General features: G+C 38.8%; 1 protein-coding gene across 1 annotated transcript; it reads right to left on the bottom strand.

Moving 5' to 3' along the window:
- Positions 1–22,017: 22,017 nt before the first annotated feature.
- On the bottom strand, positions 22,018–39,006 carry LOC149792423 (uncharacterized). Its single transcript, XM_089970995.1, has 4 exons — positions 38,856–39,006; positions 33,974–34,109; positions 26,732–26,813; positions 22,018–22,207 (listed from the first exon to the last, which is right to left on the bottom strand). The coding sequence occupies exons 1-4, from the start codon at positions 38,947–38,949 to the stop codon at positions 22,037–22,039; spliced, it is 483 nt and encodes a 160-aa protein (XP_089827121.1). The 5' UTR covers positions 38,950–39,006; the 3' UTR covers positions 22,018–22,036.
- Between the last annotated feature and the right edge of the window lie 33,083 nt (positions 39,007–72,089).

Genomic DNA, 72,089 nt, shown 5'->3' with positions numbered 1-72,089 from the left:
CCTTAACTGAATCATCCCACGAGTTTATTTTTTCACGTCTTAAATCAGTTAATCCATTTCCACGCATCGCGTTTGTAAGGTGTTCTATTACTCGTTCGGCTACACAATTTAACCTTGAAAATTTCATGGGTGTCAGTTTATCAACGTTGGGTTTTTTATTTATCTCATAGATTCCATAAATAACCGCTGTTACAGGATACGCTCGCTCATAATACGGTTTGTCAATACCCGTCAACAGATCCGGTCTGGAATTTTTACTTAATATGGCAATTTTATTATTACCAAGGACAGGATCATATTTATCACGGATAATCCAACTACCTGTTTCTGTTAGTACAATAAATTTTACTCTGAAGAAATATTTTTGATTGCCCTCGTATTCAGCGATGTAGATAATGATAGTTGCCTCTCGCTTGTCATTCATTGTAGCGTCCTTGACAGTATTGCGTATAATCTTGAACGTTGACCATGTATGAGATGCACCATCTGTATAAAATTCTTTCTTATCGTCATGAATTTTATTGATCAAACTTTTTTTTTTCGGATCAACCAAATCTTGTACTGGTAAGTCTGGAGATAATCTGTCGAGGTTGAATTTATATTTAGAAGGCCTAGTTTGGGATAATCTCTCAAACTCATTCATATAATTAAAACAAATTTTTAAATAAAGAATATTATATATACGATGTCTCAATGCAGATGGCTCATGATCGGTTCAGTAAATCGATGCAGTAAATCCTGTAGAGGTGAACTTTGCTGGATGCACTTTCAAAGTATACGACGAGGAAGTCTAGGACCAATACCATGTCTGCGATGTGGTATTGGAGTGCGAGGAAAAACAGAATTATGTGGAAAGTGCGGTGGAAAACGGTTCAGAGAACTTAAAAGATATTATGACAAAAAAAATAATAACGGTGAAAACGCTATAAAATCCGTGGAGGATTATATATCAACATTTCAGACAAACAATGATTTAAACAAATAATATTATTGCATATATGGAGCAAAATAAATTTGTCCCACATCCTGTTATAACAAACTGTGAATCGGATCGTAATGGCATGATTAGAAATTGTAGTTTGAAAAAACCAGTTGGTTATATTAATAATTTTGGTTATCTCATATTTACTGTTGGGAAGAAACATTATCGCTGTCATAGATTTACGTACGAGTGTTTCAACGGATTGATCAAAGAGGGTCTTGTGGTCGATCATATTGACGGGGATCCTCAAAATAATAGTTTATCCAACCTTCGAGTTGTCACACAGAGCGTGAACTCTGCATGTGGTAATACTGGAAGATGTAAAACAATTGTAAGAAGGGCAGTAAAGTCTACAAACATAGAAACCGGTGAAGAAATTACATTTCAGTCAATGTACTCAGCTGCGAAATACTTTGATATTAATTCGCCTTCAGTACAATTTGTCGCGGAAAATATATATAAAACCGCTTTCTCAAAAAAATATAAACAGAGAATAACCTTCCGATATCAATAATTATCATCACCACCTAGAATTAATTTTTTAAATTTATGTCACAGTTTTTCCTCCATACATTACTTGTTTTTGACTCACAAAAGGGAGATTACTTCTGTATTCGTAGATTTCTGATTTTTTATGGTCGTAATTAGTCAGTTAACCATTTACGTCATATGTCAGCTCTGTATATAAACTACTCATAGAAGTATATTTATGGTTTTTAAATATTCCCATCACACAACATAGCGGATCTGTTACGAGAAATCAGGGCAACTTACAATCTGCTTGGAACCGTTGTTATTGATCCGCAAGGTAGTTATACACAGGCAAAACACGCTACATTTACAATCAGCTTAGAAACTGTTGTTATGGTACAAAATCGATATGCAGGTGGAACACGCTGTATTCATAACGCTTAGAGGACCTGTTATTGATTTCGCAGGTTTGTACTTGCAGTCTGTTTAGGAATTGTTTCTGAACACAGATATATTCAGAAACCGTTATTTTAATACAGAAATTGTTATTTAAATGTAGAAACTATTATTATTCAGAAACCGTTGTTTTAGTGTAAATATATGTACCGTAACTATATATTAACTTCCGAAGCATATGTTTGTAACAAGATTCGATACCTCAATCGGTATCGTATTGGACTGTGACGCTCGCGGTCCAGGATTGAATCCCCATGACTGACAACTGGTCGGTGGTTAACGCATAATTGCGATTTTTATAATAGTTGGGGGCACCGTAAACCCCCCCCCTCCCCCGCTCAGCAAAACTAAACCACATATCAACCGGTGGTTGATACATATTTTCGTATCAACCACGGGCTTGATTATTGTGGGTGGGTTTTTCTGAGCGTATATGTTTGTGCCGTCCTTCATTCATTCATTTCATTCATTCAGTTATTTCATCTCATTCATTCATTGTATGTATTTCATTTCATACTTAATGAACTTGCTAAAAACTCGAATAGAAGTTCATTTCAAAATATATGTTTGTGCCGTCCTTCATTCATTACGTATGATCTGAGCTCGCTAATACACTCGATAGGGGCTCGTCATCCATAATCTGAGCTCGCTAAGACACTCGAATAGGTGCTCTTCATTCATTGTATATGTTGTGCCGTCCTTGAAACATCCCGACGAACTCGCTAACCATTCGATAGGGGTTCTATAGGGATAATTTTTTTTTTATTTTAAAGATTTATATATTATATAATGAACCATGAAAATATCAAAGACATTATTTCTGCTATTAAAAAACTAGAAGAAAACGGAATTAATATATCTGATGAACTAAATCCTGAAAAAATAATATCTGATTTTGAAACGTTAGAAGAAATTAAAAATGAAAATAAGTATGTTCTATCATCTCAATATAAGTTCATAAAGCGGATTCAGGCAGCTATGTTTCAGTCACTGGCTATGGTGAACGATGATCAAGTAAATGAATTTATTCCTCTTTCTGTCGCAGTAGAAAAGATCAGATCGGGATTATCCAACGAGTACGAAACGAAAAAAAAACAATTAGTACCCGCATAAGATACTTAAGAAAAATTATGTCAGCGGGTAACGACCAAAACAACCCTGTCTGAAATATTTTATTTTATCAGAAATATTATGTATTTATTCTGAAATATTTTATTTTATCAGAAATATATATTTATTCTGAAATATTTTATTATATATTTCTGATAAAATAAAATATTTCTGATAAAATAAAATAAACATTTACTGATAAGATAAAATAAAATAAAAGATCTAATCATTCCATCAGAATTACAAAACTGATTAATTTACACGAATTTGAGTACCAACCACCCCATCTGATTGATTTGTATAATTTTAAGTACCCCCCCCCCCATCAGATTGATTCATTTCAGAATAATAATAAATTGTTTCAGATTATACAAAACTGATTGACTTGTGTAATTTATCCCATCAGTGATTAATTATTATTTTTTTAAGTTGATCGACTTTAATACAGGAGTGTGCATAATTTAGAATCTGATCTCTGCTACAAATGATCTCAATAATATGTTTTTGACGGAGTTCATCTAACTGTTCTTGTGTTAATAAGAAATCCTGGCTTCCGTATTCATCAATAACTAAATTAACGTTAAATTGCTCTGTGTTTTGTGAAAACACTGTTCTGATGGTGTTTGCAAGTACTTCTTTGTCATGTATAAAAACCATCACGTGCTGGTATATTATATAATATTTACCTGATTAATTAAGATTTCACATACAGATTTATCACAAGCTCTTCTCCACGCATGTCAGTTAAGCGATTAAGGTGGTCTGTGAGCTTAAAATTCATTCGTGTTAACATATTATTGTGACATCGCAGATACACAGGATTAGTTGGTTCTTGCACGATTAAACTTCCAGGGGGAACTTGTGGTGTAAATGTATATAAAATATATCCTTGTTAAGCCTGATTTGATTTTCCGAGATCTATTTGATAGCTGCCATCGACTACGTCACAAACCAGATTGACCACGATCGTGCTGGTTATATTAACGATTCCCGGAGATACGTGTCTGCCGCCGCCGTTTGGATCATTATTATGTCTGAGAACAGTTGGTGGTGGTGCTAGTTTTTCCACGCATCGAGTATTTTAGGAAAGTTTTCGTTGATAAGATCATTGACAGATTTTTTTTAACTCAGCTGCACTATACCCGGGAAATTTAAAATTTGGCACATCGGCTTCTGTTAATTTATATTTATCTAACCATTCTTTTACGTGAGTTCTTTCAGAAAATTTTAAATTAACCATCGCTTGAACTATTCGGTTGTTAAAATATTCCATATCTGATACAAGCTGATTTAATATTTCCACACGTGTGATGATTTTTTCACGTGATGATGCTGATATATAAAAAATATGTTCGTTAAAATATTGATTCAGTTGATTTAGTTGTTTTTTACATTCTTGATTGATTTCCTGAAAATATTTAATAATATCACTTTTATAAATAGCTAAAGTAATCGTTTCCCCCGGATTTTTAAAAGTCCATACCTCATCATCATCATAGGGTATGATAATAAATATACCAAGCAGTGATTTACTTTTTAAATTACGTAGTCGTTCCCGGTATGATGGATTAATTTCATGATATGATTGCCTATCCGTGACATAATCAGACCTTTTCGGTTCTGGTGGTATCGGTGTTATCGGTGGTGATATTTCTGGCCAACCTAGTACGGATCTTATCGTGGATTGATAAATATCAACGGCATAATCTGGAGAATGTATTTCAACCGTCGAGGATAGCGTCGGCTCATGAACGTTAATCGATATTTTTGCTTCTTTTCCGGTTATTGATTTTATTCTACGTTGAAATTCCTCATTGATTTGTTCGATCTCATAACTACCAGTGGGTATTCCAACATTTATCCAGTCAGTAGTACCATCTGGTTTGTTCTTGTTAGCAAATACAAGCGAATTATTTGCTGGTGTACCATTAAATGATTTTGATCTGATATTTGGCCAGCTGTAATATATTCGTAATTGCGCTAGTGCAATTTCCTTCACTGGAATTGCAGTAGGAAAGTTAATACTAAATTCAGGATTAGATGAACTTACCGAGATCATCGTTATCTTTGATGGAGTTGTATTAGTCACGATCTGCTGGAGTAATTCTCTCATTATTAATACTTGTATCTTTAATACCGACACCTTCGTCATATATTTTAGTCATCATTGAAACTCGAAATCAGATATAATTCCATCACTGAGACTCGCTGATAACAACGAGGATAACTTCGAGTATGCGACCGTCGCTGTATGTAATCTTATCATGTAATCGGGTAATTTTTCATTCATGCAAGTACATATTTTTTTTTGTGATGATATTGAGCACAACTGCAATCGTTGTTGCTGCTGAAATACAAATAGCTACGGCTACTGGTGCCATCATTGTCACCGCTGATAATATAACACCTGCTCCAGCAACAACAGCGGATACTGAATAAACAATCACATCAACGATAACTAATCGTTGTCGATATTTTTTTTTTACTTTTACTGTATATTGTTCGACTTGATCTTTTAGCGCCGCCTGCCATTCACGCGCTTGATTGTATCTGTATTGTGCACCGTCCATATATTTTTATGCAGTAACCAATTGAGGTGTTTCAGTTACAAATTCCAAACACCACCAGTAAGATGTTGCGGTTAATTTCTTATCATCTGCTTCCAGAATAAATATTTTTTCGGTTCCCTATTTAATATAACAGATACAACCCCGGAAAACCTATCAGTTGAATGACGCCATGGAAACGTTGTAAATATTTCAAATTTTGCAGCACTGAACAGAGACAGCCTGTACACGCCAGTGACTGTTGCAGTATATTTGATAGTTTTATTTTTCTGCGACCATGTTGCAAATCCCGATGATACTGTGTATACGATGTTTGTGATATGCCCAGGAGTTATTCCGGCTGGAATTTTAATCAAATTGGTTTTATTAACGATCTCAGGAATCCCCGCTACGATGTCTTGCTGTGTTCGTTTGATCGTGTCTAGGTTAGTTTTGATATCAGAAAGTTTTATGTCAACGGAGTGCGGAGTGCCGAAGAATTTATCCATAGATTGATCGGTTTTTTGATGATTTCTTCGAAATCTTGTAAACGCGCCTACGTGAACATCATACTCAGCCCGCAACGTGGATAGTTTACCATCTACGGTGTCGACGTATAGTTTGTTTGCGACGTCGTGTCAGATTTTGGAGTTGTTACAGCTACTATTTTGTTCCCGTTCATGCTAAGTTCACCTGTCATTGTGTCACCGGTATTTTTCACGCGATTAGCAACGCTTCTTGCAATTTCATCTCTGATGGTTGTAAACGTTATACTTGAATCTTTGATTCTACCACCGTCAGTAAACACAGGAATATTATCTGTAACTGCACCGAGTACTCGTAGAACTATATCATTCCATCTGATATTGCTCGTTTTTAGTTTACCATATCGATCTTGAAAAATAACAACCTCATCTGGATCAACTCCAGCCAGGTTCATAATATCAGCAAGTTCATCTTTAGTCGCATACTTCGACAGATCAACGTCGGATTTTATTTTCTTACTGGTAGAAGATCTTCTTCCGTAAATATCAACCATTATAATCTAAAGATCTGTTTAAAACGCTTTACGCGCAACGAATCGGTTGCTTGTATAATCATGCACAACTTTATGTGGCGGTTTGGATGATTTTGATATAGCGTTAAGTACATTAATTACCTCACGGCTACATATTGGCGGATCTGTCATTGTTTGTGTGGGTAGCGTTGAATACCAAACTTTACAACCAGAGGTTCTTGCGTGAAGTGATGCGACTTACTTGATAAATTCAACGGGTGGAGCTAACCCGTACAAATCAAAATAAACGATTCCACGTGGATCAACCGCGTATGATACCCAATGAGTACCGGGTCCTGAATTCGAGTCGAGATTAATAATATCTGTTTCGAGTTTGTTTGGTTGTTTTTACAATTGATCTCGCATAAAAACACCTCTAAAGGCTTTTATTTTTAATTTTTTAGCAACATCAAGTAAATCAAAATTTGATGCTGGAACATCTAACGTGGAAGCCTCAGGCCTCTTCCCCAGCGAGATCCCGGTAATCTTAGACCACGTCCCTTTTTTTTGTATCCATTTCCTGTTGCTTTCTTTAGAGCCATTCCAGCAGCTTTTCCATCAGCACCTAACGCGGCTGCTTTTGCTACGGCTGGAGCGGCAGCAGCTATTAACGCTGAAATATCCGCAAGAAGTGGAAATATACCACCTGTTTTTACCATGTCCTTGATGGCACTCGGAGAAAGATGGAACTGAACTCCAGTTTTTGATTCTAGGGCTTTATTGAAATGTTTAATCTGATTATTTGTCAACGATAATTTGTTTGGACCACCACCCATCTGATCTCGTTTTAGTGATATTTTAGTTCCGCATTTGCTGGTGGTTTTTGATTGAAGTTTTTTGACCTGACCAGGAGTCAGAGTAACATTAACATGACCATACGACATTTTTATATAAATAATATTTTTCTGAATAATTAGAGATTTTCCACTGGTGCATCAACGACTCTCATTCAACCACTACCACCTTCACGTAACATGGCTTTATCGCTGAGTATAACCGCGATTGCTCTATAATTAACACCACATGTATTTAATTTTGCTTTAAGATGTATATCAACGACAGATTGCTTGGATAAATCAAGATGTTCCAATGAAAAATAATAAATGGGATACAGTTTGTAAAAATCATATTGTGATATCTGCAACCCAGTATCAACATTTTGATCACGTCCCATAAATGACATTAAACCATGATATACACGCGATAAGTGATTTTGTTCACAATCTAGTTGTATATTCTCTGTTGGTTCTTGTTGTCCGTTTATTCGTAAAGAAATATCTGTGATACCTAGTTTGTCAAATATCATATGAGTACGTTCTTGATTACCTAATCGATTGATGGCCTGAAACGCAATAAAAATATGTCGCGGTGCAGAAACACCCTGTTGTAATGCTATATGCCATATAAACTGACCGTTAACGTTAGTTTGCATAATATCTGTGTTTATTGTTAACCATGACAATAAGGATTTACCGCCAGTGTCCATAAGAGAAATTAATTTCTGTTCTTCTGCGATCGTTGGAGTCATTACCAGCATCCACAGTGAAAGTTTCGATAATATTACTTTACCAGCATCACCAGCAGGTCTCCACAGAGCATCGTTATCATCACCTTTTCGCACAAGAACAACCGTGTGTCTGGCTCCAAAAATGACATTTCTAACATTTCTACAAAATCCAAAAATATGCGATAGTGGAATTGCACATGAGAATTTTCTATTGTCAGGATACAACATATTTTTGCGTACTGTAAATCCTAAGTTGAAATTTTCAGTAGTATTCATTATCACCGGATCCATATCAGCATCTTGAGCAGCATTACTAGTTTTCTTTGGTGTTCCTACTACATATTGATCGCTTTCTGGGGTATTAGAATTATCTTTCACAAACATCATTGTAGGACCTGCTGATCTTGTATAATCATCAGAATATCTTGCTAATCCTATTATTGTTGTAGCAACGTCGACATCTTTCTGAATTGATTCAATATTTTTTCCATCGATCATATAAGTGGCGCTATCAAACAGTGCCATGATCCCGTTGTTGACAAAACCAACTTTTACTGCATTTCCGTAATTAGTGTTATCCATTTTTACAATTGTACCTTCTACCTCAATAAACGCCTCAGCGGGTAAAAAGTATCTACTTGTGTCATGAACTTGTAGTTCAATTCTTCCACGTTGATCTGGTATTTGTGCTTCATAAGAGTAAAACTGATAATCATGTACCGATTCATCTTTAAAGACAAGTGCCTCCATATCAAATGCTTCATCGGATATGCGTTTGAACATTTTATTATAATTATTTTCATTTAACATGTTGATTATCGCGTTCGGGAAGTTCCACTTCCTGATATCAAACTTGAAATATTATTCCTTGGTTCACCAAGTCCTTGATCTGCTATCAAATTTGATGTTAAATTTCTTTCTGCCTCTTCAGATAATTCCGCTAGTTTTTGATTTGCAGCCTGATTTATTATTTTACTTACGTCTGTGGGCATAATTTCAGTACTTGGTAATTTTACCGGTTGTTGTTTTCGTTGCAATAATCGTGCTAGTCTTTCTTTGATTGCCTTAAACGCCTTACCAGCAACATTGACAATTGCTCCAGGGGCTTTATCACGAACAATATCAATAGCTTCATCGATAATTGTTTTGCAACAGGTGCTACTTTTGGAGCCATCCTTGTGAATAACCCTTGAATAGCATCACCAAGTCCATCTCCGTAAGTAGCTTTATAGATTGGTAATCGTGAGTTCACCACTCTGACCAGTACGGGTTTACGATGATTATTATGTATGATCACCTTTTTTAATTTACCATTTATTTAACAACTAGTCATCAACAAGTTCATCGATAAGTTCTCGGTAAACTCCGATATCCATGATACCACCTTGAAATAATCGCCGACAAATATCAGCTGCTTCATTAATTATTTCTGGTGAATTATTTCCGGCACGTTTTCCTCCTACGAGAACTTCTAACCGTGACACATCATTAATGATATTATCAGGACATAAACCAGATCCTGTTTTAGGTTCATCTTGAGGTGTTTTAAATATTGGTGGTTGCATCCCCGGATAAAGTACTTCAGTGGTGACCTAGGATATGTCAGGTGAGTCACTTCTTCGAAATCCATGTGGTGAATCTACCGGTGAATATGTCATTGCCGGCGCAGAAATTTTTTTACGTTGTAAAGGTGGAGGAAGTTGATACTGGGAGAGTTGTTCTTGTTGTTTCAGTCTCTCTCTATAAAGTCTTTTTACTTCTTCTTTAATAATTCTGTATTCTTGACCTTTAGCTTGTTTTTTGTTGTAATATATGCTATATATATATTTAATAAGATTATCATCATTTACTTTTTCATGATGGGGTCTTAAAATACTAGATTTATTAAATATAATATTTAATATTGCTTCGGGTAATTGTTCTTTTTTAGTATTTCTAATTTCTTCAACAACCTCTTTCCTAAATTTTGCAATCAATTCTACGTTTTTTTTCTACTAGTTCAGGTTCAGGTGTATGTTCTTTTTGCACGACGGCGACTTCAGCAAGAAGTCTTCCAATATCTTCAAGTATTTCCTCACCAAAAGTTGGAGGTTGAACCCCAGCTATATCAGCTGGAAGATCTCGTAAAATCTTCTTTGTTTGTTTAGTTCTTCTTGCTATTTTTTCGGTTTGTTCTGCTGTTTGTTTTGATACCGGAAGAAGATCTTCTTTGATGACAGCTGTAACTTGTTCAGTAGCTGCAGTGACGGGTTTAAACAGTTTTTTAGTTTCTTCTTCGTACTCAACTTGTGCTTCTTGCTGCGCTTGTAGATTTTTTCTAAATGATTCTCTGACAGGAAGAATTTTTTTAATTGCTTCTAATCATTCTCGTGCTATTCTTGCAGTATGAGATTCTGGATGTACCATTATTTTTAATATAACAATTTTTTAATTAATAGCAGCAGAAGGGGTGTAAATTAAATTAAAAAGATATCATTAATATAATGAACAATTGTGCGTGGCTTCATCAAGGAACAACAAATAAATGCAACAAAAGGTTTCGTGGAGAATATTGCAAAAAACATAATTATCTTATAAAGAAAAACCCTCATGCTGGTCCACGAAGTTGTGTTGGTTGTGACAACGGCGTTAGAGGATTATATCAGATTTGCAAAAATTGCGGTGGAGATCGATAAAGAAGTTTGATGATATATTACAGAAAAGAAAGAACAAAAATCCAAAAATAGAAAAACCACCATCAGAACTTGAATATTACTTGAAACATAGAACAAATTCCCAGGATTCAGATGAAGATTCCCAGGATTATTCAGAATAACATAGCAGCAGAGAGGGCCTTGTCTACAATTCTGTTTGGGACAAACAATAATCGTAGACATGGTATTGACCTCTATGAAGGGTTACTATTTTTTTTTGGTCTAAAAACAAGGGTGACCATTCCCTAAAGTGGTCTGATCGCCCTCTCTGCTGCTGCCTTTAATATTGTTTTCTAACAAATACAAGTAACATTTTTTCCATGCAACAACAGCTGACTGTCTTAAATAGTCTAAGAATACTGACTCTTCAAGGACTCATTAGTGTTAGCTGTCTTAACTAGAAAACTGATTCTTCAAGGACTCATTAATGTTAGCAGGGACTCATTAGTGTTAGCAGGGAGAACTCTGATTGTTCAAGGACTCATTAGTGCTAGCAGGGACTCATTAGTGTTAGCAGGGAGAACTCTGGACTCATTATTCGCTGATTGTCTTAACTAGAATACTGATTCTTCAAGGACTGGTTAGTGTTAGCAGGGAGAAGAACTTTATATTAATATTTGAAGCAAAACATATTTTTCTTAAAAATTGTTACAGAATTATGTTTTAAAATAAATCCCAGCTGCTTGACACTTAGATGTTATTCAGAGATGAGCCTGAGAAAACTTAAAGGTTGGATAATACTAACATTCACCGACTGGAGTAAATATCTTTGCCAGTGCACAGCATTAATCACAAAATGCTAGGTTAAATGGTTGTAGTGAACAAAAAGCCCAAGTCCATAAGGGACATAACTCTTGCAAATATTGTAAATAGAAAGTATTGTTGGAAAATGTTATTTATTTTTTCTTTAGAAAAAGCTTTATTCAGTCCGAAGCATTCTTCCTCTGCCTATGTACCTGGTCATTTTCATTTAAAGTAATTAAATGGTAATTTAAAGTAATTAAATGGTAATACTACATGTACATTTCTAAGATTTAATTATGGTACATAATTTGTATTTCATATATTCTAAAATTTAGATTGATTGATTAATTGATTGATTAATTTAGTTTTAACGGTGCATCAGCACTGTTAGGCTATTTAGCGCCAAACAAAATGTTATATGTATAATCTTATAAAATAATAAAAAATCTTATATCGACCAGCGATATAAAAAAACAGATAGCTGTAATTAAAACGGTAAGATGGTAACAGTGCAAAATAAAGCTTCCCGATCAACCGGGGATGTAAATGTTGTATGTTAATGAAAAATGATGAAAAGGTCTAAAATGTAGAGGTTATGACACATTTTAAATGACCTTTAATACTGAAATCCGAATCCAGCTAGTCAAAATGCAAGTTGTTACAGGTCAAGGGTGTATTATACTCTTATGGAAAAATAAGGTGGACACTGAAATTTAAAAGTAGTAGTAATAGTTTTCCCATCTACTTAAAAATCTGTTGGTTTTCTTTTTTCTTTAGCATGAATCAAAAGCACTATTGGTCCATGCCAAATCAATTATCAGAAACTTTAGTTCATTCTAAGTTGAATGTCAGAACGTTTTAATGGTCAACGGATTAGAAATCTTTCATTACTCATCAAGATTTAATCTAACTGTAACCCATAACAATGCAATATTTTCAACATAAAAAAAAAATGAAATAATGAGAGTTTTGAAATAATAAAATATTTTCATACTTCTAAAAACATTATTTTGCAAGGACAAAAATAATTTTATTTCAAAAACAACATTTTGAAATACAGATAACTTTGAAATTAGGACTGGATTTTAGTTAATTCAAAATGATAACAAAATCAGCTTGGTTATTTCCAAATATATTATAAAAATAACAGTTCTGAAATTACAGAAAGTTTTTCTTTTCTTGCAAACAATCTGTTTCAAACCAATGTAAAGCTTTTTGTAAATATAAAACACTTTTACAAAAATATTAGATTTTCTTTTAAAAATACTTTTCATGACAACCCTAATGTGTTATTTTTAAAAACATTCCATGTATTTAAGTTTCAGAAAACTTCCAATATAAAAATGTTACATCATATTTTTGCACCAAGATTAAGGTAGCTAAAAACTAATTTCAAACTGTTCATTAAGTTATTTTTACATTCATCCTGGTTAGAGCATTCACTCCAGATGATGGAGGTTACAGGTTAAAATCTTGGCCAAGTAATATGACTTGTATTAGCAGCTGCCTTGCTTGGCACTCAGCATTAAGAGGTATGTGTTACAACTGGTGTTTGAATAATGCATCTGGGTGGGACATGATGATACATGTCTGTTGCATGATGCCCTAGTGCTAGACATCACTATAAACTGCCATATTGCAGACATTATAGCAATATGACTCAAACTGATAATAAAAGCTATGTTAAAATTTCCAACACACACTAATCCCTATTATAAGCAATCCCTGGCTTGATTAAATATATTTGAAAAGAGTGTTATCCTGGTACTAAACCTAAGATTGGTACAAAACCTAAGATTGGTACAAAACCTAAGACTGGCAACTCTTTTCAACTACTGCATGTGGAAGATACGTCACAATAATGATAACACACACCAACTTTAAACATAAACTATTTATCACATTGTTTTGAGTTAATAAAAAAAACATACAATATACACCTAACCCATCCCACAATTCACAATGAACATCTATGGACCTCCACAACTTCTGAGTTTTCTGTCTGTATCCTTGAAAGCGAAGAATATTTATTCACCAGCAGACAGATGTGTACGATGTCACAGTCCTTGGTTTTTCAAAAACAAACATTCATCTAATAGGAGTAAGTGAAGGCCATAATATAGGAAGGATTTTTAGTATATACCAAAGAATGAAATATAGAGACTTATTGGCAAAATAATTTTTCTGTTGTTTCCATTTTTATATTTTCACACATGAAAAATATATACTTTTTTTTCAAAAGAAAATATAAGATTTCCCATCATGCCATGTGATGCTTGATTGTGTGTGCCTACAAATGTTGTAACTATGACAAGAAAACAAAGTATATTGCGAATTAGAACAAATAAATAGGAACTGCCTTACATTTCAGAAATGGAAATCAATCTTTGATAAAGAAATCTGACCAGATGCTGTTTGTGTCTCTCTGAAGTTACATCCCTTAATTCCCTGACAACACTGATAAACCCATTGTAATGCATTGCTAGACTAGCACAGATTTCAGACAGGCTCAAATAGTTTACAAAATGATAAATATGTAATTTACTGCCACAGATTAGGTCAACTCAATCCTACCACTTTTTTTCTTCAAAGTCATGTATATTTATATGATCAGCCTATGAAAGTGAGAAGAATATCCAAAGAAGGGTGAGGGTGATGTGCCAAAAGTGAGTTTAATCTGTTAAAATTTGATTCTGGAGCAAGTCTGGTATATAATAAAAAGAAACTTTTCTTTTCCTACATTAATACCAGATATATTTCATCTTGTGGTACCAAAAACAAATTGTGGCTTTGACACTCATTAGAATATCATATTTTTAGTGCCACACAATGAATTAACATCGAAAAAGAAAATATCCTCTACCTAATTTCTGTTTCTACATAGGCAACATAAAACAGCATTTTGAATCTAGTGAGATCTGATATTAGGAGTATTATGTAACTATCACAACTGAAATGTTTTTGAAATCATAAAAAAATTCATTATAATAAAACATATTTCTGAAATAACACAAATTTTGTATTTGTTTAAATGATAATTTTTTATAATTAAAAAAATTGTGCATTAGTTTGAAAAATCTTTTGAAAATAGATTTCGTTTAAAATAACTAAGAAGTTATAAATAATAACAATATGAAAATAATAAAAAATATTTCCTTACTTAAAAAAGATGATTATAAAATAAATGAAAGCTTTTCATTATTAAAATAAATGCTTCCAATAATAGTTAAAATATTTTCATTAATTTCTTGGAGCAATAATATCTAGCTGAAGTAGAGAGCAGTTCTGATCATACATGCACTTTTGTAAAAAATTTCTTTATAAAAATTAAAATAGTTCTCTGCAAAAAATGTTAAAAATAATTGCTCAGACTCTTGATCAATACTAATGTACATACGACAGCCTGGTCCTATAATCAAGTCTAAGCAGAAAAAACAAATTGATGACTCAAAACTCCATAGTGAAAAATCATGCTCAACAGTCTTTCAGATCTGGTACATTGTAAACAATGAGATAATGCCAAATTTTTGCTATTCTCATCTCTGTCAATCTCTGCAAAGTATTAAAAAATGAAACTTAAAAAATCTGAATTGAAGTTCAATAGCTCTCTTCTCAGTTTCAATGCTAAGGGGTCCGGTTCCACGTGTATGAATCATAACAAGACTTTAATGTGACCAACCGTACTTTTCAGCCTCAGATTTGACACCAACAGCCCACAAATTAAAATGAAAATGACACAACAAACACTTAACATACTGAAGTAAGCATTTTAAAAGGTACATCAATCAGAGAAAAAACTATGTGCAACTAACAAATCCCTTTATACATGAAGCATGTATTTTTATTAAAAAATGTGGTATGAATAATTAAATTTGAATCAGATATCACTATTACATCCCATATACAAGAAACATGTATTTTTATTAAAGAATGTGGCATGAATATTTCAATTTGAAGTAATCACATGTCACTATTACATCCCATATACAATAAACATGTATTTTTATTAAAGAATGTGGCATGAATATTTCAATTTGAGGTAATCAGATGTCACTATTACATCCCATATACAAGAAACATGTATTTTTAATTAAAGAATGTGGTATGAATAATTCAATTAGAAGTAATCAGATGTCACTATTATATCCCATATACATGAAGCATGTACTTGCGCTGGGGCATCATGCTGCAGATATGTAGCATGATACCTAACCCAGTCACATTATCCTGACACCAGGCCGACCAGTCCTAATGCTAACCTCTTAAGCAAGGCAGCTGCTAGTACCATTTTTAAAAGTCTTTTTATGACTTGGCCTGGGTTGGAACCCGTGACCTCCTACATCCAAACACTTAGGCCACTGGAGGAATATGGCATGAACAATTCAATTTTAAGTAATCAATTGTCTGACATTTAAGTTGTGTGCGTCAGGGTCTTACGGCCTAACTAACGACGCTGTGTAGCGTGTTTTCATGTCGACTAATATTATAACAAAAGTAAAATTTTCAGGAATATCTCACACAATTTTGCAACTAAAATAATAATAATAATACTACTACTAATACTACTAATAATAATAATAATGAGACCTTTGTATAGCGCCTAATCTTTAGAAGCTCAAAGCGCTTTACAACATTAGACAACACCTATAAGATAAGAAACATAATAATATTATTACAAAAACAAACAACATGAAATTAGAAAAACATTAAAAAATAAGAAACATGCTGAGAATATTTCAGGTAGAAAACATTATTAGGTCTTTAAGTTTGTTCTTGCAGTCAAAATAAGTGAGTTTTGAGAGCCCTCTTGAATGTGATCACTGTGTCTTTGTGTCTAAATGCAGCACAGAGAACAAATTTTGTGTTTGATTCTGGATCGAATGGATAGCCAGTGTAGGGTACAGAGCAGCGGGGAGGTGTGCTCTGATCGTGGTACTCTAAGTATGATCCGAGCAGCTGTGTTTTGAACTATTTGAAGTTTCTGGAGTAGATATTGAGATGAACCAGACAGAACTGAGTTACAATAGTCCAGTCTTGAAAATACTAATGAACACACAAGTGTTTTAGTGGCATCAACTGAAAGATATTTGCGAATTGAGCTGATGTGTCTCAGCTCAAGATATGCAGCCTTGCATATGTTCATGACATGTTGGTGCAATGTAAGAGTACTGTCCAGAGTAACACCTAGGTTTTGTACTGATTGTGTAAATTTAATGTTGGCATTGCTGATATTTATTGTTTGAGGTAAAGGATGTGAATGAGAAAGTCTTTGTGTTGTGATCAGAATGGCCTCAGTTTTATCATCATTCATCTGCAGCTTGTTAAAAGTCATCCATGATTTCACATCAGAAATGCACCTCTCTACACCTTGGATGGTAGCATCAACTTCAGTTGGGTGGCTAGATTTGTATAGTTGGGTGTCATCAGCGTACAATTGGTGAGACACTGGATGATGATCTATGACACTTGAGAGTGACTGAGTGTACAGAATGAAGAAAACAGGTCAAAGAACAGACCCCTGTGGAACACCACAACATAGATCAACTGGGCTGGAGTGTATTCCATTTGCAGATACAATTTGTGTCCTGTTGACCAAGTAGGACTTGAACCATAGTAAGATTGTATCATGAATGCCAAATACATGCTGGAGATGGTGAAGTAATATTATCATGGTCTATTGTGTCAAATGCTGCAGACAGATCAAGGAGTGTGAGGACTGAAATCTTTCTGCTATCCAATGCAGAGATGTCATTAACTACTTTTAGAAGAGTAGTTTCAGTACTGTGGCAAGGGCGATATGCAGATTGTACACTGCTAAAAAGACTGTTTGAATTTAGATAAGATACAAGCTGGGATAGATTAACCATTTCTAAGATTTTTGAAATGAATGGGAGATTAGAAACTGGGCGGTAGTTCTTTAAATCATTATGGTCTAGTGTTGGTTTCTTCAGCAGAGTCTTTACAATGGCAATTTTAAATAATGATGGGAAGAGATGAGATGAGAGAGAGTTATTAATAACATCAGTTAGTGAAGGCAATACTGGATCTAAGCACTCAAGCAGCAGTGATGTTGGAATTGGATCAAGTTCACATGACTTTGGTGCACTCTTCATCACAAATGTACGTACGAAATCCATAGGGACAGGTTCAAATGCTGCTAATGGTTACCGCTCAAATTCTGTATCCCAACTGTATGGTGACGATGAGTCGATTGAAATTGTGGTGTCAAGCTTATCTCTAATGGTTTGTACTTTGTCACGGAAGAAATTTGCAAACATGTCTGGAGGGTCGACTGGAGAGAAGGTAGTTGGAAATGGTGTTGATTTGTTCCTTAACATTAGCGTGTTAGTAATCTCAAAGAGCTTTTTGTAGCTGGAACTTTTCATGATCTTAGTAGTGTAGTGGGCTGATTTCGCTGCATGGACTATATTTGTGACATTCTTCTTAGCGACTTCAAAGATTTGCTTATGAATAGTGAGTCTGGTGGAAAGCCAGAGCCTCTCAGCTTTACGGCAGTCTCTTTTAGCAGTGCGAAGCTGGTCCCTAACACTGCTATACCATGGAGAACACTTTTGAATTGATACTCTGCACTTGGTAGCTGGGGCATATTTGTCAAGTAATGAATGCAGACAGTTATCTAGTTGTTCTGCGGTAGGAGGTAAGCAAGTTGTTAGGTTAGCCTGGATGTTGTGCATTAGTTTGGTTCTGTTTAACATACGGAGGTTTCTCTTAGTAGCAGATAAAGGTGGAGGGTTAGGGACTGATACGTCAAGATGGCATATAATGCAGAGGTGATCTGATGCAAGGTCATGGGATACCAGGGAGGACCGTAGAATGTTATCATCAGGTCTATGAAGAATTCAGTCTAAAATGTGACCATGTTTATCGGTGGGTTGGTTAACTGACTGTTTGAGGTTGAAAACATTAATGTAATCTATGAGTTTTGATGTATTTGAGTTCCAGGACAGTCAAAGTGAAAGTTGAAATCTTCAAGAATAATCTGGTTGCCACCTATTGAATTTCCATAGTCCAGGAGATTCGGAAACTGCTCCGAAAAGAGAGAGTCAGCCAGCTCGTTTTTTCTACTAGGAGGAGGGCGGTATAGGTAGAAAAAATGGACTGACCTTTGCTCCAGTGTGAGTGTGGTTTGGACTATTTCAAACGATGTGTGGTTGAAATTGAATGTTGTGGTGTAGTTGAGACATTTTATCATGGAGTTCTTTGTGATGACAGCAATTCCACCTCCGCGAGAATTACTGGGGAACGACTTGATGGAGTAACCAGTGGGTGTTAGATCCGCACACTTGGGCTCATCACCTGATGTTTTTAGCCATGTTTCTGTCAAGAAAAATATGTCAACATTTTGGTCGTTGATAAAATTAACTATTTCTGTGCGCTTTTCCAGTGGTCCTACTGACTGGGCATTGAATAATGCAATGCACAGAGGCATTTCTTGGATAGTTGACACAAAGGTTGATAAATTAATTGGGATTTGAATTAGGTTATTTAAATTAATGGTCAAAATTTTTTTTTAAATGGTTGTGCCAAAATAAGGGAGATAACTGGAAATCCTGTTCTATGCCAGTCAGCTTTGAAACGACGTTTCTTTTTTCACTTCTGTTTACATTTAAGTAATGACGAATGTAGTCCCAGTTCATTTAGTCTAGAGCACAATGTAGTGTGGAGAGCCAAGGAGTAAACATTTAAAGCGATTAATGAGGGTCCATCGTAGCATAAATGGGTTGACTGGCGAGTATCATGTGATAGCGGTTTGTTCACATATATGAAATCTTTACTTTTATTGAAGAATGTGGTATGAAGAATTCAAAATTAAGTAATCTAATCTCACTATTACATCGTGCTCATTGTGGTGTCACATAATTTTATTGTGTCAACACTGGGAAAAGGATCAAAATACCATCTAATTGCATTTACATTGCATTTGTTATTGGACAATTACTTTTATTTAACATAAACTGAGAAACGTTTAGTTCTAGTCTTAGTCTGGTTAATATAAGAAATTCAACATGTAATTTTGGACACACAGTTCATCAATCTAATTCAAAATGGATTCATTCATCTGACACATGGGCAAGTCCATTTTCTTCATTGGACCAAAGTGTTGGCCCTACAGGAAAGGTGAGCTTAGCCTTTACACTATGTATCCTTGAAACTTGACCCACAATTGTCACAGTCTTTATATTCTTGTACAGAAAGTTTTACAAAGTACTGTAACTACTTATCAGTTTTGTTGAACTGCAAACAACACAGACCCTAATCTGCTTACAAATAATGTGCTAGTAGATAAGGGTCTGTATGTTCTACTGTTTACTCATAACAAACTGTGTAAATCCATACCTGCTGATGCAGGATGTGATGGCAGATCAGCGTCTGTCTGTGTAGATCCATACCTACTGATGTAGTATGTGATGGCAGATCAGCATCTGTCTGTGTAGATCCATTCCTACTGATGCAGTATGTGATGGCAGATCAGCATCTGTGTAGATCCATATTGGCTGATGCAGTATGTGATAGCAGATGAAGGTCTGTCTATGTAGATCCATATTGGCTGATGCAGTATGTGATGGCAGATCAGGGTCAGTCTATGTAGATCCATACCTGCTTATGCAAAATGTGATGGCAGATCAGCGTATGTCTGTGTAGATCCATACCTACTGATGCAGTATGTGATGGCAGATCAGCGTATGTCTGTGTAGATCCATACCTACTGATGTAGTATGTGATGGCAGATCAGTGTCTGTCTGTGTAGATCCATATGAGCTGATGCAATATATGATGGCAGATCAGTGTCTGTCTATTTAGATCCATACCTGCTTATGCAGTATGTGATGGCAGATCAGGGTCTGTCTGTTTAGATCCATATCGGATGATGCAGTATGTGATAGCAGATCAGGGTCGGTCTATGTAGATCCATACCTGCTTATGCAAAATGTGATGGCAGATCAGCGTCTGTCTGTGTAGATCCATACCTACTGATGTAGTATGTGATGGCAGATCAGCGCCTGTCTGTGTAGATCCATATCTACTGATGTAGTATGTGATGGCAGATCAGCATCTGTGTAGATCCATACCTACTGATGTAGTATGTGATGGCAGATCAGTGTCTGTCTGTGTAGATCCATATCGGCTGATGCAGTATATGATGGCAGATCAGTGTCAGTCTATTTAGATCCATACCTACTTATGCAGTATGTGATGGCAGATCAGGGTCTGTCTGTTTAGATCCATATCGGATGATGCAGTATGTGATAGCAGATCAGGGTCGGTCTATGTAGATCCATACCTGCTTATGCAAAATGTGATGGCGGATCAGCGTCTGTCTGTGTAGATCCATACCTACTGATGTAGTATGTGATGGCAGATCAGCGCCTGTCTTTGTAGATCCATACCTACTGATGTAGTATGTGATGGCAGATCAGCGTCTGTGTAGATCCATACCTACTGATGTAGTATGTGCTGGCAGATCAGTGTCTGTCTGTGTAGATCCATATCAGCTGATGCTGTATGTGATGGCAGATCAGGGTCTATGTAGATCCATATCGGCTGATGCAGTATGTGATGGCAGATCAGGGTTTACACAGTATGCAGTTTAATCCAAGTGATAAGCAAGTAAATATGGTAGACAATGAGGCAATGCTTTAACTTTTGTGTCATGATGGAATAAAAGTGGAAAAGATGCCAATGAATGTTCTATGACCAAATATAGGTAATGATGTTTAACTAATAAACCAAAACTGTTTCCTTAACATTCTTTTTTCTTTCCATTTATTTTTTTCAAACATCTGAAAACATTGTCGGTCTTCCCTTTTTCTGTTCACATATTTTTATATATTTTTTTTATCTCTTCCCTATCTAACTATCATTCTGATACCACCATCTAAACATACATCTGTCTTTCCCTCAATTTTAATACTTTAATTCTTTTTCTGATCCTCACATATTCAAAAATAACACAACTGGAACTGATTCAAAAGTCTCTTAGAGACAACCACAAAGGTCTTGTCTTGTTGAATCAGCATTTGCTTTTATCTGATAAATTTACCATGAACCATTTGTATGGACAAAGGAATATAGACTGTAAATCCTATTGTTTTAAACAATCATGCATATTTGCCTCTGTGTATGTGTGTTAGAAGGGGTATACAGTATTTTTCCATATAAGTTATCTAAGCTTATGGTCTTGGCAGTCCAAATCTCATTTCCCAAAATTTCTGTTTTATGAGGAAACATTCAAAAATTTTGATTTAAATTTAATGTCACAATTTAATGATTTTCAATATCAGGTAACTGTTGCTTAATTTTTGTGACGCAATAGGCAGTATGTTATGTGTATGCTTTATCTACGCAAACGTTGACAATAGGGATAGTACATTAGCTCTCTCTACTTTGTAGACGTTAGGTAAAAATTACAAGCACAACCACAACAAAAATAGAGAGAACATCCTTTAATCATGTTTGATTAACCTGTCTCTGTATTTTTTCTAGCAAATGCTCAATTCTGTCTTTCATGACTGGCTGTCCTTTATATGTTTTCTTGCAAAGCTTTTTAAACTTCTCCTTTTTCCTCTGTTTGTATTTATCTAAAGCAGCAGCTAGCTCTCTTTTCTTCTTCAGCGCAACCTGAATAGGAAAAACATATTGTCTCTTACTGGATTGAAAGTGATCATTTATGATGTGTGACATAAAAACCAGCAATATCACCTAACAGAGAGCGGTACAATGTGCTGTTATCAAGTAAAAAGAAATCTATATCTTTGCAAGTTATTGACCATATTGTATACTAAGACATTTCATTTCTGAATTTAAGAAAATTAATGTAAAATCCATTGAACTGGGCTCAATAAATTCCATAGCGCAATGTCCAGGTCAAATTAGAGTCTTGGTTGGGCTTGTGAAAATTTATAAATTACTTGTCAAGGACAAGTCAGTTGCTGTCGGTGTAAAATAGTTGAACAAATGCAGATTCCTATTTTTCAGTCACAGCTAGCATGGGACATAATCTCTCTCAAATTAATCTGATGCTTTCACAAGTAAATTACATAAAGCGATTTAGTAATTTCAATAGACGAGATCAGAAAAGATATCTATTGCCACCAGCACTCAAGAGAATACATGTCAACATGCATAAAGGGCAGGCCAAGCTCCTGGGTACAGTGTAACAAACGCAAACTACATATAAGTGCTGACACTTTTGTGTACTGGTATATCACAAACTCACTTGGCAGTAATCCCCCCTTTCCCCATTAATGATCAAGAAGCCACTGCAGAGAGGAGCATAGAATTGCTGGTGGTGTCATACCTTACATGACCAAGCTGAATACATCACTAATTTTGACCTGCATCTCACAACTATATTGATTCTACTTAACCTAATACTGAAATACTAAATTAAGAAAACTGAAAAGCTGATGAGATTTACCATATACATTCACTTATAAGTCAAGACCAACTGCAAACTGCACAGACCCAGAACTGTCATCTCATATTGTGCCAACAGATCTAGATCGATGTTATGAGTAATCAGTATAACAAACTAAACAGAACCTGATTTTCAACTGCATAATGCAACAGTAGAGATCAGGGTCTATTTTCTTTGCAGTTGGATTTGACTTATAAGCAAGTATATCTGTTATGAAGATATTAGACGTAAAGTTTGAGACTTTTTGTCGACTGTGTTGAGTCAGAAGATGTGTAAACTAGAATCTTTTTAAAGTCTTGGGTAGTTAGGAAATTTACGGGTGTCAGGGAGTCATTCATCAGCTGGTGTAATTAGGCATGAAAAGAGGTGTTGACACTTCAAACAACTGATGGATTTTGCACAAGCTCACCGAGATTAAAAAACAGTCAGCTTTTCTGAGAGGCCTCTGATGCTATGGGAATGAAAATTTAAATTTAATGTCACAATTTAATGATTTCCAATATCCTGTGGCTATTCTATAGTTAGTACTATATCAACCGTGAGGGATATCATAAATGCAGTGTATCCTACACTCTGAATTATTTTTTTCATCATAGATAGCATTAGTTCAAGTTTAATTTGCATACTTGGAGCAGTCAATGTTGTTAGGCTCCAGTGATCACAGAAAGCATGGTGAAACCATTGCTTGGTTAAGAAACACATGACCACTGATGGCCTAAGACTGGATGAAACCACTGCCTGGTTAAGAAACACATAGCCACTGACTAAAGAAGGCAGGGTGAAACAACTGCTTGGTTAAGAAACATATGGTCACTGACTGGAAAATAGTGTAAAGCCCCTGCTTGTTATGAAATATGTGGCTGCTGATCACGGAAAGCAGGTGACCGCTGATTACATTTATATTACATATAGGAAATTGGGGGGGGGGATTAGAATTGCCACTGCGATCATGTGGTCACTCAACTCATTTGACCATTAGGACATGTTTCTTGCATTGCAAAAAATGATTAAAAATTATATATGTCATTAAATATAGATTTAAATGCAACAAAACATGTTTCTCTAAGGACAAATCATATATTCAAGTTGAACAGAATTGGTTGGAGTTGAATAGAATATTTGATGCCATGTGACGGTTTTTCCTTGTTTCTGAAATTGGAAGAATATTCAAGGTCAAGCATTTAATGAGTGTTTATTTAAATAATTATAAAAAGTCCATAGTCTTGAGAAAATGGTGATTCTTGGTCATATAGTTTTGATGAAATGATTGATATATAAACTTGAACACATAAGTAAGGTATTTTTAGTGCACAGCCTCCTACAAAAGTTTGAAGTTTGCTCAAATCTTTCTCTAATTTGACGAAAGCTTGTTACAAATTAACTGGACAGGTTCACAGAATGACACATTCCATTACACATTATCAAAAATCATTCAATTGTAATATTCAAAATTTTAAATGACTTCACAAGTCGGCTGTGGGATGCAAAGCACATGTTTATGATTGGTGGACACACTGCTACATAAAATGGGTGAGTTAACTGTACAGTTGATTTAATCCTGCAACTCAACTACTGATTTGTTTCTTATTAACTTTCCAGATTCTAGAGCCATCCAAGTGATAGTTAAAGGTATAAAGACTTCAGTTTGGTAGTAGTTGGCATCTTAATCAGACCTGTCATGAAAAATGTCCAAAGGTATCAGTAAATGATTAGTGTCAAAAAGTCATTGTTCAGTAAAGGGTTAAGCAATCCCATCTTAAAAAGCTAATTCTCAAAGTCCTATAGAGGGTCGGTGGTTCTTTCTGGACTTTTCACAGGTTCTTCCTCCACCATTAAAACTGGCTGCTAGGTATAGCCTATTGCATGCTGAAAAATGGTGTTCAACCCTACAACAACAACAATTTCTTATAAACCAAATTAAGGTAGAAAAAGACAAGCTGCCATTTGTCTCTGGAAATCATTTCGCACTTTGCTGAGCAGGTAATGTAAGACCGAAGGACTGTATATGGGCTTATTCTAAATTTCATTTAAGCCCATTACAAGCAAAATGGATGATTGTCACTATTGTCCTAGACTCATGTTAAAAGTGTAAAAAGTTATCTTTTTCATCCTGATGTGTAAGCTTTCATATCAAGCTGAGCACAATTTTGGGTAGTGTAAGATACACATAACATGTTCAAGCTGAGTACAATTTAGGATAGTCTAAGATACACATAACATGTTCAAGCTGAGTACAATCTGGAGTAGTAAGATACACATAACATGTTCAAGCTGAGTACAATTTAGGGGAGTCTAAGGTACACAAAACATGTTCAACTGAGTACATTTTGGGGTAGTCTAAGATACACATAACATGTTCAAGCTGAGTAAATTTTGGGGTAGTCTAAGATACATATAATGTGTTCAAGCTGAGCATAATTTAGAATAGTGTAATTTTCAAGCTCAGTGGTGTCATTTGTGAGACATTCAGTTTCTTACTGATGTTTACCAATCTCACTTACATTTCTGGGACAATTTCATTTATCTTCCTTAAAGCATGTACAATCTCCAAGATTAAAAGTTAAGTTCTTATGCTTGAAATTATAAAACATTTGACCTCTCTCAATATTGATGTTATCTTGAAAGCAAAACCAAAATGATACCTTCTGTAAATGCAATCTATCATCTGAAGTCTGATGAAAATAAAGGGCAGCACAAAGGATTCTATTGGCATGGGTTGACCAAAATATAGTTCTGACCCATTCAATGTATATTTTGGGCAAAATGGGTGGGATCATTTTCAAATGTTCTTGTCGGTCAAATGAACATGTATATCTCATTTTAGGTTTTAGATCTGTTGATTAAAAGTCACATAATAGATCAGGGGTAACAAATCTCAAGCCCAACTAAAACATGTTGCAGGGGAAGTGAATTTTGAAGTAAGAAGCCCAATTTTTACACATCACAGACAAAACAGATATAAATTACAGGATTTTCCCTAATTTATTCTTGTATGTCTAGCAGGCCAACATTAGAATGGTCTAGGTTCAGCTAAAAGATGATCTAGCCTTTCAGATTGAGAGATTAACATTACTCTCTTTTGTTCATCTAGCCTTTGTATGCAAAATAAAAAAATAAACAAATTTCTGTCCTTTCCTGGAGTTGATCTTTATTATGCTTGAAATGGACTATGTATGTCATCTAAATTAGCTGATCCAACTTAAGACAAATTCAATATTCTTTAACTGCTGCTTACAATGTTCATTTTACAAAGACAATGCAAGTTTACAGATAACCGACTGGCATGCCGTTTTCTTTACAAACCACCAAAGACAGAATGCATTTAATCTTCAACCAATCTGACTTCAAAAAAGTTTCAATTCAGCCTGTGTCTACATAAAATCTATTACAGACAGATGATTAAACCTGTGCCACTCAAATCTAAAACTAACCAAAATGGTTACTGGCTAGCAAAACAATGTACCTTATTTAAGAATGGACATAAAGTTTGCTTAATGACAACAGTATTGTCTATAAAATGCCTCAACTCTTTTTTACACCATAAACCCATACAAAAATAATAAAAATTTCCTCTTGTATTTAAGAATCAGCTGAAAATAACGATCTATTTTTTTAAGCCAATAATTATTTGTAAATGAAAGGTTTATGAACAGCAAACAATAGAGTATATAGCAAAATAAATTAAGTTAGTGGTGGCAAAAAAAAAGAAATTATAAAACCATTACCTCTTTTTTTTCAATCTTTATTTGTTTTCTCCTCTCATATTCCTCATGGGCTTTACTGAACTTGTGTCTGCCAGACTTAGCGCTGAAAATTAAAAACTCCAATATTAATTTATTTTCTTTTAAAAATTGGAGAAAAAAACCTATCAATGCTATAATTGCACTTAACAAATTGTGACCATAATAAGTATCGAGCAAGAAAAATCAGACATCACAATGAATATGGTAATCAAAAAACAATATGTCTACTTACAGTGCAAGTTTTAATTTTGTATCACTCTTTGAAATTTGTATAATAAACTACAACTGTCCAGGAAGTTCAAGAAAAGTCTTTCAACAGTCCTGTGCAAACTTTCTCTGCCTTGGGTACTATGGGATTTGGTGTAGATTTTCTGCAGCTTATTTTCATGAAAACAAAACAAGTACTTGTTGTTTTTGTGGGGTTTTAACATCATTTTTCAGCACACGATAGGCTATACATGGCGGCCAGTATTAATAGTGGAGGAAGAACCCGGGAAAACCCTGGAAAGAACCACTGACCCACGAGAAGCTACTGGCAAGCTTTCTCACATACCCACATTGGCTGAATCTGAGACTCGAACCAGTGCAGACAGATGTGAGATGGCAGTGATCTGTAATGGACAGCGCTTTAGACCACTCGGGGCCCGAAAACAAAACAAGGAAACCTGATGCATTTTTTGGCCATGAAAATAAATGTTTATCAGTATTTTATACCAATTCTCATACAGTGGCATCAGACATGGATGTAACATCATGGAGAGCTCAATTAAGATTCTATTACAGTTAAAACAGTGGCATCCGACATGGATGTAACATCATGGACAGCTCAATTAAGATTCTATTACAGTTAAAACAGTGGCATCAGACATGGATGTAACATCATGGACAGCTCAATTAAGATTCTATTACAGTTAAAACAGTGGCATCCGACATGGATGTAACATCATGGACAGCTCAATTAAGATTCTATTACAGTTAAAACAGTGGCATCAGACATGGATGTAACATCATGGACAGCTCAATTAAGATTCTATTACAGTTAAAACAGTGGCATCAGACATGGATGTAACATCATGGACAGCTCAATTAAGATTCTATTACAGTTAAAACAGTGGCATCAGACATGGATGTAACATCATGGACAGCTCAATTAAGATTCTATTACAGTTAAAACAGTGGCATCAGACATGGTTGTAACATCATGGACAGCTCAATTAAGATTCTATTACAGTTAAAACAGTGGCATCAGACATGGATGTAACATCATGGACAGCTCAATTAAGATTCTATTACAGTTAAAACAGTGGCATCAGACATGGATGTAACATCATGGACAGCTCAATTAAGTATTTATTATAGTTAAAACAGTAAAGTCAAGTGTATGTGTATGTCTGTGTGTTTTCCAGAACCAAACACAAATGAACTTTAGAAGATTTTCAAACAGTTTTTTAAAGCAAGTATTTAAATTATCCTTGAATGACAAGCCTGACACCAATTATCATACACAACAAGTCTGATAGAGTTATTATTACAGTACAACCTGTTTTGAGAGCCTGCCCCTTCTGCCAACAAAAAAGTGGCCTCTCAAATCTGGTTGCCTCTCAAAACAGGTTTGTACAAAAAAGGCCAGTTTCCATGGTCACGTTTCAGCATTATTTAAGAAGGACAAAACTCACAATCACTGTAAATATATTGTATTCTGCATATATAGTTCTTGCTAAAATATTGTATGCAATAATCTGAAAGCAAAATCATAAGCAATAAAGATACACTATCACTAAACATGAATCATATTTATATTTTAAGTTCACATGTGCATGTATTAGCATATGAAATTGTTAATTAACTCCTTGTCCTTTATAACATTCTGAATTGATTTACCAATGTTTAAACTGCTATTTTTTTTAGCAGTCTCCTCTTTCTTTTTGCCAAACTTTCTTGTATTTTTGTTGTTAGCGGTTCTACCATATTAAGGTGCTAGATGTTAATGTTATCAATTCTAATAATGACTGTAATGACGGTTCTGACCTGGTTTTGGGGAAATATCGAATATATATACATGTACAATGTATTTTTTTACCAATGAATAAAATAAAACAATAAGCTTATTTAGCCAGAGACAAATATCATTGGCTTAATTTACAGATGACATAAAGGGATTAACTCTATAAACAATGGGCCACACCAACCTGAGCAGACAACGGCTTTGTATGTGCAATGTAATCACTGTAACATCGAAAAAGCAAAGCATAACACAATATTTTAACAATATCAACTGAATCTTGGAGACAAGTTTCACTTGCTGGTTTAATAGATAATAATTTCATTCATCCTTAGACAATATCGATTAACTCCAAAGACTAATAATGTAAGCAACTGAGCACTATAATGGCAGTTAGTGACATGTACTTTAGCCTGGTTTACTGTCTTTAACAAATAACACTAAATGCTTCATCTGCCAAATTGACAAATCAGTGGCCAGACTCCTTTCTCTCTTTTATTTTCTGTTTTCTTTGTTGTTGTTTTTACGATCAAAAGTCTTTACTTTTCAAGCGGTTTTGGTTACCAAGAATTACATAAAGGTCAGTGGTATTTGTCTATGTTTCCACAATATAGTCGTTCTTAGTGCTGGAACAACCTGCATGTACTTTTGTCTGACTTACAATCTACTATACAAGACACTACATGCATGACCCATAATATTTATGAAATCAGAAGCCAGACTATTTTTTAAGAATAGTCTAAGCAATCCTAGTTACAAATGATCAGAAAGATCAGTGATGTTTGTCTATTTTGCAATGCAGTCATTCATAATAGTGTTGAAATGCATATTTTGCCATAACATGATGGTCACCTTAATGTTCAATAGGTGGTCGCTCATGACAGTGTGGGGGCCCCGAGTGGCCGAGTGGTCTAAAGTGCTCATGTTACGGATCACTGCCATCTCATTTCTGTCTGTGTGGGTTTGAGTCTCGGATTCAGCTAATGTGGGTATGTGAGAAAGCTTGCCAGTAGCTTCTCGTGGGTCTGTGGTTCTTTCCAGAATGTTCCTGGGTTCTTCCTCCACCATTAATACTGGCCGCCATGTATAGCCTATCATGTGCTGAAAAAGGGCGTTAAAACCCACAACAACAACAAGAACATGACAGTACACTTATATAATAAATGCATTATGACAAGGGTCATAAATGACAGGTGGTTACTCGTAGTAGAGATCACTCATGACAGGTTTTATTGAACATATTGAGTCTGATTGCAGTGTTATTATTATTATACACAGAGTTTGATATAAATTGAGTTTGAAAGCAGAGTTCTTGTTAAACAGAGTGTATCTGATAGCAGAGTTATTGTTATACACAGTATATCTGATACCCGAGTTATTATTATACACAGTGTATCTGATAACAAAGCTACTTTATTAGACAATATATCTGATAGCACAGTTATTGTTATACACAGTGTATCTGATAGCAAAGTTACTAATACAGTAGTCCCCCTCTTATAAGGCCACCCCTGTTGCAGCTGGGAAGTGGCCTTATAATGAGGGTGGCCTTTCTGGAGGGGGATGACAAACGCGAATAGTAAATACATATGAAGAAAGTCACAAGTACATTTAAGTCTAAAGCATTTAATATTTTCATTAAAAAATCACATGCATGTTGTGAAATAAATGTAAAACAAACTGTTTCATCGTTTTCAAAAGAATGTTATGAACAACCGTTACCATTCATATAGTTCTAAAACTGTCTTTATAATTATGTTACAAATCACATCATCTATCACTTTGTTGGTAACAGTCTAAAAACCAAACCAGTCTCATCACAATTAAAAATATCCTTGCTGTCATACCCATGCATATATCATTTAGTCTTTTGTTCCAATCTTCATTATTAACATCTGCTGATTTTCCACAGAAAACTTAATGTTGTGTCGCACTTGAAATCCGTGCAACCATCCGTTACTTGCGGTAAAGTCGTCATATCCCAATTCAACTGACAAAACTGTTGCTTATTGTTGTCATTCAAATCAGGATACAAACATATCCTGGCTCAAACAATCTTCCTTTCTCCGTCCATTTCACCTTCCCACTTCTGCAGAATTGTTACCTTATCTTTCACGATATTGTTATCTGAGAATTTTTCTCTTCCTCGATGACATGTTGATCTCTTTGCAGTAAGTTATTCATGTTGCCAACTACAGTACTGATAAAACAATTTTGTATGCATTTAAAAAAATTGCCATGTGTTTATACAGGATGTGATCTTCTCACATGATTCATTAGTAGCAGTCTGGTACCCTAATGTTTTTATACATTTTTTTTACACAAAGTGAGAGAAGCCATAACGGTTTTTATATGTACCATTAACATCATGCAGATTTGACCTTGCAGCCGTTAGGATTTGTAATTTTGACAATTATTGTCAGTAGTAATAGCCACTAATTATCAAAGTCAACAAGCTCAACATCTTACTAAGGGAAGTCATAAAGGCTATCAAACCATTTTCCTGCTGACTTGTGTATTGTACATCGATACTGCCACTTCTCAACTGTTACTACTGTTCAATAATTGTAATCTTAACAATTATCAGAGTGACTAAACCGGACATCTTATGATAACACAGCAGTAAGGCTAATTGGATTACATGTACTTACCCTTTTGTATGGATTAAAATTTGAGTCTTTCTCGGTTTAAGGAATAAATGGGGCTTCTCTTGAGGCGTAAATGATATAATATTAACCTTAGTGGTACAAGTACTATAGTCCACACTTCTTTCAATAACGAAAACCTGACATCGGGAAACATAAATTGGATCACTTAACATACGTTATGAATAAAATACTGGTTCTGGATACATATTAAAATAAAATGCAACCGCTTGTGAGGGGTAAATTTTATATTATTGCACTAATATGTTGGCCGCTGGTCGCGTTAGATGGGTGGCCTTTCATGAGGGGTACTTTTGAACACAAACTCGTCGGTGCCAATGGATTCTGGCTGTAAGGAGCGGGTGGCCGCTTGTCAGGGGGCCGTTCAAGAGGGGAACTACTGTATATGCATTGAATTGGATAGCAGAGTTATTGTTATACACAGTGAGTCGGATAGAAGAGCTCGATATAAATTTTTATAAAATTCAGCATTTTATGATGGGGTATTTTCCGAACAAAGCAAATTGAAAAATGTACACTATGAAACTAAGTTTTAATCATCAAGATGTTCATCATGCCTTTCTGAATGCATCAAACAGCTTTATGACCAAGATTATTTCAGGGGTGTTTGATTATATGGTTTTGTTTGAGTGGTCTCAAAGTTACCAAGTACTGTCACTTGTAATGTGCATAGAACATCAGAACATGAGCATATAGCATGGTTATACTGACTGAACATGCCATAACACAACATTGACTTTGATTATGACAGGAGCAATACACTGACAACTTTGCACTAATTGCTTTAAATATTTTGTTATGTAATTTGAATGCATATTACAATTTCTTTAATATGCAATGTACATCAAATCGTACATCTAAAAATTCCAATCATCTGATTATCTAGGGCTCTGTGACAGATTTTCATGCTAACTCACAGTACCTTAAATTGCATTGTTTTCTGTTACAGATTTCTATACTAACTCACAGTACCTTAAATTGCATTGTTTTCTGTGACAGATTTTCAAGATAACTAACAGTATCTTAAACTGCATTGTTTTCTGTGACAGATTTTCATACTGACTCACAGTACCTAAGGGGACATCCATAAAGTATGTATGTAAAAAATAGTCCATTTTCGATCACCGTCCCGCTCATGTTACAAAGTGTACACTTTTGTAAACCCTCCCCCGTGTGTATGTACACTTGTGCTTCACTGTCCTTCAACAATAGATGGGACACTCAATATATGAAAGATATAATTTGCATTTTATCCTGTTTACAGCTGCATTACAGACTAAAATATTAGAACTCTTGTAATAAAGGAGCTTATATAGCTCATGTATAATGACCCCTTGAGGGTGCAGAACATACATACTTATCAACCTCCCCCCAGTTGTATGCTCTTGCTAAACCCTGTTCCATCCCTCCATGCATATGTATTTTATGGCCATCCCCTACACTGTATTATGTTACAGATTTTCATCCTAACGCACAGCACCTTAAATTGTATCATTTTCTGTGACAGATTTTCATGCTGACTCACTGTACGATTAATTGTATCGTTTTATGTGACAGATTTTCATGCCGACTCACTGTACCATTAATTGTATCGTTTTCTGTGACAGATTTTCATGCTGACTCCCTGTACCTTTAATTATATCATTTTCTGTTATAGATTTTCATAATGACTCACAGTACCTTTAATTGTATCGTTTTATGTGACAGATTATCATACTGACTCACAGTGCCTTTAATTGTATTGTTTTCTGTTAAGATTTTCATGCTGACTTCCTGTACCTTTAATTGTATCATTTTCTGTTATAGATTTTCATAATGACTCACAGTACCATTAATTGTAATGTTGTTATTTAGCCCATAAAAGAAAACTGATGTTTTGCAAGAAGTAATAAATAAAATAAATAAATTACTGATTCACTTGCTTATTCACTCAGGGTGTTAAGACATACCATATACTTATCAACCCCAAGAGGAAATAATCATGTATACATGATTTCCATAGTGAACATTAATGCAACAAGTGGTTGGAGCTTCTGCCTTGGATGCAGGAGTATGTGGGTTTGCACCCTGGCTCAGTCATACCAAAGACTCATAAAAAATGGCACTAACAGCTGCCTCGCTAGGCGCTTAGCATTAAGAGGTTAATGTTAGGATTGATTGGCCTGGTGTCAGGATAATGTGACTGGGTGGGACATCATTCTACATGTCTGCAGCATGATGCCCCAGTGCTGGACATCACTATAAACTGCGATACTGCAGACATCGCAGCAATATGACTGAATTTTTTTAAAGCTACATTAAAAACCCAAATCAAATACACAAAGATAATGCCACAAGTGACTAATAATGAAGCACTCACAATAGCTTTCCTTAGCCAGGCCTTCTAAGCTTATAATAGATGCAAACAGTATTGCTTTAACTTTAAATCTGTAATTGAAAACCACGGAAACTTGACTGATCCTTGACTTTATAGAAATGATTATTACTACTACATGAAATTCCTGTGAATGACAAAGGTATGGTGGAACATGCTCATCACTATGATGACTAATAGACCTGAAGCCTCTTTGTTTTCTGCAATCAGCTGTGTCACTGTGTAAAGCCAATGTCTCAGTTCTTCTGTTTTCTTTCTTTAAAAGCTTTAGGTACTCGTGCTGGATTTTCTTTTTCCTCCTGTCTGCAAAACCCTGACCTGTAATAAAAAATACCACTGCCAGCATTTAAAATATTGCATACAATTACCAGCTATGACTTGTGATTTACGATTCTCATGCAAGTGGAAAACTTGTCCCCAATCAACACTGCATGTGAGTTATTATATTTACCATACATATACTGAGACACAATAAAATAATTATTTTTTTCCCTTAAGAAATGAAATAAATTCATACTGAATTTGTGTCCCCACCTGCACAAGTTGCAATAAAATAGATAAACAAATAGCTTATCTGATAATAAAATGAAAGAAACCAACCTTGTATTGTTATCAATTGATTCCTTTTTATTCATCAAGAGCATTTTAAAAATAAAATATATCCATGAAGTCCGTATATGTAGACTAAGTGCAGGCTTCAATACTGTAATGTGTGTTGCTTATGTCCAGTAACACATGACATGTTGTTCATTGACACAACCATTTAGAAACAAACTGTGTTTGGTTCTGCTCAAAGGTTTGAATATGTTATCTGACTGAAAACTGGATCCAACAAAATCCTAAAGTTGACAGAAATAATCAACTGATGTCTTGAAGACAACTGTCATTCATGCATGACACGGTATTAGGTGCAAAATAACCAAAATTGATTTTATTAATTGTAACTACAGATGCCAAGCACATAGAAGCCTGGGTGATGAGTAAACACAACTGGCAGTGAGCAGTAAACTCATTACTTGAACTTATCAACAGGACATCAAAGACAAAGATTATTTTTATTATAAAGAAAGCCAACCTCAGAAGCTGACTTTGGATACTTTGAGGCCAGTTTTTCTTTACTTTTAAAGGATATCAATACATGTACAAAGGTTATTTTATTGCAAAACAATTTGGAAAATAAAATGAAACAATGGAACAATTTTTAAAGGACACAATATAGCAATGTAACAATTGGATATAGTTCTAGTAACATCGCAGCTAGCAATACAGGGCTGTTACTGAAATCAGTGACTACTGCTGCTATTTTGACTAGCGCTTAACGGGATAAAGTTATTTTATTCCTGATTTAAGCCAACAGAATTTGTGATTTTTTGCATGCGGCATAAATCGCTATCAAGAGTTGTTAAATTCATGCCAAAATTAAGAGGGTTGGCAATTACACCGTAAACCATTCACCCGACCAGTGTTTTAATATAGGTTGCCAATGGTAGGGGGGTCTTATAAACTGGCCTTCAGTTTCCCTAGATGGGACAGAGCTACCGGACATTTAATATTATGACAGTAATCCAGCATCATATCTATCATGGATGACATCACAAACTGCTAAATTCATACAACATATGAAACATTTACATACCAAGACTCTACAAGGAACTGTAATGAAGAAAAGACAGAAGCCCTAACTTCAGATGGACAGACAGATTGAATTTAAGACAAACATCATCAATCCATAAGCCTGAAATTATCTGCAATCCAGCCATTCACCCATCTCTCCAATGAGTAGCATTTTAGTTTTATGCTTGTCTAACAAGGGAAATAATTCAAACATCCAATTATGTCTCAGGAAGTTTTACCAATAAGCTGTTCTCCACCTTACTTTTCTCTTTTTCTGAATGCCTGTGGCAGAAAACAACCACATGAGGACATAATTCATTCTGAAGGGTCCACTATCCATGGCATTAAAACCTTAAGAATACTCACCTTTTAATACAGTTATAAATCCCTGTCAGAAAAGAGCATGTGTGTATTCAGCAGATGTTTACCTCAGATATGAATTGTTGATGCATAAGTGGAAACCATCATCATCCCAAAGCAAGATCAATGCATCATAACTGTCTAGCAAATCCTACATTATGTGAAACTAACTAACACTTGGGATGGTTTAGGTGCATTTCTGGTTAATGCTGCTTTCCATGCAATACAAGTGGGATTATACTTACCATATGGATAAAACAGGATAAATTTATTAATTACTAGCAAGCAGTCCGATCATCTGCATGCATTAGAAATAGAATCAAATGTATACATGTCTTCATATAGTCCCATAAGTCAGACCTCATCCTTGATATTTGTGATCAAGGTCTTACTACCTAAATGATGGCAATGTGTGGTATGTTTTGATGTCGAATGACATTGTAACTTAAATCAAATTTTCAGGAATATCTCATACACTTGGCAGCCCATATCAGCACTTTTCTACAAATTAAAGTTGTAATGTATTAGTCAGACTTTACTTACTCTGAATTTGTTTGTCCTAAGAAATTCAGATTCTCAAGCAAGCAAATGGACCTGTTTTCAAGTTTCATTGGCCTACATTTTAGTTGGCTGGAAAGTGATGGAAGCTGGGAATGCCGAAATCAGGTTAAGTTGAAGTATTATTCCTTAATGAAACAAAAAATATTATATTATGCCTATTTTAACTGCAAGCAACATTTCATTTCATTCAAGAAACATCTCCCCCACATGAACCAACTTGAACATATTTCGGCATACCTCGATTACCGTCGCATTTCAATAAATTCAAATTAGTGTCAATGGAACATGAAAATGCATCTATTTGCTATGTCAGAGTTTGATTCCACCAGGATAAAATCAGCACAGTAAGTATATTAATTACATAGCAAGTTGTGGAAGATAGTCAACATGGGCTGCCACGTGAGATATTCATGAAACTTTGACTACTCGTTCCGATGTCAACCAACAATGGAACACGCAGGGATTGTCCTGGGCTTCGCCAATGTCGCAAATTGCGATTTTTTTTCCTTATTGGCGACAAAAATATCCCATCTGGCGATTTTTATGGCGACATACTTTTTGGTTATTTAATTTGTACATACAATCATGGATTTGGACTGAATAAATTTAAAGCCAGAATGAAAGGAAGCCACAAACTTGACTAAGCAATGCATTGGAATCAATCTGTTACACAAACGATCCTTTGTTCTTATTGACAACCCTATCTTTACAGTGTATTGTTACATCATAATCTGCTTATGCTGACATCTGGGCTGAGTACTGTATGCTGCGATACAATCAAACTACCGCACTATACCTACAACTGACCGACTTCTGAAGATGCGAATAGAACAGATACAATTAATTGTATGGCTAATCCTTCTGTTTTTTTAATACATATACCAATACAATAGTTTTGCTGAACCTTCATAGAAAACTGATAACCTTTGAAGTACCGACTACTGTGTATAAATACAAAGCAAATGGAAAAAATCTCAATCACAATTACATCTGTCGCCAGTGCAGCATTTTACTCATTGATCTTTTCCTTTTGCCATCAGTCCCGTGTTACGGCTGCAGAGACTTAAACTCCGCAACAAGAAATAGCAACAAAAAAAAAACAGTTTTGCATAATTAATAATAATCATTTATTTCTCAAAATACAGGAGTGAAAGAATCCCTAAATTGGGTGTGAATTTACGCTTATATATACGGTCCAATATTGCCAGGTGTTGACTCGTGTAAGTTTCATTCGTGGGAATGGAGATCCTATTTTTCTTGTCGAGAAAATTTATACAGCATTCAGTGATCATTCTTGGGATTTAGGAAGCAATTCGCTACAAGCTTTGTGAAGCTAGCCATAAAAGGGTGGGGGGGAGGCTGCTGAGAGACTACTGGTGTCACCTGTCAGCACTGAGGACTGTGAATGTGGATTCAGTAAGATGAACCTCATAAAAACTGACATCAGAAATAAGCTCTGCATCTCATCTCTCGAGAATTTAATGAGAATCAGCATGTACAGATGTGAAAAATTAGACTTTGAAACTGCATTCAACAAGTGGGCAGCCCTAAAATCGCGACGGATCTTCATGTAACACTTTGTAACATTTTGTTAATGCTTGTTGTAATTAAAGTATTAACTAATCCATCTTTTGTAATTTTCATTGCATGTTACATTAATAGACTAAATTAACACTTGGAAAAATGTACACTACTTTTTTTTGGTGACACTTTTTGAAAATTGGCGAAAAAATATTGAGGTTGGCGATTTTTTTGGCGACAGCTTTTTAAAAGCCAGGACCATCCCTGAACACGCTATACAAGGCTGTTATTTGGGCAGTAAGATGTAGCACTAAAATTTAAAAAACTTTCATACATGTTACATTGAAGGACTAGTCTTCACACAGTTGTTCTCTGCCACCAGTTGTCATAAAAGAATTTGCAAAACTGCAGGAAACAAGTTATTGGTATGTCCATGACTTATGTCCTTAATACTGAATAAGTTGTTTTAAAAACATAAAACCAACAAAGACTGGGCAATATAATAATTTTTTTCTACAAATTAGAAAAAAAAAGATGAAAGACTCGGCTCGCATTTAATTAAACAATAAAGGACCAGTAGAAATTAACACGTACTTCTCTGATACCATACACACAATCTGAGATATAAATTCATCCTTTCTTCAAAGCAATCAATGACTGGAATTCTTTACCATAAATATAATCAGAAATGCTAATTGTCAGAAAATAAATTCTTAACTTTGCAAATTAGTAACGAGTTTTTTTTATAAAAAAAATAGATTTTTGTTGTAAAGATTTTTCTTTATGATGCAGCGCCAAACAAATCAAGATCAATAAATGCATAATATATACGAATATGAAGAGAAAACATAGTACAGAAAGCGAAATTCATTGTAATTATGTGATGATTGTGATATCGAAATTTGGGAGTATACTAGATCAATCGTTTTTATAATCGATAAATCTTCAACGCCTATAAGTTTCATTTCAAACGTAAGATTTTTTAAACATCGACTAAACTCGTTGTACCTTCAATCTGGTTACCGATAAAGTGTTTGTATTTTGCAGCTTTAACTGCACGAGTTCTGTTTTTAGACGTATATTTCCTTTGGTCGGATTCCATCTTTGTTGCAATCGATTGACAACTTAAAAGGATACGAACAACTAACTGATAACAGTTTTTGTATCAAATAGTTTGTGAATGGATCAATATAATCGAACACGACCATATCATTTGGATATCCTCGGCTATTTCTGCAAGATGAAAGTGGCATCAGTATGATTGTTAGGGTTGATTTTGAAGTAGTTGATAGTGTCACGGTACCAATTGTTTTTACATAGACTTTAATGCTAATATGCGAATGTTTGATGAAATAAATATACTTTCTATCATAATCCAGCATGCGCGTCATACACTGTCATAGAGAACAGTTATATTTAATTGTCAATTTAACGAGGACAAAAAACCAGGTACTCCATTACATTGAATAGTGATAACTCTGCTGGAACTCAACCGAGGTACGAGTTATCCAGATACAAGAAATGCATTTTCAATGACGTGTACAACATAAAAGGAATACAAAATACCATCTACATATGAATTAACATCATCTCACGTATTTCCAAGAGACTTAACTTTTTTTAAAAAGCCTGACAGAAACTACGACTCTGCTATAATGCACCAATAACAGCAAGTTTTGTTGTTTATTTCTGAATACAATGTTCCTGCACGTTAAGCTTCGCCCAGCTGGGGTTGTACAATTGGTACCGTTATACCTAATGCCATGTCAGATGGGAACATGCTCGCCCTTCTGTGTTGTTGCCCCAGCCCCCACCCCCCCCCCAAAAAAACAGTAACAGCACCACCACCCAAACCCTAGTCATACATGTAAGACCTCGACGCTGACAGTTATGTTGTGTGCGTCAGGGTCTTACGGCCTAACTAACGGCGCTGTGTCGCGTGTTTTCATGTTGACTAATATTATAACAAAAGTCAAATTTTCAGGAATATCTCACACAATTTTGCAACTAAAATAATAATAATAATAATAATAATAATAATAATAATGAGGACTTTGTATAGCGCCTAATCTTTAAAAGCTCTAAGCGCTTTGCAACATTAGACAACACCTATAAGATAAAAAAAAACAAAAAAAAAAACATATATAATTATATGATTACAAAAACAAACACCATGAAATCAGAAAAGATAAAAAAAACATGCTGAAAATATTTAAGGTAGGAAACATTATTAGGTCTTTAAGTTTGTTCTTGCAGTCGAAATAAGTGAGTTTTGAGTAGTAAGGTGGGATACATTAGCGTCAATGGGAATTAGCATTACAGAGACCCCTGGGACAGATTAGCGTCAAGGGAAATTTAACATGGATAAAAATCGTGGGTCAGATTAGCGACAAGGGAAATTAACATGGAGAAAAATCGTGGGACGGTTTAGCGTCAAAGGAATTTAAACAGGGTGGGACTTTATAGCGTCAAGGGGAATTGAATATGGGATTTTTTTTTTTTAAATTTTTTTAAAAGGGGTAGGCAATGGAAAGGCTATCTCTTTTCGAGAAATATGGCTGGCCCTGAAAAGGGCCTTTGGGTTTATGTTAATGTATTCATTAACATAAATGGTACCGCATTGGTCTTCTTCTTGTCCTTAGGCTACGTCTCACTGTTGGTCCGTAAATCAGCACTCTTTTCAGGCATCCTTGTCTTTCTACGTAGATCCTACGTATCCACAGGCTGGTGTTTGTCCTGTGGGCAACGGTCCACTTGGATCGGACATACATGGGTGTGTCCGTCCGGAACATCATGGAAGACACAAGCGTAGAAGATTGCACATCGGTCCACATCTTGAAGCGACGAGAACAAGTGAATCAATGCACTGAACTGCGCTTATTTATAGGTACAGGAAGGATTGAAACGGATTGAGTTCATTCACCAATCCAAACACGCGTTACAAAATTCAGTCAGCCCGCATCCAATCCGAAGAGAGTAGTCTGTGACGTCAGTTGGTCTATATAGATTCGCTAGCGCTTGTGTGCAGTCAATCTATGCGACAGTGATTCAACATGACGGAAACTCAGAAAACGATCCATTGGGGTGCACCAGCAAAGGAGACTGCCCAAGGGAACCCGGACTTACTTTCAGAAGAGGTACATTGGGATTTTGTGGATTTTCTTACCTCGCAAGAATTTGTTCCGGAACCTTCGTTACCTTCTTCATTACCGCAAGTGGAGAATTTTAGACAGAGACAGAAAGAAGAATTGGAGAAATTTATGCAACGACAAAAGGAAGCGGAACAAGCTTTTCTCCTACAGCAACAGCAACAGCAACAAGAAGAGGTAAGAAAAAAACAACAGCAACAACAGCAAGAAGAAGTAGCAGCAAAGAAACAAGAGGGTGAAAATCAAACGGCTACGGTACTGTTGGACATTTTAGCGGAGTTAAGAAGTCTGAAACAAATATATCAGACTTCTTTATCACGACCGAAGAGAATACGACCTTCCCGAGCTAAACACGCCAACCCTGTGACTAAGCCTGTCGTACCACCCTTAGTGATTTCAACCCAATCATCAGAAGTAGGCCTTGGCCGTGGCAAAGGCTTAAGGCAGTTAAAGTTGATTGGTTAAACTCACCCCTACACCAAAATAAAAAGGCCCTTTTCAGGGCCACCCACATTTCTCGAAAAGAAATACAATTTCAATTTGCCAATAACTCAAAAATAAACCCCACCCATTTTACCCTTATAGTACGTGTCTGTGTATGAGTGCGTGAGTGTAGCTTCTTATTTTAAAATCAAAACTCAAAGACACTTACCTTATATCATTCATGTATTCTTTTATCCATTTTTTACAATCCAATTCACAATTCACCACAGAACACTTTAATTAAAAGTTCATTGACTTCTTCTTTCTCCTTGTTTAGTCTCTCTGTTTTTTGAATTTCTTCACCGTTTTTTCCTCATTTTCTTCCCTTCTTCTTTTCTTCACCTGTTTCTTTGCTTCTTTTAAATAGAATTGTCTTCTTTCTTCCTCTTCTTCCTCTGAAGAATCCCTCTCTTCATTCGAAGAATCCCTCTCTTCTTCCGAAGAATCCCTCTCTTCTTCTGAAGAATCCTTCTTTTCTTCTGACTCCTCTTGTTTCTTTTTTGGGCAATCTGGAGACCAATGTCCTTTTTCTTTACAATAATAACAGGTATCTTGACTTTTGTCGTTTTTAGCCCCTGTTTTTTTTTTCTTTTTTGACGGTCTGGACACTCTGAAGACCAATGCCCTTTCTTCTGACAGATATAGCAAGTATCCTGACTCTTATCTCGAAAGGAAGGAGAGTAGTCCGTCGGCTGGTCTGAAGAGAATTTTCTAATGACCCCTCGCAAAGCTCTGACGAAACGTTCCATCTGGGTAGTCTCTTCCATCGTTCTCCTCGGTTTGGGAGTGAAATGAATAGTGAAAGGACAAGACACACCCTTTTTATATACGCTGGTTTGCCATGACTATAAATTAGTCTATGGTGTTTGAACTTGAGTCATTTGACGTTTTGCACTCAAGATGAAACGATCCCATTCATTCGAGAAGAAAGAAGAAGAAGAAGAAAGTAAGAGGCAGAAACGTGATCTATCGCCTCGTACCAGGGCTGAAATCTTGGCACAAATTCATGCCAGTGATTTTGAAGAGGACATGAGTGAACCAGAATCCGAACCCTCTAAACCAAGTTCACCACCCTTAGTCAACCCTGAAAAGTACTATTCCATTCGAGAGACGGAAAAGCGCTCCTCTAGAAAATTTAGAACCACGGTGAAGTTTAAAGATTTCAAGGCCGACGTACCCTTCGAGAAAGCAGAAGGGTTTATCACCGAGATGTGGGATTCTTTGCTCACCGCACTCAAGCGACAATGTCAAGCCAAAGAAGACGATCGCTTGACACTATCCATAGATCACGACGGTTTGAAATCCCCTGTTTGGATCGAGTTTAGCAGACCCGCAGAACTGACCGCTTCCAAAGTCATGGACAAGATACAACAGGTGCAACAATCTAATGACCAGTTTGACATCACCGATGGTAAAGCCACACTGAAAATGGCCCACATCTCTCCTCCTCAAGGGACTGGACGCAAAAAGATGTTATTGGTGGACGACCTTCGCAACACCAAAAAGAGTCTCGTCCGAATTAACAACCCTCAAGACCAAATGTGTTTAGCCCGTGCCATCGTGGTGGGACGAACCTATGCCAACAAGAACGACACGGTAGAATGGAAAAGAACCTGGAAAACTATTCAACAATCCGACCGAGCCAAACAACGAAATGAAGCAGAACTCCTGTTACAACAAGCCGGACTGTCCAAAGACACACCCTGTGGCATTCCTGAGATGCAAAAATTGCAAGATGCCCTAGCTCCACGCTACACCTTGAAAGTGCACCCTCAAGAAATGCGTGGAACTCTGTTGTTTCGAGGCCAAGATTTTAAGGACGGAAAATACATTCATGTCTATCATCACGATGATCATTTCGATACCATTACCAGTATCACTGGATTCCTGGGATACGGTTATTATTGTGAGAAATGTGACTATGGTTATAACAATCGAGAGCAACACAAGCATTGTGGAATGAAATGCCCAGGATGTTTGGCCTCTCCACCCTGTCTGAGCGAAGGACCAGTGCCTTGTTCGACTTGTTTGCGCACGTTTGTCAGTCCTACCTGTTACCAACAACATTTGAAAACACAAGGTTCACAGAAGAAATGTGCTTGTCAACTCCTGAGATTGTGCCCTACCTGTGGACAAGGCATACTTACCAATAAGGCCAAGGCACACGTATGTCGAGGAAAGAAAAAATGTCACATTTGTCACCACATCGTGGACTTGGAACACCAATGCTACGTGCAAAAATACCAACCCCCACCAGAGAAAGAGGACGGTCACAAGAAGAAAGGCAATTTCATCTTTTTCGATTTCGAATGCATGCAAGAGACCGGCATTCACATTCCTAATTTCTGCGTGGCTCATCGAGCGTGCGAGAAGTGCATTCAAGAACCTATCTTCAGTCATTGCCCTCACTGCAGCAAGATTCCTGGAGGACGTGAAAAAATCTTTCGGGGACCAAACACGTTAGCCGATTTTGCCCAATGGGTCTTAGACCCCATCGACAAGACGTGGAGCCAAGAGGACATCGAACGTTACGGAGATTGTCATCGTCATGCCACGGTGATGGCTCACAATTTCTCCGGATACGATGGACAGTTTCTTCTCAGATACTATACGGAACAAGGCACCGAACGTCCTAAAGTGACTTTGAACGGAGCCAAAATCATTTTCATGCAAGTGGGACAAGTACAGTTTAAAGATTCGATGAGTTACTTGGCCATGCCTTTGAGCCGAAAAGACCATCGGAACGTATTCGGTCGATGGCTGGGACTTAGAAAACCCCAAGATCGTGTACGAGTTTAACGGTTGCTTATTTCACGGATGTCCCGTCTGCTACCCTGACCGTGACACTAAAAATCAGTTTTTACAACGGACCATGGAAGACCTGTACCAGGACACTTGTCAGCGACGCCTAAAGTTAGAACAGGAAGGATACCAAGTGGTGGAAATGTGGGAACACGAGTACGATCACCGTATGAAAACCGATCCCGAGTTTAAACGCCTCGTGGAAAGTTACCAGTTCATGGACCCGCTGAACCCGAGGGATAGTTTGTACGGAGGAAGGACCAATGCCACCTGTTTGCTGTACCAAGCCGACGAAGAGAAAGGAGAAGAAATCAAATACTTGGACGTGTGTTCGTTGTATCCCTACGTGTGCAAATATTGTCGCTTTCCTGTAGGGCACCCGCAATTGCTGACGGAACACATCGACCTGAAAAACATTCGACAATACGAAGGCTTGATCAAGTGCAAAGTTTTGCCTCCCACGAACCTATACCATCCCGTCTTACCTCACCATTGTCAAGGCAAACTGATGTTTCCCTTGTGCCGTACTTGTGCCGAAACGTGCAACCAGGACCAACCTTGCCATCACAGCCAGGAAGAACGTGCCTTGACGGGAACCTGGGTCAGCGTGGAATTGTTCAAAGCTCTGGACATGGGATACCAACTGTTAGAAGTGTACGAAATTTGCCACTTTCCCAAGACACAACAGTACCACAAGGGTGACCCTACTCAGAAAGGCATTTTCGCCGACTACGTGGATGCCTTTTTGAAACTGAAACAAGAAGCCAGCGGCTATCCTTCCTGGTGTCACACTCCCGAAGACCAAATACATTTCAAAGAGAAATACTACGAACAAGAAGGCATCTCTTTAGACCACATCGAAAAAAACGAAGGCAGGCGATCGTTTGCCAAAGTGATGTTAAATTGCTTGTGGGGTAAAATGGCACAACGACCGTGTTTACCCAAGACGGAATATTTGACCGAACCTTCCCGCTACTTCCAGATGATTCACGACAAAACCAAATACATGAAACACGTGGACGTCGTTCGAGAGGATTTGATCTTGGTCAATTACGAAGAAGATCTGGACTTTGTACAAGACGACCCTTTTGGAAATGTCATCATTGCGGCTTACGTGACAGCTCATGCTCGCTTAAAATTGTACGAAGCTTTAGAACTGTTAGAAGAACGCGTCCTGTACTTTGACACGGACAGTTGCATTTACATCCATCACCCGGTTCAACAGCACCCTGACATCGAAGGAGACCGTTTAGGAGCCTGGACAGACGAACATCCCGACGACAAGATTCTAAGTTTCGTCAGTGGTGGTCCCAAAAATTACGGCTACGAATACCGGGACCCACAAGGAGAAGTGCACACGACGTGCAAAGTGAAAGGACTGAATCTGAATCATCGTACCAGTCGAGTGGTCAACTTTGGGGTATTGAAAGAAGCCTTGCAATCGGGAGAGGATGGAAACTTTAAAGTGACCACTTATCAACCGAACAAGATTGTACGTTTACCCACTCACCACATCGTCAGTCGGCCCCTGGAAAAAATCTATCAAATCGTGTACCAGAAGCGAGTGAGACTTCCCAATCACTTTACGTTGCCGTACGGTCACATCGATATTGGTCAGCATATAAAAAGGGACAAGGTCCAAGACCAATAGTTCATTGTTCATTGAAGTAACTTACCATGTCGTTGACGAAGAAGAAACCAGATTGGTTAGGAGTCAAATGTTGGACATCACCGAGACCAGGGTTTTGAGGCTTGGACACAAGAGGTGGCCCAGTATGCACGAGAGTTATTCAAGGAAAAAAGTTACTTTTCAACCTGTGTTAGTGACGGTGCCAGAAGAACCCGTCACCCAGGACAGGACTGTCGTGGACAGGCCTGAAAGACCCTTTCGGGAGGACACTTGTGTGACCTTACCCCCTACTATAGAACTGGTTAGAACTTTACCCAAAACATGTGGTTGTTGTACAGACACTTGTTTTTTATTCCACGTTCATGTGCCTTTTATTCTTGTACTTAAGCCTTTGGCTTTTATGTATTTTTGTCTTTCGTATTCATGTTTGAAAAAAAACATTCAATAAACGTGTTCTGAAAAAGTATATAAACTCTTGTCTTGTTTGTTTTTTCGTGTCACTAGTGACATTCCTCACACCATGGCTACCTCTACTGTCTCTGCTCCCTCTTCCTCTACTGTCAAAGTCATCGACGAACACTTAGATCGTGCCAGTTGGGAGGCTTTGTATCTTCGCCATCCCTTTAACATGCTCATTGCTGGACCTAGCGGTTCAGGCAAAACCGAATTCGTCAAACGTTTGATCGAACATAAACATCATTTGATCGATCGGCCCCCTCAACGAATCGTGTGGTGTTACAAAGAGTTTCAATCGGCGTACAGCCTCTTGCGAGAAAGTCAAGGCGATTCCATCGTGTTTGTGGAAGGCATTCCTAAAGAAGACGACGGCATCGTCTCTGACTCCCGTCAAACCCATTTGGTCATTTTCGACGACATGTTAGGAGAAGACGAAGAAGAAATTAAACTGTGGTTCACGCGCAAAGGGCATCACCGTAATGCCAGTGTCGTTTACATCACCCAAAATTTGTTTCAACAAAGTAAAGCCCATCGCACCATCAGTCTCAATGCGCATTACGTGGTCTTGTTTAAAAGCCCTCGAGATAAATCGCAAGTGCAAGTCTTAGCCAAACAATTAGGAATGCCTTGGCTGACTCAGGCGTACGACGATGCCACTCAAACGCCACACGCCTATTTACTCGTCGATTTGAAACCTACGACTCCCGAGGATTTGCGATTTCGTACCCACTTGTTTCACCACTGGTGCCAAGACGGAGGGCCTGTCCTGTACACGTCTCCGTCCTCGACTTCATTTCACTCCTCATAAAAAAATCTATAAAAACCTCAGACCCTTTTTCGTCTGTCTCACACAGTGCGAACATGACGTCCCTTCAGTCGCATCTTCCCGTCAAATTGATTCGTGCCTTGTATGGCATCAGTCGAGAAAAAAATCCACAAACACGAGCTCGTGTCTTAGAAGCTAGTCTCAAAGAAGTCTTACGATGGTTCACGGTGACGGCACGTCAATTACTCCAAGGAATCATTCAGATTCCTCATCAAACCAAACGCTTTTTTGATCGAAACAAAGTCGCTTTGGTCCAACTGGCCGATCCCCGCATCGACACTCAAACCAAAAAACAAATCATTTTGAAACCTGGAGGGAGCGGTACTCTAGGAGGGGTCATCATTCGCTCACTCTTAAGATGGGATCCTAATGCCCCCAAAGTTATACCCAAGACAAAAGTCCAACGAAGCCCCAAGAAGAAAAAGACCAGGTCCCCAAGGAGAACTTCTCCAGTGGCAGGACCCTCCTCTGACCAGACACCACCACCACCACGGAAACAGAAAAGAAGCCCCCAGAAAAAGAAAAGTCCACAGAAAACTAGTCGTAAGAGAGGCACTTCGGCCAGGACGCAACCTTACACTCGCAAACCACGACCTGCCACAGCGGTGACTGCGTCTCCGGCAGCTTCACGTTTGTCCACTTCTCCGTTAATGACACCCAGAACTGAAGAGTACTTGGAGACGTTGATCACACCAAGAACTTCTCCGTTGATGACCCCCAAAAGAACTTCCCCAGTGGCAGGACCTTCCAATTTAGTGGCAGTGGCTGCTGCTCACAAAGTACCTTCTCCCAAAATCAAAGTTCAAGAAAGATCGGGCATGTTACAAAGTTTACTGGATTTGTCCAAGCAAGAACTGGCTCGATTTAGTCCGTTACGTACCCCTGCACGACGTGTCATGCCTGTCCTCAAACTAATACGACGTAAAGACAATCAGTGGCGACGCGTTCCAGTATAAAAAAGGCCTGTGACCAAGCCGGGTATCAATGTTTTTTGGTGCTCCTGAAGACTCAAAGATGTCACCCTCCAGAAAACCCCAAGGAAAGAAAAGGAAAGGGCTGCCACCACGTTTAGCCAAACATCGGGACATGTTATCTGTCCTGTCCAAAGCTTCTCCACCCCTACGAAAAAAACTCATTCAAACAGCCTCCAAAGAGGTCATCGATACCGTGTGCGAATGTTGTTTGAACGTTTTGAAAGGCACGATCCCTTTGTTCAAACACCAGAAACAATGCTTAGGCAAACATCGTCACGTTCTTCGCCAAATGGTTCAAAAGAAAATTCCCATTCCTCAAAAAAAGAAGATGTTAGTGCAACGTGGAGGTATTTTACCTCTCTTGTTAGGCCCCATACTGAAAGGAGTCTTGGGAACCATGTTGGGAGGACTGGTGGGAGCAAGATAAAAAGGCCTCGGAAGTTCCAAGATCTCAGAATCGACCCCTGACAACCCCATGGAAGGACGAAAACTAGCTTTAGTGCCTTACAAACGATGGATGGAATACGATCGGTGGCAAGAACAACACACCCCGCATTTACCTCCCAATCCCCATTTGAGCGAGATGTCCCAGTTACAACACGAATTGCAGTCCTTGATGGATCGCCAAGATTTGTCCGAAACAGAGAAAATCGCAAAAGTACGGTCAACTCTTGCAACGACTGCAACTCTTTCACCAGAAAGCTTTAGACGAAACAGCTCTACCCGCTCTGAAAGATTTTAAGACCTTGATGAAAAGTCCAGCACCATCACCATCACCAGTACCAGTACCAGTACCAGTACCACCAGTACCCGTGACCAAGACAGAAAAGGAGAAGAAGAGGAAGGGTTTCAAACTCCACCAGAAAAAGTACGCAAGTTAACAACACCACCTACCTCCAGAATTGGATGGATTAAAAAGATGATGGCCACCCCTTCTTCCTCACAAGAGAAAAAGAAAGTGAAGACAGAAGTGAAGACAGAAGTGAAACAAGAACCGATATCCCCCGCTCAGACATCCTTCTCCTCTTCGACACCTATTGCTGGCCGCACACGCAAAGCATTGCAATCCAAGAAAATACCCCAAGAGAAAAAGAGTAGCATTCTCCAAGAGTGGGTGTCTTATTAACACAAAAAATAAAAATGGAAAAAGTCTTAGCCAGCATTTACTACGATCCCTCCCATCCTGCAGGTTACACAGGAGTTCAAAAATTGTATCGTGCTGCCAAAACTCGACTGAAAAGTCTCCGTTTACCTCAAGTGCAACGATGGTTACAAGAACAAGCTACCTACACTTTACACAAACCCATTCGACGCAAGTTTGCCAGAAGTCGCACCCGAGTGGAAGGCATCGATCATCAATGGCAAGCCGATTTAGCCGATGTCTCTCATTTGGCCAGCTACAATCGTGGCTACAAATAATTGTTTTGTGTCATCGACGTCTTTTCCAAATTTGCTTGGGTCGTACCCTTGACTTCCAAATCGAGCAGCGAGTTAGTGCGAGCCCTGCAACGGGTGTTGAAACAAAGTGGTCGTCACCCTCTTCGATGGCAAACGGACAAAGGCACCGAATTTCTGAACCAAGCTTTCCAAAAAGAATTAAAGAAACGTGACATTCATTTTTTTACCACCGAGAATCCCGAAACCAAAGCCAGCATCGTGGAACGTTTTCAACGCACTTTGAAAGAACGCATGTGGAAATATTTTACGCATCACCACACTCTGAAGTACATCGACATCTTACCGCACCTGGTGCAAGCGTACAACCAATCTTACCATCGAAGCATCGGACGTGCCCCGCAAGACGTGACTCCCGACAACGAAGTGCTGGTGTTTGAGCGTCTGTTTGGTACGTCCCCGACGAGGGCTGTCCCCAAGAAAAGTGGAGAGTTGGCCGTAGGAGATTGGGTGCGCATTGGCAAAACCAAACGCACTTTCGACAAAGGTTACTTACCTAACTGGACGACCGAACTGTTTCGCGTCACTGGACGAGTGCATGGCCGTCATCCTGCCGTCTATAAATTGGAAGACATGAACGGAGAAGTGCTCAAAGGAACGTTTTATTTGCCCGAGTTACAACGTGTGACCAAAAAAGAAGACGACGTGTACGACATCGAAAGCATTCTCGAACGCAGAACCCGTAAAGTGGGCAAACGACGTGTCAAAGAAGTCAAAGTACGTTGGAAAGGATATCCACCCAGTTTCGATTCTTGGATCGACGCTTCGCAAGTCATCGACTATAAAAAGAAGTGACCATCATGCCCTTTCACACAGCAGACGCAGCTACGTCGACCACTCCTTCTTCACCTAGTTCTTCTGTGCAAGATTTACAAAAACAACCCTTGTGGGTGTGGTGTGGAGAACGTGTGCCTAAAACGCAAATCGTCTTTTTCTGCCAAATCTTCGTGGTGTATTGTGTCATCGGGGCAGCCATCGCCAATTTGAGTTTGCAACAAGGAGACAAACAATTGTGGACTATTTTATTGAGCAGTTGCATCGGTTACCTGCTTCCTAATCCCTCCCTGAAATTCACCTCGAACGGGAACCCCGGGAACCTTGTGTCCAGTGCCAGTGCCAGTCACCACTTCAATCACAACCAGTACCCCATTTTAGACGGAGACACGCCTCTGACGTCCAGTAACCCCTCGGACAGCCACAGAACTCTGGAATTATGAGTCACCAAAACCAATTTTACTTAAATTTACCCAGTGACAGTTCCATGGAGGTGTTTCCCAAGAACACGTTGTGCTGTTACACGGCCAAATTACCTCAAGCCATCCAGTTAGATCACGAAGCCCATTGGGAAGTGGCTTTAGTAGAAATAATTCACCCGACCCAAGTCCTCAATGTCCTTCCCAATCAAAATTTTTTTGATGTGGAAGTTCATGACGAGCAAATGCAACAGTGGATGGATAGCAATGTCAAATATGACAAGAAAACCCGTACACAAAAGTACACCACCTATCCCTTGTTCATTCCCCCAGGCTATTATTTTAGTGGTCAACATTTGGTCAGCACCATAACCTCCAGGTTTAATGTCGTGTTTCTGAAAGCTTTGGAGCATGTCAACAAAAGTGTCACCATGGAGTACCACAAAGCAGCTCGTCGCTTCTTGATGAAATTTGAACGGAGTAAAATCCTGTCCATTTTATTTTGTCCTGAATTGTTTGACATGTTGGGCGGAGACATGGACATGAGAAAGACCATGCTCAAGAAAAACGAATTACCCATCGTTTATGACAACGAGTCTTTTAGCAAGTTATTTCGTGTCCCGGTAGAACTGAACCAAGGACTGAATTTGATGTTTGTGTATTCCGATGTGGTGGAGTACAACGTGGTGGGACACACCTCCGTACCGTTACTGCGTGTCATTCCTTTCAAAGTGGATTCTGCCACGGACGCTGACGAGGAAGGTGGAAACACTTACCACGTCCACCGCGGATTTGTACATCCTCACTGTTTGCCTGTCAGTAAGTCGTATTTGGACACGGTCAACATTGCTATAAAAGGAGATCTGGGACAAAATATTCCATTCACCAAAGGAAAAGTCACGGTGAAACTCCATTTTCGAAAACGGTTCTCTCACGACTCGTAAGTAAGTCATGTATCCAGTGTACCGAGGGATTGCTCGACAGCGAGGACACGGTTTAGGAGACATGTTAAAATCGGCCTTTCGTTCGGTGGCCCCGGTGTTGAAACCGATGGTGACACGCGGATTGCACGCCTTGAAAGATGCGGCACTGACGCAAGGCAAAGAATTTCTCCAAAATGTCATCATCGACAAACAAAACCCTAAAGAAGCCTTCATGAGGGCAGGCAAAAATGTCTTGCTGCAAACGGGCAAAGACATTTTAGGCCGACGAGAAACACCTATAAATGCCCTGCACGCTACCGAGTCAGGCATTCAGCAAGGACAAGGCAGAAAGAGACGACGAAGAAAACACCCTTTCACCAGACTTCAAGCGAGAAAGGCCAAGAAAGAAGAACCGTTCGAGACTTAGACGTTTTCGATTATTGAAACACAGAAAAAAAAATGATGCACCGAGAATCTTGCGCTTGTTCCAAGACGGAACTGAATCTGTTTGCCATGCCCCCCACGATGATGACGATGCAAGAGTCCCAGTGGGTGGAATTTCACCCCGTCTCCTCACTGACCGATTCCGCTCCCATCGAGTTTGAAATCAAAGGACAGCCCGAAGATTACATCGATCTGAATAGCAGTTACTTGTACCTGAAAGTCAAAATTCTAGATAAGACTGGAGGTGGTATAGACGATGAAGCAGTAGCTCCCGTCAACAATTTCATGCATTCCTTGTTCAGTGGAGTGGACTTGTACTTGAATAACAAACTGGTCAGTAGCAGCATGGATACTTACCCTTATCGTGCCTACCTGGAAAATCTCTTGACGTACGGAATAGATGCCAAGAACACTCATCTCAATGCCTGTGTGGTATGGGATGCTGACGAACCTACCAAGTTTGAAATATTGGAAACTGATGAAAAGAAAGACAACAATGATGGATTTCTAGAACGAAGAAAGAGAATCACGGGAGCCGACACAAGTTTAGAACTGATGGATCGTTTGCATTTGGACATGTGGTTGCAAGAAAAGTATTTGCTGAACGGGGTGGATGTCCGCCTGAGACTGAATCGTAGCAGTGCCGCTTTCCATTGGATGGCTGATAGTGACGGTTACAAAACCAAAATCCTAGAAGCCAGACTCTATGTACGCCGTGTGGAAGTGTTACCTAAAGTGGGAAACGACATCAGTCAGACGTTGAGCAGAACGACTGCCAAGTATCCCATACGACGCGTGGAAGTGAAAACCTTCACCATTCCCAAGGGACAGCGATCCATGATCGAAGATCATCTGTTCCAAGGACAGTTACCCAAACGTTTGATCGTTGGTATCGTCGAGAATACAGCCTTCAACGGAGCTGCCGAAAAAAATCCTTTCTACTTTCAACACTTTGGCGTGTCCAAAATCGAAGTCAGTCGCGATGGGAAGACCTTGTGTACCCGACCTTTCGAACCTGACTTTACCAAGAACAATTACTTGAGATCGTACTTGTCCCTGTACGAAGCCACCGGACAGTTAGGAACCAATACCAGTCACGGTTTTACGTACGAGGATTATGCAGGAGGCTACGCTTTGTGGGCTTTCGATTTCACTCCAGACCAAGGCAGCGACGAGGGACATTTCCACCCTATAAAATCCGGCCAGATTCGTGTGGAAATTCAGTTTAAAGACCGAGACCCTGATGAAACGGTGAACGTCATCCTGTATGCAGAATTCGATAATACCATAGAAATCAACAGTTTGAGAGAAGTCATCCTAGATTACTAGAAACCATGGAAGACTGTTATCCCTCTTTACCTAGTGGAGAAACTTTTAGTGTTGCATTGTTGTTAAAAAATGTTAGAGTTGTTGTTTAGTGTTAAGTGAGTTTTGAATAAAAAATGTTGTGTTTTGAAAAAATTGTTTGATGTTATATTGTTGGATTATTGTTAAGAAATGTTAGAGTTGTTGTTTAGTGTTAAATGATTTTTGAATAAAAATTGTTGTGTTTTAAAAAAAATGCCTTTGTCTTTTGTTTAGCTATAAGAATGTTGGATTGATGCTCTTTCATTTCTTACTATCCCTCTCATGACACTCAGTAAACGTTGCGACTCAAAAACCGTGTGGGGGATGTTTTCATTCACGTCCGCGCTTTGACTTTAAGAACCGGGTTGTTTCCAGTCTAACCATCCATTGTCGACTCATCCTCCTAAGAAGATGTGCTCCAAACTAGCTAAACTCAACGAAGCCTACGTGAATTTGCATAGGGTCAGACACAGTCTGATACCGAAGCCAGAAGAAATAGAGAATGTGAGAATGTTAAAAATCACTGAAGACCTGATAGAAGAGCTCTTCAGAGAAGAAATGAGCAGGGAAAAAGAAGAATGGACAGAGAAGTACAGACTTCAGAGACAGCAGCAACAACAACAACAAGAGCAGCAACAGCAACCTGAAGCTGACAGAGGCTTTGTCGATTGTCGTATCGATACCAAAGAGTTCTTCTTCTCTTTCCGAAGAAGCAGACCTATCGCCAGAAAGTCTATCCTCAGAGGACATCGCATTCTTAGAAACTAAAAAGAATGCCATAGCAAAACAAAAAAACCCAGCCCTTTTCAGGGCTACCCAATACTCTAGAAAAGAAATAACAATCGATTTGCCAATGTGTGTAGGTAGAGTAGTGTGAAAATAAACACTAACTCTTTTTAAAAAAAATGTGAGGGTATGTGTTTGTGTATTTGTGTTTGTAAGTGGTTAAGTAAGTTGGTATGGATAGTAGATTAAAATGATGTCTTTTTTTTTTTTTTTGGTGTTTGAGGTGTAAATTTGGGGTTAGATTGGATTGCTTTGCGTATGTGGATAGTCTATTGAAGTGATTTATAAAAAATTTTAAAATAGTGATGGGTAGCATAAAAAAGTGAGTGTTTCTTTTAGATCCGCGCGTTGTTGTTTTTTTTGGTTATGATCTAGGTAAGATCAATTTTATGTTTTTAGGGGGATGTTTTCCATCACGTCCGCGCTTTCACTATAAATTGAAACTCGTTCGGCAGTCCAGCTACCCTTGTTGATTGATCAACACCAAAAATGAACACGAGACTGGAGAAACTGTTGGAACTTCATGTGCATCTGGAATATGCCAGGCGCATATTAAATGAACTGGCCGCGGAAGCCATTGTGGAGGAGGGAAGAATAAGAGAGGAGGAGGAAAGAAGAAACAAAGAAGAGGAGGAGAGAAGATATAAAGAAGAAGAGGAAAGAAGATACAAAGAGGAGGAGAGAAGATACAAAGAAGAGGAGGAGGAGGAAAAGGAGAGAAGAAGAAGAAATTTCAGAATATCAGAGAGCGAAAATTGGGATTCTGAAGCGACATATCCTGCCTCTGCTCTCTCCCCCAAAAAGGTAAAAAGTAACTGGGGGACAAGATGTGTATGCGGCACCAGGCCTGGAAGGTGCCACCATTAACCTGGTGTCCATGAAGTTCCAAACAAAAAAAAAAAAACAGCCCTTTTCAGGGCTACCCAATACTCTAGAAAAGAAATAACCATGAATTTGCCAATGTGTAGGTAGAGTAGTGTGAATATAAACACTAACTCTTTTTTAAGATAGTGTGAGGGTATGTGTTTGTGTGTTGGTGCTTGTAAGAGCTAAGGTATGTTTGTGGGAATAGTAGATTATGGGTTTCTTTATTGTTTCTTAGCGTAGGTGAAGAGTATAGTTAGGGTTCTGTAAGCGCTCACGTACGATTGTGTGGATAGTAGATTATGGATTTTGTTTATTGTTTCTTAGCGTATGTGGAGAGTATAGTTAGGGTTTTGTAAGCGCTCACGTACGATTGTGTGGATAGTAGATTATGGATTTGTTTATTGTTCTTAGCGTATGTGGAGAGTATAGTTTGGGTTTTGTAACCGCTCACGTACGATTGTGTGGATAGTAGATTATGGATTTTGTTTATTGTTTCTTAGCGTATGTGTTTGTGTGTTTGTGTTTGTGTGTTTGTGTTTGTACCCGCTCACGTACGATTGTGTGGATAGTAGATTATGGATTTGTTTATTGTTTCTTAGCGTATGTGGAGAGTATAGTTTGGGTTTTGCAAGCGCTCACGTACGATTGTGAGGATAGTAGATTATGGATTTTGTTTATTGTTTCTTAGCGTATGTGGAGAGTATAGTTTGGGTTTTTATTATATGAAATGAGAAAGTATAGTTTGGGTTTTATTATATGAAATGAAAAAGTAGGGGATGTTTTCCTTCACGTCCGCGCGTTGTTTGGTCATGATCTAGGTAAGATCAATTTTACGTTTTAGGGGGATGTTTTCCTTCACGTACGCGCTTTAAGTATAAGAACCCACAGTATTCGTCGTTCAAACCATTCTGCAAAGAATAAAAAAAGAAGATGGCTTCTAACCAAATGGACAAAATACAAACATTACAAGACGTTTTAGACAACTTAGGAATGATGGAGCAGATGTTGATAAGACTGTTTGAAGACCATTATTCCTATAGTCCCCATCGTGTAAAGATGGAAAGTAATAACTTAAAAAAGGTAAAGGACAAGATTAGTGGTGTCATGAAAGAGATAAAGGAGGAGAAGGAGGATGAAGAGGAAAGAATAAGAATAAGCAAATGGAACGAAAAGATTGAAAAAGAAGAAGAAAATGAGAAGAGGAAGAAAGAAGAGGAGGAAGAGAAGAAGAAAGAAGAGCAGGAGAAAAAGAAAGAGAAGAAGAGAAAGAGTGTTGGAGATAAAATAAGAACTTGGTGGAGAAAAAGAAGAAATTAGAAGCAGAAGAAGAAGAAGAAAACCCAAAGGCCCTTTTCAGGGCCAGCCATATTTCTCGAAAAGAGATAGCCTTTCCATTGCCTACCCCTTTTTAAAAAAAATTTTAAAAAAAATTCCCATATTCAATTCCCCTTGACGCTATAAAGTCCCACCCTGTTTAAATTCCTTTGACGCTAAACCGTCCCACGATTTTTCTCCATGTTAATTTCCCTTGTCGCTAATCTGACCCACGATTTTTCTCCATGTTAAATTTCCCTTGACGCTAATCTGTCCCAGGGGTCTCTGTAATGCTAATTCCCATTGACGCTAATGTATCCCACCTTACTACTGTTTTGAGAGCACTCTTGAATGGTATCACTTTGTCTTTGTGTCTAAGTTCAGTGGGCAATTCATTCCATGTTGCTGGGCCCTGGTATGCAAAAGAACATTGTCCATATGAATTTGTTTTTCATTGTGGGAATACTGAGTATACGATTGTCAGAAGAGGAGCGTAAGTATCTTGTTGGTGTTTACACATGGGTGAGGTCGGATAGGCATGTTGGACTAGAGTCCGTCAATGAAACGTAAGTAGTTAAGTGGGGCACCCTAGGGACAATGGGACTTAGCATTAAAAAGACCCCTGGGCAACTCTAGGGACAATGGAAATTTAACATGGAGAAAAATTGTGGGTTACTCTAGGGACAATGGGAATTTAACATAGAGTTTGGGTCTGTCTAGGGACAAGGGAAATTAACATGGGGATAGAGTTTGGGCTTGTCTAGGGAAAAGGGGAATTAAATATGGGATTTTTTTTTTTTTTAAAAAAAGTTTTTTTAAATTTAAATTTAAATTTAAAAAAGGGGTAGGCAATTGAAAGGCTATCTCTTTTCGAGAAATATGGCTGGCCCTGAAAAGGGCCTTTGGGTTTTTCTTCTGCTTCTAATTTCTTCTTTTTCTCCACCAAGTTCTTATTGTATCTCCTACACTCTTTCTCTTCTTCTCTTTCTTTTTTTTCTCCTGCTCTTCTTTCTTCTTCTCTTCCTCCTCTTCTTTCTTCCTCTTCTCATTTTCTTCTTCTTTTTCAATTTTTTCGTTCCATTTGCGTATTCTTATTCTTTCCTCTTCATCCTCCTTCTCCTCCTTTATCTCTTTCATGACACGACTTATCTTGTCCTTTACCTTTCTTAAGTTATTAATTTCCATCTTTACACGATGGGGACTATAGGAATAGTGGTCTTCAACGAGTCTTATTAACATCTGCTCCATCATTCCTAAATTGTCTAAAACGTCTTGCAATGTTTGCATTTTGTCCATTTGGTTAGAAGCCATCTTCTTTGTAGAATGGTTTGAACGACGAATACTGTGGGTTCTTATAGTGAAAGCTCGGACGTGAAGGAAAACATCGCCCTAAAAACATAAAATTGATCTTACCTAGATCATAACCAAAAACAACAACGCGCGGACGTGAAGGAAAACATCCCCCTACTTTTCTCATTTCATATAATAAAACCCTAACTATACTCTCCACATACGCTAAGAAACCCATAATCTACTATTCACACAAACTTACGTGAACGGTTACAAACACAAACACATACCCTCATACAATGAAAAAAGAGTTAGTGTTTATATTCACACTACTCTACCTACACACATTGGCAAATTGATCGTTATTTCTTTTCTAGAGTATTGGGTAGCCCTGAAAAGGGCTGTTTTTTGAACTCCAGTTGCATCTATCTAATGGTTGCACCTTCCTGGCCTGGCGCCACACACGCATCTTCTTCCCCAGTCTTCTTTCACCTTTCTTCTTGGGAGTGCAGAGGCAGGATATGTGGCTTCAGAATCCCAATTTTCAGTTTCTGGGATTCTGAAATTTCTTCTTCTCTCCTTTTCCTCCTCCTCCTCCTCTTCTTTGTTTCTTCTCTCCTCCTCTTCTTTTCTTCTTCTTTCCTCCTCCTCTTTCATTCTTGCTTCTTCGACAATGGCCTTCGTGGCCAGTTCATTTAGTAGGCGCCTGGCATATTCCAGGTGCATCTGGAGTTCTAACAGTTTCACTATTCTGGTGTTCATTCTTCTGGTGTTGATCACTCAACAAGGGTAGCTAGACTGCCGAGCGAGTTTCAATTTATACTGAAAGCGCGGACGTGATGGAAAACATCCCCCTAAAAACATAAAATTGATCTTACCTAGATCATAACCAAAAACAACAACGCGCGGACCTAAAAGAAACACTCACTCACTCACTTTTTTATGCTACCCATCACTATTTTAAATTTTTTTATAAATCACTTCAATAGACTATCCACATACGCAAAGCAATCCAATCTAACCCCAAATTTACACCTCAAACACCAAAAAAGACATCATTTTAATCTACTATCCACACCAACTTACGTGAGCGCTTACAAACACAAACACACAAACTCACAAACACATACCCTCACATTTTTTTAAGAAAGAGTTATTGTTTATTTTCACACTACTCTACCTACACACATTGGCAAATGGATCGTTATTTCTTTTCTAGAGTATTGGGGTAGCCCTGAAAAGGGTTGTTTTTTTGTTTGCTATGGCATTCTTTTTTAGTTTCTAAGAATGCGATGTCCTCTGAGGATAGACTTTCTGGCGATAGGTCTGCTTCTTCGGAAAGAGAAGAAGAACTCTTTGGTGTCGATACGACAATCGACAAAGCCTCTGTCAGCTTCAGGTTGTTGCTGCTGTTGTTGTTGCTGTTGTTGCTGCTGTTGCTGCTGTCTCTGAAGTCTGTACTTCTCTGTCCATTCTTCTTTCTCCCTGTTCATTTCTTCTTTGAAGAGCTCTTCTATCAGGTCTTCAGTGATTTTTAACATTCTCACATTCATTTTTTCTTATGGCTTCGGTATCAGACTGTTTCTGACCCTATGCAAATTCACGTAGGCTTCGTTGAGCTTAGCTAGTTTGGAGCACATCTTCTTAGGAGGATGAGTCGACAATGGATGGTTAGACTGGAAACAACCCCGGTTCTTAAAGTCAAAGCGCGGACGTGAAGGAAAACATCCCCCCCACGGTTTTCGAGCCGCAACGTTCAGTGAGTGTCATGAGAGGGATAGTAAGAAATGAAAGAGCATCAATCCAACATTCTTATAGCTATACAAAAGACAAAGTCATTTTTTTTTTCAGAACACAACATTTTTTATTCAAAAATCACTTAACACTAACCAACAACAACTCTAACATTTTTTAACAATAATCCAACATGATAATATCAAACAATTTTTTTCAAATCACAAACATTTTTTCTCAATTGACAGTCTACTTTAAACAGGGCTGACAACGTTGTGAATGAAATTGTGATTTCCACTGTTGGAAATCATTAGGCCATTGATGGACACTACGTTTCCTAACTTGAGACAAAAGATAAGCATAATGGTCACAAAACCATCGATCTACTTTCACATCGTTTCTAGCAGAAGAACGAGGATCAAAATGAGTCACTAAATGTTCTAAGGAATAGCCCAGGCTGCGATGATGCAGAAAATACACACAGTATTGTCCGCACACCAAGGAATCTGTGCCTTGTAATTTCACATTATTGAATCGGGTGGTTTGAGCATTTCTTCTCATAAAGTCAATGATATCGTCTTCCAAAGGGGGCAATCCATACGAATCGAAATATTCCACACATCCTTCTTGAGGAAAGTAGACGGCTACCCAGTGGGTTCCTGGGAGATGACTGTCGTCCGTGTTGATCACGTAAGCTTGATGGTCTTTAGGTTTGCGATGAGGGAGTTCATCTTTAGCACAGACGACAGGATTCCAAGAAGCCGTATACGAACTGTGGTTCAAAAGGTAATAAAGTTCCCAGGTATCCATTGATTTGTGTGTTGTTTTCTTCTTCACAGGTAATAATAAGTCGTCAATTCGATCCTGACGTTTTGCTTGAAAATGTCTGACGAATAAACGGTTATTCGTTCTGTTTCCTCACTCTGATTCAGGAGAGCTTCGATACGATGGATCTCTTGAGTGGTTAATGGTGGACAAGAATGTTCATGCAAGTCTTTATACCACTGATGCAACACGTCTTTGTCCGAGATGAGACTCCAAGCTTCGTCCAGATACTCGTCCAATTTTTCTTCTTGACTTAACATCAGGCATTTATCGTGTTGAATTTGACTGGGATGATCGTTTTGACATCCATAGCAATTTTTCTTGATCAATTCCGTCATTTTTTCGACTAAGTGTTTGGCAAAACAGCAGACTAAATGGGCTTCTTGTTCTGGCCATCTCGACTTCATCATGATATCTTCTTCGTCTTTATCTTGAGATTCTTCTCCTTCCACGGTCTCCTCACATTCCATGTCCAAAGTTTCTCCACTAGGTAAAGAGGGATAACAGTCTTCCATGGCTTCTAATAATCTATAATGACTTCCCTCAAACTGTTGATTTCTATGGTATTATCGAATTCTGCATACAGGATGACGTTCACTGTTGCTGGTAGTTCTTTTGCAAACTGAAGTTCCACACGAATCTGGCCGGATTTTATAGGGTGGAAATGTCCCTCGTCGCTGCCTTGGTCTGGAGTGAAATCGAAAGCCCACAAAGCATAGCCTCCTGCGTAATCGTCGTACTCAATGCCGTGACTGGTGTTGGTTCCTAACTGTCCGGTAGCTTCGTACAGGGACAAGTACGATCTCAAGTAATTGTTCTTGGTAAAGTCAGGTTCGAAAGGTCGGGTACACAAGGTCTTGCCATCACGACTGACTTCGATTTTCTTCACGTTGAAGTGTTGAAAGTTGAAAGGATTTTCTTTGAAGGCTCCGTTGAAGGCTGAATTCAGGACCATACCAAGGATTAAACGCTTGGGTAACTGTCCTTGAAACAGATGATCTTCGATCATGGAATGCTGTCCAGCAGGAATGGTGAACGTTTTCACTTCCACACGTCGTATGGGATACTTGGCGGTCGTTCTGCTCAACGTTTGACTGATGTCGTTTCCCACTTTGGGTAACACTTCCACGCGTCGTACGTAGAGTTTGGCCTCTTCGATTTTGCTTTTAGGAATGCCAGTCTTATCAGGATCAGCCTGCAAATGGAAAGCGTTACTGCTGCGATTCAGTCTCAAGCGAACATTGACTCCGTTCAGCAAATATTTCTCTTGCAACCACATGTCCAAATGCAAACGATCCATCAGTTCTAAACTCTTCTTTTCTAAGATTTTGTCTTCTCTTGCCTCAAAGCCGGAATTGCTTGTATCTATTTTGTCGAACTTGCCCGCTTCGTCAGGTTCCCACAGCACGCAGGCATTGAGATGAGTGTTCTTGGCATCTATTCCGTACGTCAAGAGATTTTCCAGGTAGGCACGGTAAGGGTAAGTATCCATGCTGCTGCTGACTAGTTTGTTATTCAAGTACAAATCCACTGAGCTGAACAAGGAATGCATGAAATTGTTGACGGGAGCTATATTCTCAGTGTCTTCTACTCTATTACCATCCTTATCTAGAACTTGGACTTTCAAGTACAAGTAACTGCTATTCAGATCGATGTAATCTTCGGGTTGTCCTTTGATTTCAAACTCGATGGGAGCGGAATCGGCCAGTGAGGAGACGGGGTGAAATTCCACCCACTGAGATTCTTGCATCGTCATCATGGTAGGGGGCATGGCAAACTGATCCAGTTCCGTCTTGGAACAAGCGCAAGACTCTCGGTGCATCATTTTTTTTTTCTGTGTTTCAATAATCGAAAACGTCTAAGTCTCGAACGGTTCTTCTTTTCTTGGCCTTTCTCGCTTGAAGTCTGGTGAAAGGGTGTTTTCTTCGTCGTCGTCTCTTTCTGCCTTGTCCTTGCTGAATGCCTGACTCGGTAGTGTGCAGGGCATTTATAGGTGTGTCTCGTCGGCCTAAAATGTCTTTGCCCGTTTGCAGCAAGACATTTTTGCCTGCCCTCATGAAGGCTTCTTTAGGGTTTTGTTTGTCGATGATGACATTTTGGAGAAATTCTTTGCCTTGCGTCAGTGCCGCATCTTTCAAGGCGTGCAATCCGCGTGTCACCATCGGTTTCAACACCGGGGCCACCGAACGAAAGGCCGATTTTAACATGTCTCCTAAACCGTGTCCTCGCTGTCGAGCAACCCCTCGGTACACTGGATACATGACTTTCTTACGAATCGTGAGAGAACCGTTTTCGAAAATGGAGTTTCACCGTGACTTTTCCTTTGGTGAATGGAATATTTTGTCCCAAATCTCCTTTTATAGTAATGTTGATCGTATCCAAATACGACTTGCTGACCGGCAAATAGTGAGGATGGACAAATTCGCGGTGTACGTGGTAAGTGTTTCCACCTTCCTCGTCAGCGTTCGTGGCAGAATCCACTTTGAAAGGAATGACACGCAGTAACGGCACGGAGGTGTGTCCCACCACGTTGTACTCCACCACATCGGAGTACACAAACATCAAATTCAGTCCTTGGTTCAGTTCTACCGGGGTACGAAAAAACTTGGCAAAAGACTCGTTGTCGTAAACGATGGGTAATTCGTTTTTCTTGAGCATGGCCATTCTCATGTCCATGTCTCCGCCCAACATGTCAAACATTTCAGGACAAAATGAAATGGACACGATTTTACTCCGTTCAAATTTCATCGAGAAGCGACGAGCTACTTTGTGGTACTCCATGGTGACACTTTTGTTGTTGACATTCTCAAAAGCTTTCCCAAACACGCCATTAAACTTGGAGGCTATGGCGCTGACCAAATGATGACCACTAAAATAATAGGCTGGGAGAATGGACAAGTGGTAGGTCCACGTTTTAGTTTTCTCATTATAGGTTTTAATGTCAGACATGGTTGTTCTCTTATTCAATTCCTGTTGCAATTGCTCGTCATGAACTTCCACCTTAAAAAAATTTTGATTGGGAAGGACATTGAGGACTTGGGTCGGGTGAATCATTTCTACTAAAGCCACTTCCCAATGGGCTTCGTGATCTAAGGGGATGGCCTGAGATAATTTGGCCGTGTAACAGCACAACGTGTTGTGGGGAAACACCTCCATGGAACTGTCACTGGGTAAGGTTAAATAAAATTGGTTTTCGTGACTCATAATTCCAGAGTTCTGTGGCTGTCCGAGGGGTTATTACTGGACGTCAGAGGCGTGTCTCCGCCCAAAATGGGGTTCTGATTGTGGTTGTTGTTGGAGTGGTGACTGGCACTGGCACTGGACACAAGGTTCCCGTTCGAGGAGAATTTCAGGGAGGGATTGGGAAGCAGGTAACCGATGCAACTGCTCAATAAAATGGTCCACAATTGTTTGTCTCCTTGTTGCAAACTCAAATTGGCGATGGCTGCCCGGATGACACAATACACCACGAAGATTTGGCAGAAAAAGACGATTTGCGTTTTAGGCACACGTTCTCCACACCACACCCACAAGGGTTGTTTTTGTAAATCTTGCACAGAAGAACTAGGTGAAGAAGGAGTGGTCGACGTAGCTGCGTCTGCTGTGTGAAAGGGCATGATGGTCACTTCTTTTTATAGTCGATGACTTGCGAAGCGTCGATCCAAGAATCAAAACTGGGTGGATATCCTTTCCAACGTACTTTGACTTCTTTGACAGGTCGTTTACCCACTTTACGGGTTCTGCGTTCGAGAATGCTTTCGATGTCGTACACTTCGTCTTCTTTTTTCGTGACACGTTGTAACTCGGGTAAATAAAACGTTCCTTTGAACACTTCTCCGTTCATGTCTTCCAATTTATAGACGGCAGGATGACGGCCATGCACTCGTCCAGTGACGCGAAACAATTCGGTCGTCCAGTTGGGTAAGTAACCTTTGTCGAAAGTGCGTTTGGTTTTGTCAATGCGCACCCAATCTCCTACGGCCAACATTCCACTTTTCTTGGGGACAGCCCTCGTCGGGGACGTACCAAACAGACGCTCAAACACCAGCACTTCGTTGTCGGGAGTCACATCTTGCGGGGCACGTCCGATGCTTCGATGGTAAGATTGGTTGTACGCTTGCACCAGGTGCGATAAGATGTCAATGTACTTCAGAGTGTGGTGATGCGTAAAATATTTCCACATGCGTTCTTTCAATGTGCGTTGAAAACGTTCCACGATGCTGGCTTTGGTTTCGGGATTCTCGGTGGTAAAAAAATGAATGTCACGTTTCTTTAATTCTTTTTGGAAAGCTTGGTTCAGAAATTCGGTGCCTTTGTCCGTTTGCCATCGAAGAGGGTGACGACCACTTTGTTTCAACACCCGTTGCAGGGCTTGCACTAACTCGCTGCTCGATTTGGAAGTCAAGGGCACGACCCAGGCAAATTTGGAAAAGACGTCGATGACACAAAACAAATATTTGTAGCCACGATTGTAGCTGGCCAAATGAGAGACATCGGCTAAATCGGCTTGCCATTGATGATCGATGCCTTCCACTCGGGTGCGACTTCTGGCAAACTTGCGTCGAATGGGTTTGTGTAAAGTGTAGGTAGCTTGTTTTTGTAACCATCGTTGCACTTGAGGTAAACGGAGACTTTTCAGTCGCGTTTTGGCAGCACGATACAATTTTTGAACTCCTGTGTAACCTGCAGGATGGGAGGGATCGTAGTAAATGCTGGCTAAGACTTTTTCCATTTTTATTTTTTGTGTTAATAAGACACCCACTCTTGGAGAATGCTACTCTTTTTCTCTTGGGGTATTTTCTTGGATTGCAATGCTTTGCGTGTGCGGCCAGCAATAGGTGTCGAAGAGGAGAAGGATGTCTGAGCGGGGGATATCGGTTCTTGTTTCACTTCTGTCTTCACTTCTGTCTTCACTTTCTTTTTCTCTTGTGAGGAAGAAGGGGTGGCCATCATCTTTTTAATCCATCCAATTCTGGAGGTAGGTGGTGTTGTTAACTTGCGTACTTTTTCTGGTGGAGTTTGAAACCCTTCTTCTTCTTCTTCTTTTCCTTTTTCTGTCTTGGTCACTGGTACTGGTACTGGTACTGGTGATGGTGCTGGACTTTTCATCAAGGTCTTAAAATATTTCAAAGTGGGTAGAGCTGTTTCGTCTAAAGCTTTCTTGTGAAAGAGTTGCAGTCGTTGCAAGAGTTGACCGTACTTTTGCGATTTTTCTGTTTCGGACAAATCTTGGCGATCCATCAAGGACTGCAATTCGTGTTATAACTGGGACATCTCGCTCAAATTGGGATTGGGAGGTAAATGCGGGGTGCGTTGTTCTTGCCACCGATGGTATTCCATCCATCGTTTGTAAGGCACTAAAGCTAGTTTTCGTCCTTCCATGGGGTTGTCAAGGGTCGATTCTGAGATCTTGGGACTATCGAGCGCCTTTTTATCTTGCTCCCACCAGTCCTCCCAACATGGTTTCCAAGACTCCTTTCAGTATGGGGCCTAACAAGAGGGGGAAAATGCCTCCACGTTGCACTAACATCTTCCTTTTTTGACGAATGGGAATTTTCTTTTGAACCACTTGGCGAAGAACGTGACGATGTTTGCTTAAGCATTGTTTCTGGTGTTTGGACAAAGGGATCGTGCCTTTCAAAACGTTCAAACAACATTCGCACACGGTATCGATGACCTCTTTGGAGGCCGTTTGAATGAGTTTTTTTCGTAGGGGTGGAGAAGCTTTGGACAGGACAGATAACATGTCCCCATGTTTGGATAAACGTGGTGGCAGTCCTTTCCTTTTCTTTCCTTTGGGTTTTCTGGAGGGTGACATCTTTGCTTGTGGGTTCCGGGACATTCACCAAACAGACACTAACGTCGATGACTTAACACACACCCTTTTATCTTTTTTTGGGACTATCGCTTTGTCATGAAGGTGACAATTTTTTTCCCAAGATCGCCAAGGAATCCTCCCCTTTGTTGAGGCCTCTTTTTCTTGGAACGACTGTGTCTTTTCTTAGGGTAACGTCGATGCTTGGCTAAGCGCTTTCTCAGATGGCGCGTCTGCCTTTGTCTCTTTCTTTTTTGGCTTCTTGGAGGTGACATCTTTTACAAGTTCACTGATACCCCTACTTGGTCACAGGCCTTTTTTATACTGGAACGCGTCGCCACTGATTGTCTTTACGTCGTATTCGTTTGAGGACAGGCATGACACGTCGTGCAGGGGTACGTAACGGACTAAATCGAGCCATTTCTTGCTTGGACAAATCCAGTAAACTTTGTAACATGCCCGATCTTTCATGGACTTTGATTTTGGGAGAAGGTACTTTGTGAGCAGCAGCCACTGCCGATAAATTGGAGGGTCCTGCCACTGGGGAAGTTCTTTTGGGGGTCATCAACGGAGAAGTTCTTGGTGTGATCAACGTCTCCAAGTACTCTTCAGTTCTGGGTGTCATTAACGGAGAAGTGGATAAACGTGAGGCTGCCGGAGACGCAGTCACCGCTGTGGCAGGTCGTGGTTTGCGAGTGTAAGGTTGCGTCCTGGCCGAAGTGCCTCTCTTGCGACTAGTTTTCTTCTGTGGACTTTTCTTTTTCTGGGGACTTTTTTCTGTTTCTTTTTCTGGGGGCTTCTTTTCTTTTTCCGGGGTGGTGTCTGGTAAGAGGAGGGTCCCGCCACTGGAGAAGTTCTTGCAGACACGGGTCTTTTTGGGGACCTGGTCTTTTTCTTTTTCTTCTTGGGGCTTCGTTGGACTTTTGTCTTGGGGAGAACTTTGGGGGCATTAGGATCCCATCTTAAGAGTGAGCGAATGATGACCCCTCCTAGAATACCGCTCCCTCCAGGTTTCAAAATGATTTGTTTTTTGGTTTGAGTGTCGATGCGGGGATCGGCCAGTTGGATCAAAGCGACTTTGTTTCGATCGAAAAAGCGTTTGGTTTGATGAGGAATCTGAATGATTCCTTGGAGTAATTGACGTGCCGTCACCGTGAACCATCGTAAGACTTCTTTGAGACTAGCTTCTAAGACACGAGCTCGTGTTTGTGGATTTTTTTCTCGACTGATGCCATGCAAGGCACGAATCAATTTGACGGGAAGATGCGACTGAAGGGATGTCATGTTCACACTGTGTGAGACAGACGAAAAAGGGTCTGAGGTTTTTATAGATTTTTTTTATGGGGAGTGAAATGAAGTCGAGGACGGAGACGTGTACAGGACAGGCCCTCCGTCTTGGCACCAGTGGTGAAACAAGTGGGTACGAAATCGCAAATCCTCGGGGGTCGTAGGTTTCAAATCGACGAGTAAATAGGCGTGTGGCGTTTGAGTGGCATCGTCGTACGCCTGAGTCAGCCAAGGCGTTCCTAACTGTTTGGCTAAGACTTGCACTTGCGATTTATCTCGAGGGCTTTTAAACAAGACCACGTAATGCGCATTGAGACTGATGGTGCGATGGGCTTTACTTTGTTGAAACAAATTTTGGGTGATGTAAACGACACTGGCATTACGGTGATGCCCTTTGCGCGTGAACCACAGTTTAATTTCTTCTTCGTCTTCTCCTAACATGTCGTCGAAAATGACCAAATGGGTTTGACGGGAGTCAGAGACGATGCCGTCGTCTTCTTTAGGAATGCCTTCCATAAACACGATGGAATCGCCTTGACTTTCTCGCAAGAGGTTGTACGCCGATTGCCACTCTTTGTAACACCACACGATCCGTTGAGGTGGCCGATCGATCAAATGATGTTTATGTTCGATCAAACGTTTGACGAATTCGGTTTTGCCTGAACCGCTAGGTCCAGCAATGAGCATGTTAAAGGGATGGCGAAGATACAAAGCCTCCCAACTGGCACGATCTAAGTGTTCGTCGATGACTTTGACAGTAGAGGAAGAGGGAGCAGAGACAGTAGAGGTAGCCATTGTGTGAGAAATGTCACTTGTGACACGAAAACAAACAAGACAAGAGTTTATATACTTTTTCAGAACACGTTTATTGAATGTTTTTTTCAAACATGAATACGATAGACAAAAATACATAAAACCCAAATAGTGATGTACAGGAATAAAAAACACATCAAAACGATCAAAGTGGAATATAAACAAGTGTCTGTACAACATGTTTTGGGTAACCAAGATGTCCTAGGACAGTGTGTAATGTTCTTACAGTCTCTACATGAGGTATTGTCACACAAGTGTCCTCCCGGAATGACCTTTCAGGCATGTCCATGACAGTCCTGTCCTGAAGCGAGTGGTTGTTCTCGGTGACGGGTTCTTCTGCCACCGTCACTAACACAGGTTGAAAAGTAACTTTTTTCCTTGAACAACTCTTGTGCATACTGGGTCACTTCTTGGGTCCAAGCCTCAAAACCCCCTTTTTTCCAATCACGAACATCTGTCCAATGGGGGTGCAAGTCACAAGCTACACACACATCGTCATATACGTCTTGGGTAGCTAAAAGTTGACGAATCTTTTTTTCCTGTTGAGGTCGAGAAGTATCCAGATGAAAACGCAAGGCTTTGAGCAAAAGGAGTTTTTCGTGACCATTTAAGGCCATTGAGGTGGTAAGTACTGATCGTAAAGAGTCCACAAAGAATCGGCTGGTAAACGAAATCCCAGAAAACAAGTCACTAAGACACACCACTTGTCGTCCCAAATTGAATGGATACAGTTCTTGTAATAATCGATGGTAATGATCCACGGTTTGAATATGGTCATTGAGTTCCTTCCACGGAATCTGTTGAATGATATGTGACATAATCCGTGGCATGGCAACTTGATTTTATAGTGTCTTTGTTTCGGAAGCAATAAAGGTAATTTCTAACCAAACATGTTCGTTCTCCAGTAGGGAATTTAAATGTTACATACTGCAACTGAAACGTCAGAGTTTGTCTAGATGTTTCGTCTTTTTCTAAGCAGATTCCACGTAACAAATGTTGGTAATCCTTTAACTCGTCTTCCTCAATACGTTGCAGTAAGTGAATCTCGAAGTAACCAAAATTACGAACGTCTGGTCCATCATCATTCACAAACTGAAAGTGTTCAAGGTCTGACCACTGAAAAAATTTCTGACGAATCAGTCCTCTTATACCATTCAGGTACCAGTGGTTAAAGATCTGGTGACGTAACGGATGCAATTGTTCTTTACGTTTCACTTGTATTTTCACCAGCTCTCGGTAAATCCTTTCTCTCAACTCCTCAGGCAAGCCCAAAATGTTCTCTTGTAAAGTATCCATAAGTATATACACTGTTTTTGGAATCTTTGGGTGGTGGCCAATAGCCTCGTTTAACTTTGTGCCTAATGTAATATCCACTCATAATCAGTCTTCTTGTACTTTGGAACAGAGCATAATTTAAAAACGGATGAATCACTTTGCGTTTGCGTTTCACTTGTATTTTGATCAGTTCTCGGTAAATGCGTTCTCTCAACTCCACAGGCAAAGCACGAATGTTCTCTAGCAAAGTATCCATGAATAAGTCATACTAAATCCTCTTTGGTCTGACACAAGAAATGTACTCTTTACACAAACATGGTTTTACTTCAGTGTCGAATTTAAATCGTTTAGTCACTAATCTACACATTACAATTCGTTCAGAAGTTTCCTCTTTCACCAAGTTGACATTGTCTTCAAGATGTTGGTAATTCGTTAACTCTTCCTCTGGAATTCGATGCAGTACGTTTACAATGATGTAGGTAGCATCGTCCATAACAAACCAATCCTTTTTAAAACTAGAGGATCGTTGATCAATGTCTGTCCGATGGAACACTTTCAATTGAATCAATCCTTGTATAGCCTTCAGGTACCAGTGGTTCAAACACCGGTGACGTAACGGATGCAATTGTTCTTTACGTTTCACTTGTATTTTGACCAGCTCTCGGTAAATGCGTTCTCTCAACTCCACAGGCAAAGCACGAATGTTCTCTTGTAAAGTATCCATCAACAGATTATGGTAAGAAGTTACTTCAATGTCTCGGTCCCACTAAGGGTAAGTAATGACAATTCGGTGACCATCGAGCATGTTCAACGTAGGCCGAATCTTGCGGTTCCCAGTGGTGAAGTGACACGCCGCAACTGAAGCACTTGACTTTATCTCCTTCGCCCAAGTAGAAAAATCCGGCTCTGGCTAATTCTTCGGGGGTCGGTCCTCCCAGATACTTAGGCCATTTTCCTTTGAACGATTGAAGACGATTTTCAAAGTCGCAGTATTCCGACAAACGCACAGGAAACGAATATTCGTCTTTCACAGGTTCGTTTCGATGAGGGTTGGGTGACATGAACAGGAGTTTGCTCAGGGCTGGATGACATCCGTAGGGAGGTAAACGTGAAGGTCGACATTCCCCTTTAAACCCAGTAAAATGTCCAAGAGGACGAGCGGCATCACTTTCGCATCCCACAGGTTTGACACGCACAGCATCACTTTCCATGATAGGGGTAGTGACACTAAAGTTCCCATGATGCTTTACGGCATCGCTCAGGTCACAACGTACAGCATCGTACCCATCGCAAGGCTCACAATCGCACTCGTCTGCAAACTCCGTTACGCAATTACAATGGTAACCACATGGACAATCGCAGTTTCCTTCCGGACATTTTCCGTCGCAATGCCTGGGTCTTATCCATCCAGTATTAGTCACACTAGAGGAAGATACAACTTTTTTACAATCCCCAAACTGGAACGATGTCTCTTTCAAAGTATTCATCTTGTTCGCTCGGTCTTGGTAGTCACAATGAACTATCGATCTTGCCTAGGGTTCCTTTCTATATACAGACCAATACCGACGTGACCGTACGGCAACGTAAAGTGATTGGGAAGTCTCACTCGCTTCTGGTACACGATTTAATAGACTTTTTCCAAGGGTCGACTGACGATGTGGTGAGTGGGTAAACGTACAATCTTGTTCGGTTGATAGGTGGTCACTTTAAAGTTTCCATCCTCTCCCGATTGCAAGGCTTCTTTCAAGTTGACCACTCGACTGGTACGATGATTCAGAGTCAGTCCTTTCACTTTGCACGTCGTGTGCACTTCTCCTTGTTTGTCCCGGTATTCGTAGCCGTAATTTTTGGGACCGCCACTGACAAAACTTAGAATCTTGTCGTCGGGATGCTCGTCTGTCCAGGCTCCTAAACGGTCTCCTTCGATGTCAGTGTGATGTTGAATCGGGTGATGGATTTAAATGCAACTGTCCGTGTCAAAGTACAGGACGCGTTCCCCTAACAGTTCTAAAGCTTCGTACAATTTTAAGCGACCATGGGCTGTCACGTAAGCCGCAATGATGACATTTCCAAAAGGGTCGTCTTGTACAAAGTCCAGATCTTCTTCGTAATTGACCAAGATCAAATCCTCTCGAACGACGTCCACGTGTTTCATATGTTTGGTTTTGTCGTGAATCATCTGGAAGTAGCGGGAAGGTTCTGTCAAATATTCCGTCTTGGGTAAACACGGTCGTTGTGCCATTTTACCCCACAAGCAATTTAACATCACTTTGGCAAACGATCGCCTGTTTTCGTTTTTCTCGATGTGGTCTAAAGTGATGCCTTCTTGTTCCCGGTATTTCTCTTTGAATTTTATTTGGTCTTCGGGAGTGTGACACCAGGAAGGATAGCCGCTGGCTTCTTGCTTCAGTTTCAAAAAGGCATCCACGTAGTCGGCGAAAATGCCTTTCTGAGTAGGGTCACCCTTGTGGTATTGTTGTGTCTTGGGAAAGTGGCAAATTTCGTACACTTCTAACAGTTGGTATCCCATGTCCAGAGCTTTGAACAATTCTAC

The sequence above is a fragment of the Sinohyriopsis cumingii genome, chromosome 9 (genome assembly GCF_028554795.1).
Source record: "Sinohyriopsis cumingii isolate HCF-2022 chromosome 9, ASM2855479v2, whole genome shotgun sequence".
Classification (NCBI taxonomy): Eukaryota; Metazoa; Mollusca; class Bivalvia; order Unionida; family Unionidae; genus Sinohyriopsis; species Sinohyriopsis cumingii.
The sequence above is the reverse complement of the archived record's forward strand: the minus strand, read 5'-3'. Positions and strand labels throughout refer to the sequence as shown.

Coding starts and splice junctions, on each gene's coding strand:
- LOC149792423 (XM_089970995.1), bottom strand. CDS start 38,949: ATGGAATCCGACCAAAGGAAATATACGTCTAAAAACAGAACTCGTGCA. Junction 34,110..38,855: donor TATCGGTAACCAGATTGAAG/GTACAACGAGTT, acceptor TTTTTATTACAG/GTCAGGGTTTTGCAGACAGG. Junction 26,814..33,973: donor AGAAAACAAAGAGGCTTCAG/GTCTATTAGTCA, acceptor TTTAATTTTCAG/CGCTAAGTCTGGCAGACACA.